Source organism: Tachysurus vachellii, chromosome 16 (assembly GCF_030014155.1).
Source record: "Tachysurus vachellii isolate PV-2020 chromosome 16, HZAU_Pvac_v1, whole genome shotgun sequence".
Classification (NCBI taxonomy): Eukaryota; Metazoa; Chordata; class Actinopteri; order Siluriformes; family Bagridae; genus Tachysurus; species Tachysurus vachellii.
Window position 1 is genome coordinate 11033798 of NC_083475.1, and position 72089 is coordinate 11105886.

At 38.5% G+C, this 72089-nt stretch overlaps 1 protein-coding gene across 1 annotated transcript; it reads left to right on the top strand.

Moving 5' to 3' along the window:
* The first annotated feature begins 2933 nt into the window (after window positions 1-2933).
* On the top strand, window positions 2934-41808 carry gramd4a (GRAM domain containing 4a). Its single transcript, XM_060889083.1, has 19 exons — window positions 2934-3147; window positions 6719-6926; window positions 12096-12210; window positions 23615-23735; window positions 24449-24510; window positions 25826-25961; window positions 26216-26241; window positions 26409-26500; window positions 27192-27283; window positions 27613-27661; window positions 27793-27864; window positions 32143-32186; window positions 32654-32763; window positions 33025-33179; window positions 36993-37137; window positions 37221-37314; window positions 38483-38573; window positions 38672-38740; window positions 39008-41808. The coding sequence occupies exons 1-19, from the start codon at window positions 3119-3121 to the stop codon at window positions 39104-39106; spliced, it is 1809 nt and encodes a 602-aa protein (XP_060745066.1). The 5' UTR covers window positions 2934-3118; the 3' UTR covers window positions 39107-41808.
* The last annotated feature ends 30281 nt before the right edge of the window (window positions 41809-72089 follow it).

Here is a 72089-nt window from a genome sequence, read left to right on the forward strand (position 1 = left end):
TAGTATTATTAGTATTATTAGTATTATTATTATTATTAATGTTTTAGTGTATCTATCTATTTATTTATTTATTATTATTTTTATTTATTTATTACAAAAAAGTGTAACCAGAAAGAACTTAATGTGTACACTTGTTACCATTTTATTCTTTGTTAACAACAACAACAACAACAACAATAACAACAACAACAACAACACTTTTCCTACACAAATTACTTTCTCAGTATAGTTAATTCTATGTATTAACTCTAAAATAAGAAATAACGAAGCAAAGAGGTTTTTTTTTTTAAAAATAAGCTTTAGGTGCCACCTACTGGTCTTAATGTAGAATTCATTTGCTTAATTTCCCTCAGCTAATAAAATGACGTCCTCAGTTTGTCTACTGAATGTCCACAAATCCAGTAGAGTATGGTCCAGTAAACTTGACATTACAAATGAAATTACAAACTTGACATAAACAAATGACATTAAGAACTTCTATCTTCTATTACAAAAAAAGTTTAAAAGCCATACTCCAAACACACAAGATAGGAATATACATGGTTTTAAAGTCCTCACATTTTAGGATAAATCTGTAGCACATTTTGGTTATTGTATTAAGCAGTACTACTGACACAACTGCTGAGGAATGAAAACTGGTAGGAGGAACACTTGGATATCAATCCATTTTCTGTATTGCTTATCCTTATCCTTGCTTATCATAACACAATGTGGTGAACACCATGTCACAATCACACACATGGTCACACACCGATTAACTCACTAGAGACAATTTAGAAATGCTCATCGGCCTACAAATGCATGTCTTTGGATTTGACAAGGAAACCAGAGTACCCCGAGGACACCCCTGAAGCACATTCAACATTCAAACTCTGCACAAACAGGGCAGAGGTGGGGATTAAACTCCCAGCCCTGGAGTTGAGAGGCAAACATGCTTTTCTTTTTCTTCACTGCTGAAGAAATTCAGCTTAGACTTTCTGTCCAGACTCTAGTTGCTAAAGCACAGATCAAGCTGGTCCTACTGACAGACAGACTTTATATGCTTCTACAGTATGCAGTATTCAATACAGTTTATATGCAAAACATGTTCAGGTCTTTTCAGTTGAGTTCAATAGATTTCTTAAAGTTAAGCAATCATTTCTTCTTGTCTTATAGCCTCAAAATTGAAATGTCAAACTAATGGTGTATTCCCTGGAGATTCCCTTTACATTTTTTCACAAGGGACCCATGTGGATGCTTTCTTATGCACTATTATAATATCCCTTTCTTTCTTCTAAGCTTTTCAGTGACCTCAAGGTCACCTCATGCTGTCTGCTTGCAGTAGGATGTTATGTCAACAATTTCCTAAATGTCATTTCACCAGAAAGAGTCTGTAGGGCAGAGGCTGCTGGTGAATAAACAGTTCAAAAGAGTTTTGTGCTAAAGGTCACAAAAAGTAATGCTATGCTCTAATAAACAGAGATAGGTGGCACAATTCTGCAGTGGTTATAAACACATTTTATTATTTTTAGATTAAGTAACTGTATCAAAGGACAAAGTAAAATATTTAAGCTTTTTACAAGACAGGATAATGTAAATGTAATCTAGCTCTTTTAACAACCTATATGATAGACTTTCAAGGATGGTGTGCATCAAGACATTTCTCTCTTCTGGCACCTAGTTAGTGGGGTGAACTTTCCCTAGATTTCAAAACAGCACTCATAGCACACTAGCAGTCTTCAAACACATCTATTGTACATACCTACTTGTTCCTGAAATACTTAAATTAACACTTAAAAAAAAGGCTGTATACTTGCTGAATGAAATGCCGAATGAAATAAAGGTAAATGTGGCAATCATTCACCTATGCTGTCTTTTCTTTTTGTTGAAAAAGTAAAAGATTGCTCATTATGTCAGCAAAAAGTCATTGACTAAATCATAGGGTGAGACTGTGTGTCAAAATTTCATTTATTTATTCAAATTCAGAACCTGCTTTATCCTGTTCAAAGCCCTGGATCCTAATACCAGGAACACTAAGCATTTACATAGTGGAATGCATGATTGATGGAACTCCAGTTCATCACAGGGCATGTAGTGTCACAGTTACTATACACTTATCTCTAGACTACATGATATCCGTAGATTGTAACCACTTATTTGATATTGTGTAGGATCTACTTGTACTGCCAGACCTCCTGTTTTGGAGATGCCCTGACCCAGTTGTCTATCCATCACAATTTTATCTTGTTGCTGAGATCTTTATGCTTGCGAGTATATTTGTTCAACATATCACCTTTGAGAAAAGACTGTACCTTTTTCACTGTAACAAGATAATCAGTTATTTACTTCACCTGTCAGTGGTTTTGATGTTATGGCTGATTGTGTGTGTGTGTGTGTGTGTTTGTGTGTAGGTGGAGGGAGGGGGTGGGGGTTTCCAGCTGTTTGTGACTCTCAAAAAGTACGGACATAAATAACACTATACTATACAAGACAAGACAATACAGATTATGTATTAAATATGAACACAGAATATGTGACTGATCAGTTGTGTACATAAAGTGTGAGTGAGTGCATGGTAGTGCAAATAACAATATTGTGCAATATTATGCTTATGCAATATACAGCAGCAGTAGTGTGTGTAAACTACACGGATGATGTGATGACTGACAGTTCTGATAATGCAGCACTTATAGATATGAAGCAGGGAATAGAATTATATTGAGTTGTTAATCAGGGGAAAGAAACTGTTCCTGTGTCTGGCAGGAATATTTCTGTTGTATTACAGAAGCATGTGTTTCCATAACTTGGGGTTCTTCTCTGGACACAGAAAGAGATTCCTGGCAGCCAGAATAATGTGTTATAGGCATAAACTCATGGAAGTAGTCAGGACTAAACGAGGTGAGGTCCCTTTAAGACAACAGCGTGAGTGTGATGTCATGTCCTGCGCTCATTGAATCAACAGGAGGCGGACACACGGCTTTCTCCAGCTCTCACAGACCACACGCACTTTTCACGGAGGTTTTATTGCGATGCTGGAGCTCCATAGCGGCCTGACAGCGACCTAATTCTGGCAGACTCCTGTCTTTCATTTGTCCTTTCTAGCAGGTGCACAAGGACGTTTCACCAGACACAGACCTTAATGAAACTTCGTTCCGATTCCAGAGCTGGGTAAGAGATTTACTCTGAATCCTCTCACTCTTAAGTGATGAATATTCCGACTCACTCTAATGAACCGACTCTTTCTAACTGAGTCAAATTATCCGACTCCTTGTAGAATAACATTTTTTTTTTTCCAAATAAAATAATATATTTTTTTATGTGGTTTTGAATGCCTTGTTTGAGCACTGGTTTATTGTCAGTAACCACACATTATCATAAATCACATATATCCATGGTTTGACATTTATTCTTTCTATGGTAATAATATATCTATATCAACAGTGACCCTTATAATAAAACCAGTGATTGTGAAGTTGTGAATTTCTGTCACTACTGAATTTGTGTAATAAATGCAGGGGAAATAAGTGTAGGGTCATGAGATGCAGGTTAATATTACTTGTTGTAGTTCATGAATAATAACTGAGTAGTTATATTAATAGGACATTAGTAGTACATGAATACATAAATAGGACAATAGAAACACATTAAGCCATTTATTTACTCAATGTGATTGGTGAAAGCACTGAATGAGGCCAGCTTGTGTTACTGGAACGAAAGCCTGGAGCTGGTATAGTCTGCTCTTATCTAGTACGTATTTAGTTATGAAACAATGGGGATGTGGAGGTCTAGTGGTTAAGGTGCTGGACTACCAGTCAGAAGGTTGTGGGTTCGAGTCCCACATCCACCAGGCTCCCACCGCTGGGCCCCTAAGCAAGGCCCTTAACCCTCAATTGCTCAGTTGTATAAAATGCGATGAAAATGTAAGTCGCTCTGGATAAAGGCGTCTGCTAAATGCTGGAAATGTAAAAAAAAAAAAAAAAAAAAAAAAAATCAGGTACTTTTTCCTGCCTTATATTTCATGTCTTTTTACATGTAAATAAGGATCGTTATTCACTTTGTGAACATATTACTGCTATGTATTTTACAGCTATTTACTGTGATCATGAGTGTGTTATGTTATAATCCAGGCCAAGGTGGTGTGATGTGTTTGTTTGATGTTTGGATATGAAATCTATAAATTATAATTCTATAACATCATGTGTTAAGTGTTTTATTCTTCTTACAGTATACCACTGCAGTTGGCTTCGAGTGATATGAACAGCTTATTGACTCTGACACTAGAGACTTCTACCACAAATGTACAATTGTCATATAAACAGAAAGCTTCACTCTATCAATGATTACATTTATTTATTTGTTAAATAACAACACCTTAAAAAAATCTATTTATTATCCGTTGTGGATGATGTGGGGCTTCCACAATACACGTCCTGTGAACGAGTTGTTACTATAGAAACAATAGCGTATTGGAATGAGTGTGTTACAGTTACTTTCAGCGCTGTGCTGTTTTAGAAAATTATGCAAGACGTCTAACCAATCAGATTTGAGAATTCTTTAACACTGTGGTTTACGCTTTGGTTAAGTATTTGTTTGTTTATAAAGTGTAGAGAAGGAATGAAAAAAAGTCAAGACACCAGTCTGACACTGATGTATTTTTTTTGACAGAGCCTTATTTTGAAATACTTGGCCTGTGTTTTCATGTGCTTTCTTCTGCCACGTCCAATTTACATAAATTATTGGCACGTCTGTAGGTGAAATTGGGGCCACAAACACAAAGCGTCTGTAGTACCACCTGATTAGATCATGAATGGGGGAAATGTTCTCTTAGTCATTGAGGCACTGAGGCATGCAGTTTGTGACCTGATAGCTGTGCTCATTAGACTGAGCGCATTGTACCTCTGTATACACTGCTCTCAATGAGAAGACCTTGGAGAGAGCCGGCAGGCATCAACCACTACACACTTGAGATCTGCTAAAGCAGTAGGAGTTGGAACATTTAGTCTTAAGTTCTGTTCAAGTGTTCTCCTCTCTCTTCCACAGGAAGTTGTGCTGGCAGCTAAATGTAATTATTCCCTTTTGCAATAATGGACTGTTAAGTGCTCTTACTCTCATCTGTGTGTGTAAACTCTCTATGGTGAGAGGTTCTCTGGAAAGGAACAGTAGCACCTGGAGAACATCTTTTGAGTGCCAGTTCCATCGAACAAGGTTTTTCAGACTTTCAGACATGAAAAAAGTCATGTTTAATTCATGATGGTTTTACCTTAAATGGCTGGACCTAGGGACAGGTAAATAGTTACCATGGTAACAGCCCTAGTGGTAGTGAAGAATTGTATTCAAAACAAAAAAAAGGTGTTGTATGATATTTGTATATCAGTTTATCAACTTATTTGATTCAAGTCATTAAAAGACTCATATCTAAACATATTGTGTGATTGCTTATATTGATTCGACATTTATTGTAGCAAGCATAGTTTAGATAACGTTCTTGATACGTGGCTGTACAGATGAAAAGTTGCGTGGGCAGGGCACTGAGTGCCTCGTGTATAGAAACAGCATCTTGTGGTTTTACCTAGCCTAGTTTATGTGAACCACATTGCAACCAGCCTAACATAACACAAACTAACAGAAAAAACTTCTGTGCAAAACTTAAAGGTCAGGATAATCTTAAACATATCCAGCAACCTGTGCTACTGTACCTTGCCTCTGCTGATCTCGGCCCTCTCTGCTGCCTCCTGTTATCTGGATGTTTGTTTAGGAGACCAGAAAAACTCAGGCATGTTTATGGAATTGGTTTCTAAACATAACGTCAAAAACGTCTTATAATAAATGATTATGCAAGGAAGAGTGCCAAATTTAGCTGCACTGAAGTGCGCTTCCTGTAGTGTGTAGCCATGCCAGTACTTTGTCATTATGTGGATATTAGCTTTGCTTTCTCCAGTGTGAGGCTGTCTCATGAGTCACAGACTGATCGTCTCTCGCTCTCACTTTCATTACTCACTAGCACATCAAATCAAATCTATAGTATAAACTATATAAAAAGAAACTATATAATATATGAAAATATTTATATATAAGTGAAAAATAATGTATATACATATACATAAATATACATAAATGTGTGTGGTTTTAATTATTGTCCTTAAAGTGTCCATGTGCAGTATGGTGTGTATAAAGTGGTACTGTGCTGTGCAAGTCCAGAGTTAAAGTGACAGAACTCATGCACAGAACTCAGTCATTGCAGGGGAACTAGGTCACTTTTAATAGCTGGTAATTATTATTATTATTATTATTATTATTATTATTATTATTATTATTATCTTTTTATTATTTTAATGTTTTTTTCCCCACAAAAAAGAAAATTTGGTCTAAATTTAGCAATATTACCAAGATGAGAAAGGTATTAATATGAATATTCAAATATTAATATTCACTTGAAATGAAAGCTGGCTGCAAAATGATGACAAATACTAGAGACACTAGAGTATTGTGCTGCATCCATGTTTTGATGTCGTTTACGCAAGCAGAGAGGAACGTGGTTGAATGAGTCATGCTGGTTTAGGTGGATATGAAAATTTGTAGCTTTGTCATCTGCGTAACAGTGAAATCCTAGCCCACATCCTATCTTTAAGAAGAATGGCGTAATTTATCCGGCACCGCTTTCCAGAAGAGAATTTGCATTTACATTTTAAAGGTTTTTTTGATTCATTTTTCAACCTATTTGTTTGTTTGTTTTTTGCAGATTTGGCGTACACCATGTTAAGGTAAAGCCTAAGCTGGCTGTGTTGAACATGCTAAAGAGGCTGGACAAAATAAGGTTCCGAGGGTCAAAGCGTGATGAGTTCCTGGATCTGGCGGAGTCCCCTACAGCCTCGGATAACGAAGGCATCGAGGACATTATGATGAAGCCTCGGCTTTCCTTACGAGATTCAGAAGAGCTGAGAGAACCGGTAAGTCAATCATAGCGAGCTCAAACCCAGTCAGTATTACCCCATTTAAATTCATTTAGCTATATTTTTTGTAACTCAATTAGCTGTCACAAAAAACATTAGCCTTATTAACAAAAACAAGCATCTTTATCCAACTGAAATTCTTTTAACCTTATTGTAACTTAAATCTAATAAGTGGTCATTTAAAAGCACTTATTCCAAACGAAAACACAGCTAGGTTTATAAAAAATACAGCTCACACACAAATGGCTTTAATATTCGAATGTGAATTTATGTCTGTTTGTTTTGCTAATATTTTTGGCTTTGTGTCTGTCTCGCTGTAAGTGATGTTTCTAACTAGCTCCATTCCGAGGCTCGTCCAAGGTCACGGTCTGATGCTATCTTACCACTTATTTTGTATGTCTGAGGTTTTTTAAATGTTGTATTATGTAAAACGCCTTACCTAACAGCACCAGATTTCTAACAGTAGGCTGTTTTTTTTTAGTCGAATCTCAGTTGCTTGTATTTTCAGCATGAGAAATGTGATTCTTCGGGTCATAACTGAGTGGAGAAGTAGGCAAAAGGCACTTGATGTCGACAAGCGTCTAGTTTCTATTAGAACACGGAGGCAGATGTTGTTTGGTGTACTGCCCTGTGTCTGCCATGTGTTGTTGGATTAATTGAGCTAATTCAAAGCCCAGAGAGAGAGATGGAGAAAGAGAGATGGTCTGGTGTTGATAGACATTCAGCCAAGAGCTTGCTTGATGCCCTTGCCTTCCTGTTTACTCGTCCCTCTTCCTGTTTCCATTGTGCTGAAGGAAGATCCAATAGATTAAACACGGCAGTGTGACCGAGCCTGGCGTCTCCATCAGCGTGCACAGAAGAGCTCAATGGCTCCAAATCTAATTGCTCCACAGACGAACTTTTCTCAATTAATAATCTAGTCATACTTCTTGAATAATAGATGAAACCTGAGCTAAAATGCGATTTGTCTTGTGGACGTTCTCTGACTTTGTAAGAGATTAAACCCCATATCTGTGTAATGTTATCCTTTTCTTTTCTCCTGCTAATTTTTGAAGCATTTTCCATGATGAAATATATTAGATTAGTCATCATGTTGTGTAAGAGCCACGTGAGGACAGTTTCTCTTTCTTATCTTCTACATGCGAGGTGACTTTGCACTTTCTGTTTCTCGATTTCTCACTTCGTCTTCTTTAATCTTATTAAACAAAATTCACATTTTCACCTTTGGAATGTATTTAAGTTTTGTTTGTTTTGCTCTCTTGTACGTTTTGCTTTTTCTCTTCTCTTAGCTTCCTTTCCTTTCTCCTCTTCTGCTCTCTCTCTCTCTCGCTCTCTCTCTCGCTCTCTCTCTCTCTATTTCTTTCTTTCTTTTCTATATATCCTCTTCTCTTCTCTTCTCTTCTCTTCTCTTCTCTTCTCTTCTCTTCTCTTCTCTTCTCTTCTCTTCTCTTCTCCCCACTGATTGGTGATAGACAGAGTGGGTGTTCATGTGAAGGTTCTCTGTGGAGGAGGAACCAGTTGCCCCTGCACTATGTCTTCTGTTGTTGTTTTCTTTTTATTTCCACATAGCTGCCTCCTATCGCACCATGAAGCAGTTTAAAATAGGTTTTGACCCTTTGAGCTAAAATGTGCACTGATCTGATGCTCTGATCTAATGTGGGCTTGAGAAAATGTGGAAAATATTAAAGCAGAAGTTTACCAGGAAACATGTACTTTTTCTAGACAATTTGAAACAAACCATCAAATACTAAAGTAACAATTTTACAAACTTACAGTATATATATATATATAGTTTTTTATAGTTTTCAAATTTTTCTGTCAGGAGTCAAACAGGAGTCAATAGGGCAAAGGCAATATGCATATCATTTGAATCAGTAGATGAGAAGCAGCGTTTACTCTCTCCAAATTGCAGTTCCACCTCTAACAATAAGCCCCTCATCATCTTTCCCTCAGAAACCAGGGATCAGTCCGGTCCAGTTAACTAAATTAAAACCAGCAGACAACAACCTCATGAGGGGGTATAAATATCTCCACAGATATACGTACAGGGCACTTTAACACTGATGTGTACATTTATACATGTTGAAGTCTACAAAATAATACTTAATAAAAGAACTAAAAATATGTAATAGTTAAATAGTTATAATAGTTCAAATATGTTCATAAATGGAGGAGTAAAAAATGGCAATAAAACCAGAAATATTCTCAGATGTTAGAGTTTCAAACATTGATGTGACATCAGATCAGATTGATATAACATTGATCTGACATCAGATCAGATTGAAATGACATCGATATGACATCAGATCAGATTGATATGACATCAGATCTGTCAGATTAATATGACATCAGATCAGATTGATATGACATTGATAATAACATCAGATCAGATTGATATGACATCAGATCAGATTGATATGACATTGATATGACATCAGATCAGATTGATATGACATCAGATCTGACATCAGATCAGATTAATATGACATCAGATCAGATTGATATGACATCAGATCTGACATCAGATCAGATTGATATGACATCAGATCAGATTGATATGACATTGATATGACATCAGATCAGATTGATATGACATCAGATCTGACATCAGATCAGATTAATATGACATCAGATCAGATTGATATGACATCAGATCTGACATCAGATCAGATTGATATGACATCAGATCAGATTAATATAACATCAGATAGATTAATACGACATCAGATCAGATTGATATGACATTGATATGACATCAGATCAGATTGACGACATCAGATCTGACATCAGATCAGATTAATATGACATCAGATCAGATTGATATGACATTGATAATAACATCAGATCAGATTGATATGACATCAGATCTGACATCAGATCAGATTAATATGACATCAGATCTGACATCAGATCAGATTGATATGACATCAGATCTGACATCAGATCAGATTGATATGACATCAGATCAGATTAATATAACATCAGATAGATTAATATGACATCAGATCAGATTGATATGACATCAGATCAGATTGATATGACATCAGATCAGATTGATATGACATCAGATCTGACATCAGATCAGATTAATATGACATCAGACCAGATTGATATGACATTGATATGGCATCAGATCAGATTGATATGACATCAGACCAGATTGATATGACATTGATATGGCATCAGATCAGATTGATATGACATCAGATCAGATTGATATGACATTGATATGACATCAGATCAGATTGATATGACATTGATATGGCATCAGATCTAACTGGAATGTGATTAGTCTTGTTCACACAGTTGAACTGATAGGTCAGTACTATTAGTATACATAGTATGCAGATACTGTAGATAGACAATACTGTTAATTTGGATATTTAGATATTATTCCTTTCTGTCACTGTTTAATTCTTGATCTTATCAGCCAGAAAAGTGTTAATTGGTTGATTTTCTACTTCAGCAGCTCTGACAGTAGTTCGGTTCCTCGTTTCTGTAGTCTGCTTACACAGGAACTTTTCTCTGAGATTTATTTAGGAGTTATTGGAATGAGTTTCCTGTGTCAGAGGTAAATCTGTAACTTTTCTGCCATGAGTAGCCTGTATTCTTGTGTCTTGTAATCTTTAAGAGATGTATATAGCTAAGGTGCCAGTGAGGGAATGGTTGTTTTATAATTTTGGACATTCTACAACATTATATGTAAATGTAAACTGGTAAAACGACCAAAAAAAAAAACAAAAAAAATGGTGATATTGTTGAACATTTGGTGAGATGTCATGTGGTATATCTGTTACACTATGGAGCTTCTGTCACTAAAACAAATTCCTCGCATGTGAAAACATACCTGGTAATAAAGCTCTGATTCTGATTCTGATTCTATACTGTATATGTAGTATAAAACAGTAGAGCTTCCTTGTCTCTAGCAGCCTGTAACTTAGCAATGCTATGCTAGGTTTATACGATGTGTTTCTTCTGACACGCTATTGTTTCTGTAGTAATCACTTGATATCGTTCACTTGTACGTCACGTTGTGTTTCGTTCCTTATTTGCCATGTTGTACTTTTTTGTTCTGTCTGTAGACAGCCGGACATAATGGAGTTGTTAATCTGGAGATGAATGTGTGATGTGTAAACATGGGCATATGTGTGTAAAATCTGTGTTTTAACACCCAGGCTCTGTTTTCCTCCAATTCGTTCACATGCATGGCAGGTGGGCATCCAGGCACCAGCTTGGCACTGGATTTTCCCAACATGACAGTGTGTGTGTGGGGGTGGTGTTGGTGTATTTCTGGAAAAGATGTGACAGGCTCCAAAGATATTTTTTTAAGCAGCAGCATCTTACAGTTTGAGACAACAAATGAGGAGAGCGATGACTCAGACCACAGCCTTGTGCTCTCTATCTGTCTGTTGCTGTCTTGGTCACATTCTCACCCACAAAATAAATAAGGAATCTGTCCTGAAGGTTTTCTAGATAGTGGGTCATGTGACTAATTATCATTTTCTGTTTCATTTACTAGATCATGCGTCATTAAAGGCTTCTATTTAAAACTTTCCATTTTTTGTCATACTCATACTTTCAGTCTTTGGCGCATGTCTGTGTGTGTAGGGACCTGCCGCATTGAGTGTATAAAGCAGCAAGGACAGTGTGCTGCATTGTGTGTGTGAAAGGGAGAGAGAGAGAGAGAGAGAGAGAGAGAGAGAGAGAAAGAAGAGTAAACCCACACTGTCAGTTGCAGTGGCCTCTTAAAGAGATACCCTGCCTCTCACGCCTCTATGCTTTCCCTCATGTACTTCCTTACCCCCTCCAGCTGTCTTTACTGTGCGCATGGAGTCAGAGCAGGAGTAAAGACTGCTCTATGCATCGCATGCTGCTTAGCGCTGGGAGATCCTACCCTCCATTTGACACTGCACTTTGCATTTTCAGGGCAAACAAGAAGCAGAAAGGCGTGGATTTCAGTAAGGTGGCTCCCTGTTCACCAGCCGTACGTGCTCTGCGTGTATTACACACCTTTTGACTGCTTTGCATTTATCCTCAGCCTGTGTGTGTGCATGTGAGTGAGGGAAAGAGTAATTAGACTGTAACCACATGTGTGTATGTGTGTTTGTGTGTGCACATCACGTGTGTGTGTGTGTGTGTGTGTGTGTGTGTGTGTGTGTTGGACAGGTTGGATCAGGATCTCTCAACATGGCTGGCGTGCAGGACTTGAGGAGTGACTCTGAACGTCTCAATGAGGTTAAAGGTCATCTAGAAATTGCCTTACTGGAGAAGCACTTCCTGCGTGAGTAGAGATGTGACTTCCTGTGTTAGTGTTTTATATATGTGTGTACTGTATGTGTGCCCACGTGTGTGTATGACTTATAGCCACCAGTTCAGCATCCAGCAAACTACATGTCTAAATCACATCTCACCTCAAAGAATATTTGGCTCAGTGAAATCATTTTCTACATAAACAGCCTCAAAACATCCAACAATTGAAAAATAATTAAGTGCACGGATCAAATCATTCAGATCACTTCTATTGTAGGTTTATACATTCAGGCCGCATTCACATCCAGTGTCTTGTGCAGTGAAGCCAGACCATGTGCTAAGCAGGAACATTGTTATTGTTTTTAGCTATGCAAAGTCTATTGGCAGATTTTTTCATTCTCATCAGTAATACAGTGTCAGAAACATCGGTCTTTGATACTGAGCAGCTTTGAGTGATTAATGACTCATACTTCCATTAAGTATTATATAGATTTGCATCGTAGCTCCGGTGCAGTGCAGTTCTCATAAAACACGTCACACCTCTTTAGTTAGTGAATAAATTACAGTCCACACAGTTACTGTCTTTTTTAATTGATTCATTAGTGGTTTAATTGATTCATCGAGCGATTCATTGATTTTTTAGTTCTGAGGAAGTTGCTAACTTGGTCCACTGTTTTCAAACACTAACAGATTTGTGTTTATCAAAGAAGATTTTTACATTTATAGCTACATTTAATGTCACATTCACAAAACTAGTTCCTACAGAAGCAAACAATCATTACCTCACCAAACTCTGTTGAAGTTAACAAGACAAAAAAAAAAGATGGCGAGACTTGCAGTTTACGTGTGTTGACACTGGAGACTCGTTCCAACAATGCTACGTCATACAAAACAATTCACAATATTAAAATGTACACATTTTTTGTAATGTCATGTATACATTGTTAATATAGAAACTGTAACATACTAGAAGAAGCACATTGTTATAAACTTGTAGCCAGAGTACTTGTATTACATCGTTCACTGTGCTGTTGACTGGAATCAAAGGCTGTATATGCTTGGTTTTGATTGTAAGCTAATGTGTTTATACCACAAAAGCAGCTTTAAGTGTATCTGGATGTGTCAAACAAAATATTATTCTGTTATGCATGTGAGTAAGAAAGAATGAATTAGATCAACTGATCTTTCCAAAATATGAACTATCTATATATGCTGTTAGATATATAGTATTGGTATATATCTATCATTTTTAATGACCCACAGAGACCTGGGAGAGACAGAACAACATGGCAAGACTGGGACTTTGTCTCGGTCTATATGTGAATATTGGCATTTTATTGGTGTGGAGTTCAACACTGTACTCATGACAGGAAGCCGTATTAAGCTTGTGTGTGTTTACCTTTAAGTCCCCTTTGACCCACACTTAGCCAGTTATTAACAGCACAATAATAGCACTGACCCATTTAACACTGCAGTACAGCCGACTAGAGGTTACTTGCGTTCAGGAGGTGTGTACGTGTTTATCTTGGGATTCCCCATTACGCTCAGACACATGCTGACTCCAGCTTTTCTTCCCCTTCCACTATACAGTAATAATTATTCTGAAAAGATCGAAACAGTCTGAAAATATGATACATAGGGTACGATTTCACAGATTCAGTTTCTATAATGTTGCATATTGGAGATATATCCGCAGTACAGGAAGCAGTAGTCCTATGTTTGATCCTTAGCTTGGGTCAATGTATTTAAACCTTTAAAACCCTTTCATACCCTTTACTATATAACTAATTGTGCTATAAAAAAACAATCAAACAACCGTTTCAGATAGAACTAGCACTATAAAAAGTTATTGTCTGGACTTACGGTCCACATTGTACTACTCCTATATAATTAATAAAGGTGTCATACATTGACATGGCAGTTTTCATTAACTGTTGATGAGTTAATGTATATAAGGTTAGGATCATTGACCGGCATGTACTGTTAGACTACACAAAGCATTTGATTTAGTCACTGGCAGGACTGGCATGAAACTCAATCAGTCAAGAAATGAATTTCTGTGCTTCTAAACACGCTTCTCAATTTTCCAACTGCTGCTTAAGCGTGCACTCTGAAGCAGACTCACTGCATATGAAATATCATGTAACATAAGCCAGGTTTGAGGTTAATAGCTCTTTACTGTTACCATAGCAAGAGACCATATACAATTGTAGTAACTTATAAAACAAACCTATTTTGGTATCTCTTGTCTCTCTTAATGCACTGCTCCATCATGCTTTACAAAAGCCAATCTTTATAGTTCACTTTGCAGGATCTCTCTGATGCATTCTGCATGCTAAAATACCCCACATCTCTCTGACATGCCTGGGAGTTCAGGTCTCAGATTGTATGAGTCATGTTGCAGCAAGTTAATCGGAGGCATGTCCGTCTGTAGGCTTCTGTGTAAACAGCACCGAAGGAAAGTCAAATCAAAGTCAAAAGAAGTGTCCTTCTCCTGTTTGACCTACCTGTCTGCTCCTTTCACGCTATCTGAGCAGAACTAATTGGCTACTTTTAGTGATGCTTAGCAAAGTGTAGTTTGTATGTCAGGATGGCTTATAGGCATTGAGCCAGGAATGTGACATCACTGAGACTCAGTGTGTGTGTCTGGGTGTGTGCATTGCTGTGTCATCATGCTAAGTCAGTAAGAAGTTAGTAATGTGATTAGTGTATCCAATTCCAGAGCCGCCTCTTCTTACACACACACACACACACATACACACACAAACATTTGGTCGCACAACCACACATATACAAAGACATGCCGATGTAATCATATTTTAGTTGTCGTTCCCACACTAGAGGATATTTATGATTTGGAGCATTAGAGGCTATTCTTACTTCCTTACTTTAACAACACTTCAATTATAGTGGTGGACCAGAAATCTTGATAATCAGCATGCTCAATATCTATATTAAATATTTTAATATTTAATATATTATTAATGTTTATTATCCCAAATTCTGTTATGTATATTTGGCACTATTTCTACGTCCCTATTTAAAAGGAAGTAAATGTGTGACTTTGATTAACTAATCTCAGACAACATGCCAAAGGTTTTGTACAAAATTCAGACCATGGCAGCTCAAGTGCACACTATAATTAACTAAAAAAAAAGGGACAAACCAAAACACGTTTTACTTAAGAAACGTTTTACTTAAGTCGCTGTGAATAATATCATCTGTAAGGAAAGTGCATTTTCACTAATATCCTCAGACCTTTGGAGCTTACTGTATATATCTCATACTATATCTCATGTTATATTTATATACACTAATTTATATCCACTAGGCTTGTGTACAAGTGAAACAGGGAAGAGAAAGAACGACCAGAAAATCAAACTTCCATGTACTGAACCTTTTTACCCTATTGACAAACTGTACATGGATTTGAACTCAGCTAGAATAGAACGGGGGGCATAGAAGCCTTTATTATCGCCACATATACATTACAGAACAGTGGAATTCTTTTCTTCACATACCCCAACTGGGGAGGTTGGGGTCAGAGTGCAGGGGCAGCTATGATACAGCGCCCCCGGAGCAGGGAGGGTCAAGGACCTTGCTCAAGGGCCCAACAGTGGCAGCTTCGCTGTGCTGGGCCTTGAACCCCGATCCTCCGATCAACAACTCAGAGCCTTAACCAGTTGAGCCACCACTGCCCCACTCTAGCTATATGGTGGCTAAAGGTTTTCTGTCCTCATAAACTGTTTATTTTCTAGCTTAATATTATGTTTAAGTGGGAGATGAGATCTATATTTTGACTGTGTAGGCAGTGCTACCTCAGCAGTTAAGCTTCTGACTCAGTGATTAGTTCTGATTAAGTGATTGGAAGGTTGTGAGCTCAAATCCCACCTGTGATCAAAGCCCCTACTGCTTGTGTATTTGGGTTGTGGCTTTACTCATTTCTAGCTGGCTATAGACAAAACATCTGGGAAATAAATACAACTGCCCTACATTTATACTGTGGCTTAATAATGAGAACATAATATAGTGTCATAGAACTAGCAGCTTACTCCTTTTCTTATCACTTGCTAATGAAGATCATGTTAAAACCCAAACCCATGACTTGCAGTTGTCCAGCTTGCTTCCTTGTCCTGCTCTGTGTTGTAACAGACATCGTGATTGCCACGTTCTACACACTACTTCCTCTGGAATATCCTGTGCATTATGTGCCTTGCAAACTGTGAGGGAGTATTTCTTTATTTGTAGCACCCCCGTTTCTTCTTCTCTGCTCTTTCAATCAGGTTACCATGCAACAGTAGAACTCTGTCAGGAGCTGCGCTTTATATGCCTCATTGTTTGCTTGAAAGCCTGGCGCAGTCTCATAGAGCTACGACAGTGTGTGTCTGTAAGGGATAAGTTGGTGACTGCTGAGAGAGCTGGCATATCACGTCATCACAGTTCCAGTTGAATGACAGCACACCCGCTATGTCCCTGAACACTTACAAAGTCACTAATGAATACTGGAAATCATCACTCTACTGCTATCTAGCAAGACTTTCTAATTTAATAGGTAACAACATGTCCTACTTTAGTAATGACATCCTCCTGTTGTCAACCCTTGTGCTGTGATATTGCTGCTATTAAGCCTTTATTATTATTGTCAGATGTACTTTACATCTGACAATAATAATATTATTGTCAGATGTACCCTGGAGCAGAGAGGGTTAAGGGGCCCAACAGTGTATATGAACATTGCTAAGACTGAATACAACGAATTCATGTTGAATTCAACGAATTCAACATGCTGAATACTGTATGACCAAAAATAATCGGACACAAGGTCATCACAGCTATATTCGATTCTTCCAAAAAATTGGAAACACACAATTGTATAGGATGTCTTTTAGATTAAGATTTCCCTTCTCTGGAACTAAGAGGCTCAAACGTCTCACTTATGCTCTTGTGTCTGAATGAACACAAATCTCTACAGTCATGCTCCAAAATCTAGTGGAAAACCTTCCCAGAAGAGTTATCGTAACAGCAAAGGCGGACTAAATCTTGAATGTGATGTTCACCCAGTACATAGTATTGATGTGATGGTCAGGTGTACACAAACTTTTGCCATATTGTCTATCTGGTGTGCAAGTCATATCATTTGCTGGTAATAGATGTCTTTTATGGAACCAAGTGCAACAGCATTTCTACTGGATGTAATAACACAGAGAATTATATGAAGCAGAGGCTTATAAGAAGAGGCTTGGGCTGTTTTCTTCCTAGCCCAGACTGTAGACTGTCATGTTGGTTGATAACACAGACTAAAATACCCCAGTAGACCTGCTCACCATTTGGGTTGCTATATTTCCCCCTGCTTCCTGCACTCTGCTTGAGGATGAAAGAAGCATTCTAAGTGTAATGAACCCAAACAAGGTGGATTATTTACTCTATCACCTTTTTGTTTTAATCCTTTGTGCCTTTTAAATAAGTTTGAAGGGGGGAACTAAATGTTGACAAAGCATGCACTGTTCATTTAAAGGACAAATGACACAAAAGGACAGATGAGAGACCTGATTGTTTAGTGTAGGTAGAATGAAAGGTCTTTACCTTGGATGACATTTGGAGGACAAATAACATAGAGTGGGAAGTGCATTGTGAACCTGAAACATTTACATTAAAAAAAAAAACATGTACCTTTATCTGCGTTTAAGTCTGTGTGTGTGTGTGCGTGTGTGCATGTGTGTGTTTGTGTGTGTGTGTGTGTGTGTGTGTGTGTGCATGTGTGTGTGTTTGTGTGTGTCTAACAGTTTGCCTCACCAGTCAGATTTAATCCTCATTCATCCTTAACCCTAATAGTTTATTTGTCAAGCTAATGATAGATTGGATATAATCAATTTTAGCCTCCTTATTTATATCCACAAATCACTTCGTGGTATGTTAATTAACAGCCTAAAAATATGAACAGTCAAGAAAAGTAGTTGTAGGCAAAACCAGGCTATTTGGCAGTGATGCATTTTATGAAAATGATTAAAGCTGTCATGTATACTACTTGTGCAAATGCAGGACTTTAGATTTGCGCGCTGCCGAGTGTATGAAGTCATGACTGCATAAAGCCGAAACTGATTTAAAGCAGGAAGTGGTTTTAGTACAGGATGTCTAAGAAGAGTTTAAGCTGAACACATTTAGTGCCTTTCTGTTACAGTGTAAACAATAACGTATTTTATTTCTCAAAACAGTTTTGCAGTTTGAAATGCTACCAGTTATTTGCTGACAAAAACATAGTTGTTTACAAATAAACAACATTCTACTGTCTTATTCTCCAAGATAATATACGAAATAAATCTCATGTACCCAGGTGTGAATTGTGCTGTAAATTATGTTGTAAGCTGTATTAAAGCACTAGAACTCATAACAAGTGTCATCAAGATGAATGACGCTAAAAAAGTCTTTAATTGCCTGTGAGTCGGGTCTTTTGCAACTGCAATCTAAACCATTTTCATCTGTTTGTTAAAAGTCTGCAATTTAATGAGCTTGTCAGGACTTTTACAGCTGCTAATGTGTCAGCGAGTCTTAACATCAGTGTGTTTCTGCTGTGTTGGTGAAATTTGTTCCGTTTAACCTTTCTCAGTTTTGCTGCATTGCTCAGTTTTGCTGCAGCCATTGTCTAAGGGCAAAAGGACAAGGTTTGCATTATAATTCTGATGTGTTGAAGATGATTATGCTTTTCATTAGCAATGAACAGCCTTCTTAAATCTCAGAGCTTGCAGATGCTGAAAAGAAACAGGGGCTCTTGATCATTTATTGTCAGCCACTGAATAACTAAGATCACCATCTTCATCTTCTCCTTTTTAAATGGTGATCTGTAAGACCATTGTATGTTTGAAGGCTGCCAGTGATGTCATTTTGATAGCGTTGCTTAATGTTGTGGAAAAGACTGTACAGAATGTGAACAAATGCTCACAGCACTAATCACTTCTTCTGTTAATAGAGCCTTTGTTCAAGCCAAAATCTCACTGGAATTTGCTAACAGAGGCATCCTGCATGATTAGGAGTGCCTCAGGTCTCTATGTCAGGTCCTCGACTGTATCAGAGTGTAGGAGTGGACTGTTTAATATGGGTATGAGTTTTCCCCATGTGGATTGATATTAGGTGCAGTACAAAGTGTGGGTTAGAGCTGATGAAGGATCAAGATGGATGCAGTAGATCAGGAGAGCCTCAGAGACTCAACTGACTGGATCCAGATCCATAAGAACATCAGCTTTAGTAAGTGCATCTACTGTATGACATAAACCTTACTTCAAGCAGAAGCTGTGTAACAGAACCTTGGCATTATGTGAACAACTTGTGCTTTCTGGTGAAACATGGGGTTTTGATTTCTTTTTTTGATGGTGTAGTAATGAAAGGACTTCAGTAGATTTGTTGGGCATTTCTGCATGGATCTATTTGAGCTGAATAAAGCTGGGTCAGCTGTTAGAGCAATATACATATCTGTAATGTCAGAACGGAGAAGTGAAATATAGTGTGACACACAGTAATCCATAAAAACCTTACTTTTGGGAGCACATGCAAAACAATCAATCATTCAATCAATTAATCATTTTTAGTTAATGTTATTTTTAATCCAGCACAAGTTGCACTCTTTTGTGGTTTATTTTATATAGATAAGATATAACATAAAAGTAAGTTTGTACTAGAAATGAATACATAATTCGTTTATCTATATTTTTTTTATATAATGCACCGGCATCATTTTTTATGTTTACGGTTATGTTTTCAGTAGGTCCATGTATGTTCAACCTATGATCTGTTATACATATACATATGAGTTACAGGCACATGACCTGAGCATGCCAGAGCGCCTCATATGTAAATGCTAATTAACCAGAGATTACATAATCAATACTAATTACATGGAGAGAGAGAGAGAGACAGTGAGAATGAGAGTTGCTATGGTTTCTGACTCAGTGTATGCTAAGGCTGTGTCTCCTTTAACTCACTGTCTCTTGCCCCCATTTCACTCCAGGCTTAATAGGTTTACATGCTGTCATGGCATGGATAGATTAGATACGGCTAATCTTCTTAAGATGCACAATGTACTGTAGAGGCACTACACACACGCACACACATACACGCACACACAATTAGATTAGATTACTGAATAAACTTGTTGATGTAAAAGGGTAGGTTACTTTGCACAGATGAATGAACCTGCTTTCACAGAAACTCCATTAACACACACACACACTTACACCATCAGTTTATTTCTATGGTGATATCTCCATATGAAAATATTCTTTTGTTAAAGTAATAGTAATAATAATAGTAATAAGAAGAAGAAGACAAAGAAGAAGAAGACACTCAGTGTAATTACCAGGAAAGTCAGAAACTTGCCAAAATGTGTTATCTTAAAAACGTTCAGGTTTAGTGGTTGATTAGTCATATTAGCTGTGTATATTTTAATAAAATATACTGTATATTTATCATTTTAACTGATATAATAAACACAGGCATTTATTTATCTATGTTATCTTTACTGTGTCAGAACAGCTTTATGAGGGCGGCAAGCTTTACTTAAGAGAAGCTAGACAGCAATTGTTTTTAATAAAAATAGTTATCTACTAACTAGCTAACATAACTAAGTAAAAAGATAGCTAGGTTGCAGTTAGAGTCACTCTGTAGGTTACGTTTATCTCCTTATCTTGCTGTAAAACTATTATTCTTTTTGAATGTTATTGTATTTAAAGCTAATGAAAAATAAAATAAAACAAACAAAAAAAAAGAGTACCTGTTGTACCTCCGAGTCTTACAAAGCCTTTCAAACATGCACTACACAAGTCCTGGTTGAAGTCGTTACTACTGAAACGATAACGTAGAAGAACGAGTGCTTTGTAACAGACGTCATTTTTTTCGCAGACAGAACTACTGTCTGAGTCGTACACATTCTGACCAATCAGATTTCAGAACTGAACATGTGTAGAAATGATTATATTTTTCAGCTTTACCCTATGTTTCTAACAAGAAGTGGTGTTCTATTATGTTCAGCCCATTAGTAGCACAATAGTTTAGAGGTAGTTGGAAGAGTCTAAGAAAAATGAACTGGAGTGCAAAAGAGATACAGCTATAAATAATGACCTCACAGAATAGAGATGATGAGTGTGTGTTGGAGAAGGGAGATAGATAGAGAAAGAGAGAGAGAGAGAGAGAGAGAGAGAGAGAGAGAGAGAGAGAGAAAGAGAGAGAGTGAATGCTGCTAAATCTTTGATGAGGTCTAACAGGTGGTGATGAGGTGTGTGTGTGTGTACTGTATTAATGTATTAATCTTCTGCTCCATCTCGCTATACAGACTAATTAGATGATAGCTATGAAATGAGTCCTCTGTTAATTATGTATAGACTCCTCTTACAAAATGATATGACATTTTAACATCAGTGCCCTGCTTGTTTTCTGGACAAAAAGTGGTACACATTTTATCTGTTTCTATGTTGTGAGAGGGTTTGTACTTTGTGTACTCTGTTTATCCATACACCATAGTAGTGATGTGTTTAAAATGACTTCAGCATGGGCCGGTGCTCCAGGGTAGTCACGCCATTTATGTCTATTGTTGAACATAGATTAGAGTGCTCCTACGTCCTGTGCCTGAGCTTAAACCTTGTAGCCTTGATATGTTATCTCATATTCATTAGCATTGGTTTAAATATTATGAGAAGCACTATTTGTTAATATGTGACACATCTGTGTGTGTGTGTGTGTGTGTGTGTGTGTGTGTTTGTGTGTGCGTGCGTGTGTGTGTGCTTATTGATGGAAAAAAGCTGACCCATGTCCCATCCACTGTGGGTGGTACAAGGTGTGTGTGTGTGTGTGTATCAGGGAGCTTGCCAATATGATGGAGTTGTTTTCTAGCATCTGCTACCATGCCACTTTGTCTGGACATGACTTCCAGGAGTAAAGAGGAGTAAACAAAAGAGACAGACAAACAAATGAATAATTTAGTTAGCCATTTAGCTTACAGAATGAATTTGGCAGCAGATGAAATCTGAGGAGTTCTGGTGTATTCCAGCACAGATTCCACTCTAGCAAACGCTGAACATGGCAGCTTAGTTAACCTAGTTTGTGTCTAGTTTGTTTGCTGTTGGTTATCCAACTTATTGTGTGATTGGCTGTTTGGTTATCCAACTTATTATCTGATCAGCTGTTTGGTTATCCAACTTATTGTGTGATTGGCTGTTTGGTTATCCAACTTATTATCTGATCAGCTGTTTGGTCATCCATCTTATTGTGTGATTGGCTGTTTGGTTATCCAGTTCAATGTCTGAATGACTGTTTGTTTTTTACTTTCTCATAGTAATTAGTAATATAGTAAAAAAGATATATTGAAAGTTTGATTTGTTTGATACTATTGAAAAATTATTACACTATTAATACATTATACAACACTATGTATTTAAATATTTCTGTTAATTCATGCTAAGTTTGTGCCAGAAAATATGTTCCATCCCCATGTTCCATCAGCTGCAGTTTACCGTTGCCATAGTTCCAGAGCTTGTAAACACAATCAACGTAATGGGACTGTATTTGTGGTGAAGAGCGGTGTAGTTGCTAGAGTTCCATTGGTTGGATTAGAAGCAATAATGCATTTTCTGATACTCTGGGATTTTTAATTCTCCATGCATTGTTCATGATCTTCCTGCTTTGGCCTATTGTTGGAGATATTCTCACTGAAATCCAGGTCATGAGTCATTCTCCACTTATATTTGTCCACAATCTTTGAAGGCTTTAGGCTGCTAAATATTTCTCCCCAGTTCATGGTTAACATGCCTCACATCATTGCATGATTTGGCAGTCTTTGATGAAATCCTAAAATATCTGAGCTCTAAGTCATGCAGTCTTCCTAAATGAAGCAATTTCTCTCTCGGAAAGTAGCGCAGATTTCCTAAGAATACATAATGTGTGGTTGCAGACATGCCTGAGTGTGAAGTGTGGGGATTTGAGAAACTGAACCTGAGTGATGCAGCTTGGTTGAGCTCACAATCACAGACCTCCTACAATCCACAATTCCCCTCAAACACTTCCACTAATGACTCTCTCCATGGGGTGTGCTACAGATATCAGCCTTTCGTTCTGGTTTACGTTCCGCTGGCTGAAAGGTGCGAGTTTTAGCACTAAAATATTTATGACCGTATATACAGCCGGCAGTGTGCAATGGATCAGCTGATATTTATGCTGAATAGATGGATGAATGAACAGAGGGAGAGAGATAAAGAAGTGTATGGGGTGTGACATGCGAACACGTTCACCTCTCGGTCGAAAAAGAAAGACGATTACAGACGCAGGAATCGAGACCCCTAATACCATCGTTCTTATAACACAGATAGTAAAATGCACTGTCGTATGTTTAGCTTTATTAAGTAACGTATCATTTGTGCAGTGCTGAGTGTGAGCTAGTTGTGTTGTGTGTACAGAGGAGGAACTGAGGAAGCTGAGAGAGGAGACCAATGTGGAGACGCTAAAGCAGGAGCTGGAGAGGGAGCGCTGCAGGAGGCTGGAGTTGGAGCAAAAGATGAACGATGTCTTGAAAGCCAGGTGAGCACAGAGCTCAAATTGTGCATGATCATCAGTATCAGTCAGACCATCGTAATGAATTATCACAATGTTTCACAGGCAGCTCCTTCACTCTTAGCTAATATCAGACCAAAAATCAGAGCATGTTTTATTTTTTTGAAATGTTACTTTATGTAAAAAAACAAAAAACAAAAAAAAAAACATTAAAATGGGTTGTCATGATTTTTGGACTTCTCAATGTATGTAGTTAACATTGGACTATTGGCTCTAACTTCATTGGTTGCACATTGTGATGAATGAGTCTTAGTATTATACAAATAATTCTCTTTTCACCCATTATTGTGCTGAACTTTTCCAGGTTAAACCTGGACACAAATTTCCTTTAAAAAGTTTAGGGTTCAGGGTATAAATTGCTCTCGAGCAAAGTTTCAGTCCAGGTTTACTTTCTCAGTCCTGCTGTGCTATGTGACGGTAGAGTATTGTTGTAAAAATAGCTGTTATCACCTCCCTTCTGTTGATCCTGGATTCCTCAAAGACATAACAACATTCTCCAACTGTCTCATGCTGAAGTACTGCAAACTCAGCGAGCCTGCTGTTATAGTCTGAGTCCACTGTCAAATGTTCTTCTTATTAAGCGATAGATAAGCAACATCCCGAAAACTGTGACTAGTCTTTCATGATGAAAGTATTAGGTGATATTTCACATTTTGTCTTGTTATTTTTTCCTGGTCCAGGTTAGAAGACTCTCCTCCACAGATCTCCCGGAAGCAACCGTCACCGTCCGCAAACGGCACAGGTAACCAAACCCCTGTAGGTTAGGGTATGGAAGCACTAAACTGTTAGGTATATAGACGTCTTGCTGTGGAAATACTAGATATTTTTACGCATAAAAATGGATGCAAATATTTATTTCACCTACCTCGAATATCTTTTATTAAATTCCCGAAAACATACATTACAACAAAACCCAATAATAATTTTTTTGGTTTATTTACCATATGTTTGCTACGTAGTGTATAATGTAATGGTCTTGAAGATCTTTGCACTTATAACCGCTTACATGTAGCCTCTTTTGGGCTTTTTATTTTGAATAGACAAAAATAGACAATTAACAATAAGACATATAGAATTTAGAAATATGTAAAAATACCGAAAGGTCTGCTGTAGATCATCTTGCTTTAGAATAATCTTACCCATATACTACATCAGTCTTATACTGTAAATATTATACATTATACTATATGATAGACTAAAATCAAATATGTATTCACATTAAGGATTTGAAGAGCAGGCTACTTGAACAGAGACATTTTTCTGATGGAGTTAATGTGTATTCATGTGTGTCAGGTAGCTCCAGATCTACAGCAGTACCAGTGGGATGAAGTTTATCATGTCTCTGATGTGTTGTCTGTGTGGAAAAAGGGGAGCAGGGCCTTTGTATGTAAAATATGCCCTCTGAATAAAGTACTTTACTTTAGGGAGCATCAGAGGCTGTTATTTCAGGTTGTGATCTAAATTTATAGACAAGTCTTATATAGGCCAGAGGAGCCCTTTAGAATGTGGAGCAGCAGAGCTCTCTCTCTGTCTCTCTCTCTCTCTCTCTGTCTCTCTCTCTCTCTGTCTCTCTTTCTTTCTTTCTTTCTTTCTCTCTCTCTCTTTCTCTTTTGCTCTCTCTCTCTCTCTCTCTCTCTCTCTCTCTCCCTCTCTTTCTCTTTTGCTCTCCCTCTGTCTCTCTCTCTCTCTTTCTCTTTTGCTCTCTCTCTCTCTCTCTCCCTCTCTCTCTCTCTCTCTCTCTTGCTCTCTGTCTTTCTTTCTTTCTTTCTTTCTTTCTTTCTTTCTTTCTTTCTTTCTCTCTCTCTCTTTCTCTTTTGCTCTCTCTCTCTCCCTCTCTTTCTCTTTTGCTCTCTCTCTGTCTCTCTCTCTCTCTTTCTCTTGCTCTCTCTCTCTCTATCTCTCGCTCTCTCTTCTCTCTCTCTCTCTCTCTCTCTCTCTCTCTCTCTCTCTCTCTCTCTCTCTCTCTCTCTCTCTCTCTAACACACACAGAGCAAATTAGGTTAATAGATTTAGGCAGGTCAGTTATTGACTCTGTGTCTCTCTCTCACTCTGTTCAGAGAAGCAACAAAAAGAGACCGTATGGTCTCGACTGCAGAAGTGGCTTTACGACCGGTTCGGGGTTTACATCGAGGACTTCCGTTTCCAGCCAGAGGAGAACACAGTGGAGCCCGAGGAGCCGCTCAGTGCTAAGAGGTAGAGCAGAGTGAAGAATTTAATGAACTCAGACACTCCACTACATGTTCTGTTTCATCATTTGATATCATTCATGGTTTGGTATAAACCACCCATTTAAACCACTAAAATTGATTTTAGTAAAATGTTAGAATCCTCAGCCTCATCACATTTTGGACTACAGGCAGCATAACACTATAATTTTCAGACAGAATCAATATCGTGTATGTTCATGAGTGAAAAAACCATGTGACAAATGTTCTTCTCTCTTTCAGGTTAACAGAGAATATGAGACGACTTAGTGAGTCATTTTATGATATCATTATGATTTCATTTTCATCACACAGTTTGTAAATGTGTGTAATGTATTATCCTTCTAAAAGGGGTGTGTGTGTGTGTGTGTGTGTGTGTGTGTGTGTGTGTGTGTGTGTGTGTGTGTGTGTGTGTGTGTGTGTTTTACTTATACAGAGCGGGGTGCCAGACCTGTAACTAACTTCTTGAGGAACCTTTCAGCCTTATCCAACTGGCACTCAGTGTACACTTCAGCCATTGCCTTTATTGTGAGTGCTGAAGTTTTTTTCTACATGTCTGTCTGTCTGTCTGTCTGTCTGTCTGTCCATCTATCAGTGTATGCATGTATGTGTAACTTTCTCAGTGTATGAATGAATCTGTGTGTCTATGTATCTGTCTCTCTGTCTTTCTGTCTATCTATCCATTCATCCTTCTCTCCATATATATTCTATTTATGTATCTGTCTGTCTGTTTGTCCGTCTTTCTGTCTATCCATCTATCCATCCATCCTTCTGTCCTTATATATTTCATCTATGTATCTGTGTCTGTATGTCTTTCTTTCTGTCTGTTCATCCATCTATCCTTCTATCCATATCTATAAATATTCTGAGTGCCTTTCTGTTTACCGATCTGTCTGTCTATCATTTTTTCTGTCTGTCCCGATCTTGATGGATGTCGCTACATAAATGTTAGCATTTTGGACACCTTAAATTAACAGTAAATGACTAACTAATGGTCTTACACTTTCTAACACTAATCTCTCTGTAATAGTGATTAATATTATGCAGCAGTAAGACCTTGCCAGTTATTTCATCTTTAGACGTTTCTCTGTGGTGTCTCACAAGGATACAGAAATGATCACATTTTTACACACTGGTTATTTGCACAGATTGCACAGTAGCTTTAGTATTATATATGTATTCTCTATATGTACGTGTGGGGGTTTGTTGTCCTCTATAGGTCTACATGAATGCTGCGTGGTACGGCTGGGCCATTCCTATGTTCCTGTTTTTAGCTATTCTGAGGTTATCCTTGAATTACCTCATTGCAAGGTAAAGCATTAACACTCTCTCACTCTCACTGTGACAAACGCTTTCACTTCACCTCACACTGTAGCAGTTATAGTTTACTTCATATTATTTGTTAATCTGTGGAGTGTTTTGTATGTGCGACATTGAGCAAAATTGAGTATGAAGCAGACAATGTACCAGTGTGTGTGTGAATCTGTGTGTGGGCTAGAATGAGTTAAAAAGGAAGTATGCTTGCTGCTTGTCCAAAGACAAAATATCAGACATTAGATACCTTTCTGTCTGACGTACAGCAGGAGTGTGTGTTAGAGATGTTTGAGCACCGTTAATGTCTGTTATTTCCATTTTTTCAGAGGATGGAGAATTCAGTGGAGTATCGTGCCTGAGGTTTCTGAACCTGTGGTAGGTTTTATTTACTGGTAACAGCCTGCCAATCCAGTGTGTCTGTGTGTGTGTGTGTGTGTGTGTGTGTCTGTGTGTGTGTGTGTGTGTATTCTACATTTTTTTCCTTCACTGTCTCTTTCTGTATTTAGGAACCTCCAAAAGAAGACTTGACTGTGTCTGAAAAGTTTCAGTTAGTTCTTGATGTTGCACAAAAAGCACAGGTACCTTTTATTATTATTATTATTATTATTATTATTATTATTAGGGCCTGAGCACCGAATGGTGCGAAGCCCTATTGTTTTTCCTCGGGAGTATTATTTTTTTTTTTATTTTTTTTTTTTTATTTTTTTTATTTTTTTTTTTTTTTCCCACACATTGGCCAATTGGGGTCCCTTAACATGCTCGAAAACTCTTGAAATTTGGCACACACGTCAGAGTCGCGCGACACTAGGATTGGACAAAGGTTGGAATACGGGCGTGGCAGGGGGGCTCTGTAGCGCCCCCTGTAATGCAAAAACAAACATTGGTGCACAGATCGGGCAATTATGTACGCACATGTACGAGAGTTGGTACGCATATAGATCTCATCGACCCGAACAACTTTCGCGCTCTAAACTATGAGCTCCGCCCAACAGGAAGTCGGCCATTTTGGATTGTTTTATAAGTGCATGCGGTGAACTTTTAAATACTCCTCCTAGGGAATTCATGCGATTGACATCAAACGTTGTGAACATGATGCCAAGACATTGCACTTGCTAAATTGCGAAGGGATTTTTGATATCTCGAACGGTGCTGCCATGGCGAGGCGACAAAATTATGGCGAATTCAGAGAAACAGGAAGTGTCTAATATCTAAAGCAAAAAATGTCTTATTGGGATGACACGCGGTGTGTATGTTCGGCCAAGGATTCCGATCGCATCGATGTGCCTATTGTGAATCTCGGACATAGCGCCACCAACAGGCGCCAGGAAGTGTGTCAGTCACAACAGTTGCATGTGGTGAACTTTTAAATACTCCTCCTAGGGAATTCATGCGATTGACACCAAAAGTGGTGAACATGATACCGAGACATTGCACTTGCTAAATTGCGAAGGGATTTTTGATATCTCGAACGGTGCTGCCATGGCGAGGCGACAAAGTTATGGCGAATTCAGAGAAACAGAAAGTGTCTAATATCTAAAGCAAAAAATGTCTTATTGTGATGACACGCGGTGTGTATGTTCGGCCAAGGATTCCGATCGCATCGATGTGCTTATTGTGAGTCCCGGGTATAGCGCCACCAACAGGCCCCAGGAAGTGTGTCAGTCACAAAGGTGGATTTTTTCACAGTTGCATGCAATGAACTTTTAAATACTCCTCCTAGAGGATTCATGCGATTGACACCAAAAGTGGTGAACATGATGCCGAGACATTGCACTTGCTAAATTGCGAAGGGATTTTTGATATCTCGAACGGTGCTGCCATGGCGAGGCGACTAAGTTATGGCGAATTCAGAGAAACAGGAAGTGTCTAATATCTAAAGCAAAAAATGTCTTATTGGGAAGACACGCGGTGTTTATGTTCGGCCAAGGATTCCAATCGCATCGATGTGCCTGTTGTGAATCTCGGACATAGCGCCACCAACAGGCACCAGGAAGTGTGTCAGTCACAAAGGTGGATTTTTTCACAGTTGCATGCAATGGACTTTCAAATACTCCTCCTAGGGAATTCATGCAATTGACATCAAACGTGGTGAACATGATGCCGAGACATTGCACTTGCTAAATTGCTAAGGGATTTTTGATATCTCGAACGGTGCTGCCATGGCGAGGCGACAAAGTTATGGCGAATTCAGAGAAACAGAAAGTGTCTAATATCTAAAGCAAAAAATGTCTTATTGTGATGACACGCGGTGTGTATGTTCGGCCAAGGATTCCGATCGCATCTATGTGCTTATTGTGAGTCCCAGGTATAGCGCCACCAACAGGCCCCAGGAAGTGTGTCAGTCACAAAGGTGGATTTTTTGTCAGCTTCATGCGGTAAACTTTTAAATACTCCTCCTAGGGGATTCATGCAATTGAGACCAGACTTGGCCACCATGACGCAGAGATATTGCAGATACGAAATTGCGAACGGATTTTTGATATCTCAAACACTGTTGCCATGGCATCGTGTCAAAGTTTACTTTTATTTCAGGCATATTTAAGGCTTTTGGCGTGCTTGTATTAACTTGAAATTTGACACATACATCACATTTGTCGGCTGTTAAGTGTGGACAAAAAGGTCAGACAAAGGTGTGTCTCTTAAGTGGCTCACTAGCGCCCCCATTTCTCTATAATGTGGGGTTTCATTTACCTACAGTCCCCAAATGGGTCAGTAACAACATAAAATAGTCCACTGATATTTACCCACTTGATGCACTTGCCCACCGTGCATTGTTTTCTGGAAGGCACCGTATAGCGATGAACAAATGTGCGAAGGCCCGTCATCGCTGCTTGCAGCTATATTTATTATTATTATTAGGGCCTGAGCACCGAATGGTGCGAAGCCCTATTGTTTTTCCTCGGGAGTATTATTTTATTTTTTTTTTTTATTTTTTTTTTTTCCCACACATTGGCCAATTGGGGTCCCTTAACATGCTCGAAAACTCTTGAAATTTGGCACACACGTCAGAGTCGCGCGACACTAGGATTGGACAAAGGTTGGAATACGGGCGTGGCAGGGGGGCTCTGTAGCGCCCCCTGTAATGCAAAAACAAACATTGGTGCACAGATCGGGCAATTATGTACGCACATGTACGAGAGTTGGTACGCATATAGATCTCATCGACCCGAACAACTTTCGCGCTCTAAACTATGAGCTCCGCCCAACAGGAAGTCGGCCATTTTGGATTGTTTTATAAGTGCATGCGGTGAACTTTTAAATACTCCTCCTAGGGAATTCATGCGATTGACATCAAACGTTGTGAACATGATGCCGAGACATTGCACTTGCTAAATTGCGAAGGGATTTTTGATATCTCGAACGGTGCTGCCATGGCGAGGCGACAAAGTTATGGCGAATTCAGAGAAACAGGAAGTGTCTAATATCTAAAGCAAAAAATGTCTTATTGGGATGACACGCGGTGTGTATGTTCGGCCAAGGATTCCGATCGCATCGATGTGCTTATTGTGAATCTCGGACATAGCGCCACCAACAGGCGCCAGGAAGTGTGTCAGTCACAACAGTTGCATGTGGTGAACTTTTAAATACTCCTCCTAGGGAATTCATGCGATTGACACCAAAAGTGGTGAACATGATGCCAAGACATTGCACTTGCTAAATTGCGAAGGGATTTTTGATATCTCGAACGGTGCTGCCATGGCGAGGCGACAAAGTTATGGCGAATTCAGAGAAACAGAAAGTGTCTAATATCTAAAGCAAAAAATGTCTTATTGGGAAGACACGCGGTGTTTATGTTCGGCCAAGGATTCCGATCGCATCGATATGCCTGTTGTGAATCTCGGACATAGCGCCACCAACAGGCACCAGGAAGTGTGTCAGTCACAAAGGTGGATTTTTTCACAGTTGCATGCAATGGACTTTTATATACTCCTCCTAGGGAATTCATGCGATTGACATCAAACGTGGTGAACATGATGCCGAGACATTGCACTTGCTAAATTGCGAAGGGATTTTTGATATCTCGAACGGTGCTGCCATGGCGAGGCGACAAAGTTATGGCGAATTCAGAGAAACAGAAAGCGTCTAATATCTAAAGCAAAAAATGTCTTATTGTGATGACACGCGGTGTGTATGTTCGGCCAAGGATTCCGATCGCATCTATGTGCTTATTGTGAGTCCCAGGTATAGCGCCACCAACAGGCCCCAGGAAGTGTGTCAGTCACAAAGGTGGATTTTTTGTCAGCTTCATGCGGTAAACTTTTAAATACTCCTCCTAGGGGATTCATGCAATTGAGACCAGACTTGGCCACCATGACGCAGAGATATTGCAGATGCGAAATTGCGAACGGATTTTTGATATCTCAAACACTGTTGCCATGGCATCGTGTCAAAGTTTACTTTTATTTCAGGCATATTTAAGGCTTTTGGCGTGCTTGTATTAACTTGAAATTTGACACATACATCACATTTGTCGGCTGTTAAGTGTGGACAAAAAGGTCAGACAAAGGTGTGTCTCTTAAGTGGCTCACTAGCGCCCCCATTTCTCTATAATGTGGGGCTTCATTTACCTACAGTCCCCAAATGGGTCAGTAACAACATAAAATAGTCCACTGATATTTACCCACTTGATGCACTTGCCCACCGTGCATTGTTTTCTGGAAGGCAGCGTATAGCGATGAACAAATGTGCGAAGGCCCGTCATCGCTGCTTGCAGCTATATTTATTATTATTATTATTATCTAAAATGTGGAATAACATTTTTAAACTTTGGAGTGCTCTTGAAGCTAAATTCATTTTCACCTCAAAGCAAATTTACAATTCTCATGTTTTTCTTCATGTGGTTTGAATTTCTACAGAATCTTTTCGGAAAGATGGCTGACGTGTTGGAAAAAATCAAAAAGTAAGTCACACGATGTTACAACCTACCAGCAGATATTCACTGTTATAACGATGTACCTATGGACTGCATTCACATATTAACTCAGCATTCGTTAGTCACACTAAAAACATGTACAACATTATTTTCATTCAAGAGGGTACAAGGGGAATGACAAGCTGTACGTAGCAGCATGTGGACTACAAATGACTACAGAAAATTATTGCCATGCATAAAGAAGATGTCATTTCACTCTTATTTCTCTGTAGTCTCATAAAAGTGGGTAGTTAGAGAGGAATAAATTGCGCAATTGTCACATGGAATATTTGACACATAACAGTAATTAATCTCTGTGGCATATTTTAAGAATGTTAGAGAGAAACATATCTGCAGGTTTCTATTTGCTTGGTTATGGAAATAGAAAGGTTATTGAGGATATTTTCTGTGGGTGAAATGTGTGTGTGTGTGTGTGTGTTTAAAACTTGTTTCAGTCTGTTCATGTGGGTGCAGCCTGAGATCACACAGAAGCTGTATATTGGTCTGTGGGTGGCCTTTATCTCCTCGTGCGTCCTGCCTTATAAACTCATGGGCTTTCTTATAGGTAAGTGCATGCACACATTCTCTCTCTATCTTTCTCTCTTCTTCATACACACAGTGATAAAAACAGAAATTGATATATACACTCCAAGTCACAATGAAACGTCCACAAATCCACATGCATGTTTATTGATCTGCATTAACTCTCACATTCCCAGGCAATATGAACCAGTGTATTATCTACATCCATACACACACAAAAGAGTATACGTTATTTGTAATAAATTTGTGTATTATACAGTAGGTGTATGCTTTCCTCTGACAGGGCTGTATGCAGGCATCAAATTCTTCATCATCGACTTCCTGTTTAAAAGCTGTCCCAAACTTCGGGACAAGTATGACACGCCGTACATCGTGTGGAATAACCTGCCTACAGACCCCCAGCTTAAAGAGCGCAGCAATGCCACCATGTCCAGACGGGTATGACGCCCATAATCTCACGCTCTGTTCCGAGAACAAAAAATATGTACTCTGTTTTTCCCAGTTTCACGAGTATCACACTCGTGTTTGCTTTGCAACCCATTAGAAGTAGAGAATATTTAAAACAAAAAAAAAAAATAGTTAAAGTCACGATTATTAAATATTTTTAAAGATTCAATTCTTATCAAAATATTCATGGACAATTACCACACACCAAATGTCGATTTCTTGTCAAATATTGCCTGCGTATCTTCAAAATATGTTTGGGTGACATTAATGGAACAGTTAATATATGCATGATCGTGTGTGTGCATGTGTGTGTAGTGTGTGTGGGTGGGTGTATGTGGGTGTGTGAAAGAGATCATCATGAGGAGACACTGACTGATTCCTCCATCCTTCAGTGCAGCTCTGAGTTTGTGTGTCACACTACTCTTCTGTGCTTTCTCTCTCTTTCTCTCTCTTTCTCTCTCTCTCAGCTGTCTGGGTGTGAGAAGGTAGGGATGCTGGTGAACTTGCTAGTGCGTGTGTGCGCGTGTGTGTGTGTGTGATACCACCAGATCACCTTCCTATTTACCTGTCTGTGCGAGCGAATGTGTTTTTAATGGACACGCACCTTGTGCCATGACTGGTGTCTGTGCACATATGGATCACAATGCCTCATGTTTATCAGCTGCTATTTATCTTTGGTCTTTAAAAAAAACTTTATGTAATAATACAGGACTGTTATATTTCTTGAAATGAGCCTGTAATATTTGGTTACTTTTCTAAAGGCATTTTGGGTCCATTTTCACAGACAGCCTCCTGTATATGATTCTCATGTGTAGGTATACGTACATGTATGCGCTATTTAGAATTTTCTATATTATACTGTAAGACTCTTTTCTTGACCTCAGCAAGGTGATGTACATTTTATAATAATATTTTGCATCAGCCTAAAGGTTGTGTTTATACAGGGTAGGGAAACATGCAAAACTGATGACAAGCTCTAAAAAAGGAGACAGTGTGAACAGAAGATTCTTTCACAAGATCAAAATAACATCAGCTTTGCATGTTTGCCCTAATCCATATGCATTTCTAGATAAAAGTCTGAAATAAAATGCAAAGTCAATGCAAATAGATCGCACTGTGCCTGGAAGTCACAGCAGGGAATGTGTGTGTAAATGAACATGACAGAGGAGCAAGTATGAAATCTGCTTGATTAAATCATTCCATGACTGTTTTTAATACATTTCTAAGATTGTTAAAGTTTTTTTATTTTATTTTTTATATAAGATCACGAGTACCTTGATAGTATGCACATATTGTCACTGAAAATGCTCAGACATAGCACCCTTAAGTTCTTTTTAGAAACCAGACATTGTTCTTTTAGCTAGTGTAACTATCAGACACACACACGACACTAATAACAGCCAAGAGAAGAAGAAGCCTTTATTTTTGTCACATAAACATTACAGAACAGAGAAATTCTTTCTTCACATATCACAACTTTAAAGGGTTGTGAGCAGAGCACAGGGTCAGCCATCATACAGTGCCACCGGAGGGTTAACAGAGGCGGCTTAGCAGTGCTGGGGCTTGAACCCCAATCCTCTGATCAACAACCCAGGGCCTTAACTGCTAAAGCCACCAACAGCCCAAAACGATTCGCTAGCTTAGGTTTTCTCCTTAATTTATTTCTCCTCAATTTATATTTGGAACTGTAAATAAGTTCTGGGTTTTCAAACAATATAATAACAAAATATTGGCAAAAGGTCGGCACAATAAATCTGTTTAATCAGGAAAGCACCAACGAGTGTTCCAAATTCATATACTCAAGAAGCACATGTGAGCAACGCCACAGTCAGAAACAGCGCTGAAGTGAACACAAAGAAAACAAGTAAGCGCTGGAGAGACATTAGTGGGATACAACAACCATGAGAGCGGTTGAAATCAAGGGGTTTAGCAACAGCTAATAATAGTTTAATTTCAATACGAATTACAGTATAACAATATTTTTTTGCTGAGAGAAGAGCAATAAAATCCAAAACAATAAAAAAACAACCAAATCTGTTACATAAAAGTGTAAACCAACTCAGCTAATGCATTCAGTATTTAAAGCTAATTAAATACTCATTTGCCTGCCAATCACCTCTCCATATGTTTCACTTTTAAATACTGAAGCCATTAGTAGAAGTGGTGTACATTTTTATTTAACTTTTATTTTTTTATACACAGCATCCTTGCTTAATTGTTTTCATTATCGGAACAGTTGTTAACATTTTTCGGGAAGTGCACTTTATTCGATTTTGTGTGAAAGGTTAATTCAGACTAACGTGTGAGTGTTCAAATATCAATGAGATTATATTTCCTTGTAGAGTTCTTTACATCAATAGGGAACTTAGTGTGGTTGCTCTGTTCAGTGACTTGCAAAATAGTCTTACAAACCAAAGTGAAAACTAATCATGATTGTGGATAGTGTTTCAGCCTGAAATAGTTCTAAATAATCACGAAGCCTATCAAAACAAAGAAATTAATCAGAAAAGTTCTCAAAATGACATTTTATTATTACAGCTGTAAAAAGATTTTAGAGATTAACTTAACATTTACAGTCTAATGGCTACAGATTTAAATACGTTTTCCTTCATGTTTACCTTATTATCACCTCCTTTACACTCTTTTGTTTTATATTAATATTATATTTACTATAGTTACTTATCATCGTTTCTTGGTGGAATGATACTAGAGTTTAGTAAGAAACTTTACAGCCTGACGGACTGGCGAGTACAGAAGCCGTGTAATTTCTGATTGGCTGGATGTTGATGCATCATTAGGGTTTGTTTCTTTGTTTACAGTGTCTGAATTTTATTTTCGGAGTAATCTAATATAGACCGAATATGTAATAACAAAGTGAATTTTACAGAAAATACTGTATGTCTTTGTAATAAAGCACATAGGAATCTGTTATTAACTGTTACTGGTGAAATGTCACCCGTAGCTATACCTGTCCTATTAGGCGTGTATAGAGTTGAGGAAGTTCATTAATATTCCCTTTTTCATGTAGGAAAGTCGCTTTAGATCTCATAGCGCTAATAGGAATAGAATAGAGAGCTTGAGTGTGAGCTCTGTAGCAGTGACAAGCATGACCACTTTCCTAAGACCAATTAGTTTAATTAGTGTTAAATCAACAGCATACTTACTAACTCTCATACAAATCAACTCCATTTTTATTGGCACCCTTCATTATTATATGCATGTATAAACTGAATAACATTTCCATTGAGGTAGCTTAAACATATGGAGAACCCACATTGTTGTATTTCAGCTAGATTGGTTGCCAAACTACTGTCCTGTCTTGGAGTGAATACCAGCACTGAGTCTCTTCTAAAAAAAAGGTTGGAGAAACTTCTGGATAAATTATTTAATTTAAAAAAAACAAAAAAAAAAACAAGGATTAATAAAGAATCATATATTTCTGACATTTCTCCATTTGTTTAAGGGAAAAATGAAATCAGTGTCTGTAATATTCATACTTTACAATCGCTTTTGCCCATTCTCTTGAAGGGTGCCATTAATTTTGGAGTAATGTACATCTGCTGGGTGCTGGCTAAACTGACTGAAATACACATCTCACTCACATGAATTCACCCAAATACTAAACACACTATCATTTGGAGCTGTGTCTTCTTGGATGCTCAGCTTGATAAGAGTTTATTTTTTAGGAGACTTGGTTTGTGCAGCATGGTTAAGATCGAAAAACAGAGGGAGATGTAGATACAAAAGAAAATGGAATTCTGTTTCTGTGCTTGAATTCTTTCTGGGGGGTTTTTATGTGCGCAGATCCCGCCGGTGGTGTCACGGAGTAGCTTAGCAACCATTCCCTCAGGAATGAGCAGAGAGGACGACAGTGGCCGCTCACATAACACCAAGAGAGGAGCCTTCCATGAGATCTTCAACCTGGCAGAGACAGAAAGGCCGCTCCCTGGTGCGCTAAAGAAAGGCATTGCCAATACCGTTACCACTGTATGTCTGTTATTTGAAATAATTGTCTGTGTTTTGTGTTCACAGTGTGTGAGAACGGATGGAGGTGTTGTTTGATCAATCGGGACCGAAAAATGCCCACTGACTACATTCGCAACGGTCTGCTCTATGTTACTGAAAAGTAAGAAGACTTTCCACATACTGTATAGTGTCATTTTTCTTGTTAACTTAATGAACCATGTTGCTGCCATTATCAAGAAACCTAAAAGAAAACCACAAGTGTTCACATACTGTATGATAGCTAAAAATAAATGGTTACTATATTATGTAGAGATATGTACACCTGATCATCACACTCACATGTGGTGTTTGAATTTACAGTTGCAAATTGAATCCTGTGCAGTTAATAATCTCCACTCTTGTGGGAAAGCTTTGAACTAGATTTTGGAGCTCATTTAACCTGTACTAATGTTATATGGGGGGCACGGTGGCTTGGTGGTTAGCATGTTCGCCTCACACCTCCAGGGTTGGGGGTTCGATTCCCGCCTCCGCCTTGTGTGTGTGGAGTTTGCATGTTCTCCCCGTGCCTCTGGGGTTTCCTCCGGGTACTCCGGTTTCCTCCCCCGGTCCAAAGACATGCATGGTAGGTTGATTGGCATCAACCTATAAGCGGTAGAAAATGAGTGAGTGAGTGAGAGTAATGTTATATGTAAAGACCTGGGGTGCAGTCAGTGTTCCAGTTCATCCCAAAGGTGTTCAGTAGGGATGAGATCAGGGCTCACGGGACATTTAAGTTCTTCTACTGCAATCCACATCTTCGTGGAGCTTGCTTTGTGCACAGGGGCATTGTCATGCTGGAACATTTGGGCCTCCTAATTCCAGTGAAGGAAAAGTGTACCACTACAGTGGATATTACATGACATTCTAGACTAAAGTTTGTGGCAAACACATATGGGTGTCATGGTCAGTATGAGTGTATAACCACATTCAGTAAATAGATTCCAAACAGCCAAATTTCCTCCTACTGAAAAAAGTGTTGTTTTTTTTGTTTGTTTTTTGCAAATGCAAATACTATTATTACCTTCTAGCCTGTGTATTCATTTAAATTGGAATTATTTATATGATATAATGGCTCTGGTCTTATCAACAAGCTCTTTATGCATAGACTTTTAATTATGTATAAAAAACATCTATCTATCTATCTATCTATCTATCTATCTATCTATCTATCTATCTATCTGTCTATCTGTCTATCTGTCTGTCTGTCTGTCTGTCTGTCTGTCTGTCTGTCTATCCATCCATCCATCCATCCATTCTTATTGATGTTTAATGCGACAATTCCTTCTCAGCTACTTGTGTTTTGAGAGCTCCAGTTCCAGATCAGGCTCATCCAAAAAGAATAAAGTCATAAAGCTTGAGGACATCACAGATATCCAAAAGGTAACCTAGGATTTAAATCTCAGTTCATGTATGAGGTGATTTCGATACAAATATGCGTGTAAGTTTGATCGTTTTTTCTGGATCTCTGTTTTCCGTAGTATAAGGTTTTGTCTGTTTTGCCTGGGTCAGGAATGGGAATCTCTATCGCCACACCCTCAACACAGAAGGTAAGCTTTGGATTTTATTTAGAACAAAGCTATGTGTGATCGTGTTTTTCTCAGATAATAGGCTGTAATCTGGTGGTAAGGCACTGAACTGTACAGCGTTCATTTCTCTTTCTTCCTTCTTCTTAAATATCCAGTTTCAGCATTTTTAAATTGTCACTATACCTGTTTTAATTGCACCATTTTAGAGATACCTTAGGAAGACTGTGGCTTTCAATAACTTCAGATTATTCCATCAGCCTCGGTTCATGAATGTCTTCCTTCTTTCAGCCCTTGGTGTTCGGTGCCATGATCCACAGAGACGAGGCCTTCGAGGCGATCTTCACACAGTACATGAAGATTGTTACCACAGGCTGCCATGAGACCTAGTGCATCATTGACCCTACGGAGAAGCTTTCACTTCTCTCTCTCACTCATCTCTGGTTCCTGTCTCAATGAGCAGGCTGGAACTGAGCAGTTTAGTCGAACTCAGCCTAGATGATCTCACGTGATGGTTGAGAGCGAACAGCAGCACATTCCTGTGGAGCTCAGGAGGCTGGACCTCCTCACCTGCCTGACTACACACTCTCTGAGGAGCGAGTGTAGAGCTGCATATAGACTTTAGTGGTACACGTTTCTCAACACTTTTTTTCTGCCGTTCTGATTCGGTGTGTTTATTTGTCAAGACTTTGCTTCGTAATGTCTGTCAGGAAAGCGTGCACGTTGATCACTAACACCATGCAAAATTACTGATAAAGCCTGTTCGTGTTAGTTTACATGGTTGCTTTCACAAACACACAACACAGTCATACAAGCACAGTTGACTCAACCTTCATTAACACTCTTTTAACTGTAGCACAACCATTATCAAAGCTGTTTCAGGATGTTGAATTGGAATTCACTGATTAATAAACCTACTATGTTTAGATACAGAAGTATTATAATCACCTTACAGAAAGTAATAGTAGAAGTCATTAATACAAGGAGTCATTAATTTCCAGGAGCAAGTAGCGGATCTAGATTTTATTAAAGCTAAGTCTGATAGATTCTCCAAAGATGAGGTAAAGCCAGCCGTATAACGATGTGATGTATGGAGTTATGGAGTTATATTAACTGAACACACACCACCTCCTTGTCTCCTTACAACTATCCATCACCCAACCCAATCTTTAGTGTGCTCCGAGTACTCTTTTCTTTTACAACTCCACTCTCACACACACCATGTCATTTAGTTCAGGGCGAGCTCTGCACTCACAAACCACTGTCATGTACATGGCTGAATGTGAATATGAGGATTTCATCTGAGCACCTTTTTTTGAAGTATAAATACCAGATCAGTTCATCTTCAAACGCCACACTGCAACGCTAGACGCTGAACCAGAAACTAACATCAGCTCAACGCACCACTGGCATATGATATGAGATGCATTCTGTCATTTTAAATCTGGAGTTGCAGCAGGTTTATTAAGTAGAGACCATAATCTGTATCAAAAGCTTGCTCGAAGGCTGGTTCGGGCGCTCAGAGAAAATCTCGGCTTTCATACTGGGTCAATATTGTTGTGAAATTCAAACAAATATCGACTGAACCTCAAGCAAGGGATAAGGCATTTACTGCCTTTTAGAATGCTGCCGTCATATCCAGATGCTAGTAAGTATTTGTCTCTCTCATCCTCCTCTCCTTTTAGTTACTCGTTACAGCACAATCCCTTGAAGGCACAGCACAGTTGAAGGCAAAGAACAGTTTAGTTCAACTGGCTGAAAAGTAGCATTTCTCTCATACAGTATGTCTGAAAAGTGTTAATATCTCCTTATGCTTGCTTTCATTCTCTAACTGTAAGACTGCACACTTTGAGGCCTCACAGCTACTGTACAGAGTCTCAGGTTCAATCCCGAGCCTTTTTACTGTCTGTGTGCATGTTCTCTTAGTGTCTGCATAGGCTTCCTCTTGGATCTCTGATTTTCCCCCAAAAAAACATACTAGTATCCAGTGCTATTTTATCAACCGTGATATTTCCATTAGCATCAAGCCGAGACTTTCTTTTGTGCCAAAAGTATTCAAATGGGCTTCTGGGTTACAGTGACTCACAATGATGGAGTAGGTCACATATGTTTATAACAGCAGAGTGCTAGACTGTGTGAGTGTGAGTTGTATGATTGGATGAGAGTGTGTGTCGAAATGCAAATATTCATCCTGAGCAAATGTCACGTCATGTAGTTTTTGATTAACATGTTTTCATTGGAGATTTATTTTACACTTTGCTACTGATTATCCTGACCACTGACGACATCAGCCGTATGGTATTGAATGTACAGTAATCTGAGCAACCAGTGTTAGCGATCAGAAGGTAATGAGTTTAAATCTCAGCACTGCCCAAGACCCACGCTAAAAACCTTTAACTCGCAACACACTCAGATGGAAGCTTGCTTCATTTTCTGCACACTTTAGCTAACAGCGTCCGTAAAGTGAGTCCATATAAATTTCCCAAAGCTTTTAACATGGCTCTTTGTAGTCGATAATCATCTTTTTCTGACTGGAGTTGATTTCTGGTCCAAGTCCTGCACTTGCACTAAAAAAATGCACAGATTATTTTGTCTGAAAACTAGTTTTGCCAAATATTTCTTGTATTCTACTCTTCTTTCTCATTCATTTGATTTGTATTAGCCATGGTCTGTGTACAACATGTTTACAGGAAGGGTTAGTTAAAATTTATGTTGTGCCTCAGTTTGAACCAACAGGGATATGAGAACAGAGGCGAGATCCATCATGGGATGGTCAATGATTGTCACTGTGTTTCTCCAGTTCTGTGCTTACTGATATATTTGTTTTAACTGTGTGAAAATGTTTGCTAAATATTTTTTATAAGATTAGCACACAATATACTGAAGAAGTAGAAATTTATATTGTCGAGATGTGTGAATTATTATTCGCTATTACTGTTGCTGGAGTAAAACGGTAATTGAAGATAAGATAAAGGGTTTCATATACAGTGCAATGCAGTAACATTAGAACCACTTTTATTTTTTTTTGTTGTTTCTTTTGTGTTGTTTTTTTTTTAGAGAACTGTGTCTGTTATAAAATCTTAATGTGTTGTACATTTTGTAATGCAGTAAATTAAAAAAAGTTAAAGGATGTCCGACTTTTCTTCTGTTAAAATTCTACTAATATAATGTTAAAGCCCATAATCTTTTGGGTTTTGCAGCCCGGGACACTGACCCTCAAGTCTGATTTATTTTCTATTGCAGTTATGTCAGGAGTAGGGATTTAGGCTCATGGTATCTTAAGTCTGTAGCCTAGTGAACCAGAGTTCATGCATTCAATGATAGTGATTTAAGCACTTTTGTAGGTCGCTCTGGATAAGGGCATCTGCCAAATGATATAAATGGATGAGAAGGATGAGAAATCCATGACAGTAAGATTCGACTCTGAGTCGGTTCTCATATGGCTCACTGCCATTTTGAATCTAAATGAACAGAATTAGACATTACATTGTAGTTTAAAAGAAACCTAATTATTAAAATCTATTTAAAATCAGCAAGGTGCTGTCAGTGTGAATGGACACATACACTATGATTATCTGTGTTAATATTAACCTAACAATACCAGTAACCGGCTTTCATGCATAAGTTATTGCACCAGTCAAATGAAGTGGCTTTACTGTCATTTCAGCCTCATACAGCTGTTAGCTGTTGAGTTAAAAGTGAAATTTAACTATGTTTGTCCAGGAGCATAAAGTACACCAAACTTAATAAGACCTGCACAGAATGTGTGCAAATATGTACAAACAACACAGGATAGTATACAGTAAATACTAAATACAGACAATAGACACGGTAAGAGACAGTAAACACTGAACAGTTTACAGTTGTAGTCTGGATAAATGTCAGATTTGCAGTCACACTCAGGTCTTGGATATTGGTCCAAAATAAATTACCAGGTTTTTCAGACACTGCATTATGTGGTGATAATAATAATAATAATAATAATAATAATAATAATAATAATAATAATAATAATAATAATAATGACTTACTGTCTATTCATGTCCTCTCAGCTGCTGCCACTAGAGGGCATCCCAGGTTAGTCATAAAGTAGTTACACGTTATTGTAATTAACTCTTTATGGTGCTTAAACAAAAACAAACAAACAAACCAAAAACATGAGAAAAAGTCAGCTGTAATCTGAATTGATCCACAGACTATTCAATAATACAATAAAATAAAGAAAAATAAAATCCATTTGCTATTGGGTAAAGTTACTCTAGTGCAGCAGTGTTCATTTCTGACACTAGGTGTCGCTGTGACGCTGTGAATTCCTGTGAGAATCATAGACGGAGCTGCTTACACATGCTGACCAACATCACTCTTTTCTTTCTTTTATTATTATTATTATTATTATTATTATTATTATTATCTACGACCACAGAATACTCTAACTATTTACAGATATTAATACTATTAGATAATGTGATTATGTAATGATAAAAAATAAACAATAAAAACATTTATTATACTTCAGTATTAAGCTTGTGTTACTGTCTGTGTGATACAGGATACAGATACAGGACACAGGAGTGTATACATAATAATAATAATAATAATAATAATAATAATAATAATAATAATAATAATAATAATAATAATAAATACAATTATAATAACAATAGTAACCATTAAGAACGTTCAATTAATTAGCCAGAGGAAAACCTCCAAAACTACAAAAAAACAGCTTTTTTTTTTATATTTATATGTAATAATTACACTGTATGACACAGTAACCAAGTCCTGAGAAACCAGATTAAATGATTTCTAAAGATAAACAGTGTTTGGGACTGTCAGACTGTTAGAGGAAATGTATTCCCGAGTTGAGGTGTTATCAAAGGAATGGCTTGATCTCTGAGACTACAGGGATTAGATGGAGGGATAGCGAACAAGGCTTAAGATGACAATCTAAGAGTATGATGGAGTTAGTAGAACGGAAAAGGTCACAGAGATGGAAGAAGAGCCAGACTTTGAAAGGAATTATGGATGAAAAAGAAACCAGTGAAGAGTCTGGAGGCTTTTGTCAGGATGTGGAACACAGATACATTATACTGTACTTCCTTATACCTACAATGCTTTCTGATTGGAAAAAGGGAAACGTACCACTGTTTTCCATTTTATCTGATACAAATTTCAACTCCAAAGGGTTAATGTGCCTGTACTGTAGTATGCAACCATTGTAACCGATATTATGTATTATTTTATGACAGTTAGGAATAGATTTACAGATAAAATGTAATTGAATTGAATAGAATAGAAAGTTGTTGGTCTACATTCTACATGAATGAGCAACTGTTTTATAGGATTGGCTTAATAATGATGCATTTTGGGGGCATTTCTATTTATTTTTAAGCTTGACAGCCATATCATTTTTGCATATCAGCTCAATTTGGAACTTAACTGTCCGTACCTGATAATCACTGTGTTAACTGTGACCATGTGTGCAGAAGAATACGAGCAGAAAAACTGTGGTTGTTGTGAGCAAATGATTTGTCTATTTATTATTCTTGTGGTAAAGTTAGGTTATTAAATATTCACTGCATTTGCACTTTCCATTCTAACAGAATTTAAGAAAAGTCTTCGGAATCATTTTCATCCACATTTACATTTTAGCATAACTATACAAATTCATTCATGTCAACATTCATTTATGTTGTTTGTTTATTCATAGGATCCTATCCTGTTGGAAAATATCTCTCCAACTGTTTAAAGGTCTTCATAAACCAATATGAAAAGAATTTGTGCTATTTTGTTTATTATTATTATTATTATTATTATTATTATTATTATTATTATTATTATTATTATTATTGTGAATCAGAAAGTGCCACCAGCATTAAAATATATAAAGACGCATGAATCAGTAGATATGCAAAGGTGGTGTGTGTATTCAAACAATTTAATGTCCAAGTTTTTAATATCTATAGAGTGCGCTATTTAGAATAGACTTTAATTCAATCTCCTGTCTAAAAATTAATCAAACTTAATTAGCTGACATCTCTTTTCAATTCAAAATCAAACAAGGAATACAGAAAAAATATGTGTGTGTGTGTGTGTGTGTGTGTGAGAGAGTGAGAGAGAGAGAGAGAGAGAGAGAGAGAGAGAGAGAGAGAGAGAGAGAGAACTAGAGAATTCTAATTACTTTACAAGGAGGACACCTGCTTGAAAATAGACGCATGAATCAGTAGATATGCAAAGGTGGCAAAATGTGCAAGTGCAGAAAACCTTGGTGTGACTTTTAACAACGACTTGTGGTCAAAGAGCAACATGTCCTCTAACTATCATCTATCTATTTCTATGTCTGTATAAAGTTACATATATAATGGCTTGTTTCTTACCTTTCTACTTGTGTAGGATGAAGCTTCCAGTCTTTCTCACGCTTGCTAGACAGGAATTTGCAATCTGGTGTTGATCTTTAAGAGCTCCTGTAGACACAAGCTGTAAAAGAAAATGTTTGTGAATCTACCAAATGAACCAGAAATGGAGTATTAAGGACATTTAGCAGTAGTTTTTTAAATCTCATTTTATACAGCTGAGCAATTGAGGTTTAAGGGCCTTGCTCAAGAGCCCAGCAGTGGCAGCTTGGTGGACCTTGGATTCAAACTTCAGCACATTACAGTCAGTAGTCCAACACCTTAACCACTAAGCTACATCCATAACACAAAGAGTATTTACAAAAACGGTAAATAACTACATCCATTTGGACAGCTGGTTCCTGCCCAGGGTTGCAAACTTTAATGTTTGGCTATAATTACAGTTTGTTTAGTATGTACTTAACTTAATGCACACAAGAAAAATATATTTAACATTTTCTTTTTTAGTAAAAGTAACAGCACGGATTGTTTACATGGCTGTAGTAAGATCTCATGGCTATTGCTGTAAAAAGAGCCCAGGTTGCGCTTTCTAACATCACCACTAGGTGCCACTGTTGTCAAACGAGAAAGCAAAACTTCGAGGTTTAAAAAAATGGATGTGTAAAAGAAGACTGAGCCTTCAGAAAGTGCTGCATTGTTTTATTATAGAGCGCAGAAGCGGCATTTTAAAAGGCTCTGTGGAGAATATAATCAAGCTTTTATTTAGTCCAAAGTTACAGCTAAATGACTTTCAATTCCAAACAGTTTGGGTGTTATTGTGCATTATAAAGGCTTACTTAGTCACTTAATCTCCATTGCTCAGTGCTGCTTACTTCAGCTATGCAGAAGCCTTATGTTATTTAACAAGGGGGTATTTGCATTAAATGTATAGAAAGCATTGCTATTCCTTCCCCAGAACACCACATCAGAATTTATTGCTTCTTATTTTGTTCTATTTGTTGAGTCCTACCTAGAACGCATCACTTTGCAGAACTTTTCTTACAACTTTACTGAATACAGATGACGTTACCGGCTCAGGGACAAATCCATAGCTCACAAGTAAAGTTCTTTGATTCAGACAGTGAGGAGATGATGACATATCTGAGCTCCCTGAGATCTCAGTAAAGCAGGCCTGGGAGTGTGGACTTCAAGGTCAAAGACATGACATGTAAGACATAATGCAGTAGTGTGTAGGTGCAAGAGTGCCCTGGGGAATATATCAGTGAGGATTCCATTTTGTCCCTTGCTATACCTTCAAACACTTCAAACAATTTGAAGCTTTAAATTTAACCTCAGCTACCTTCTAGATCTTGTCATGAGACATAGTGTGACATGGTGCATATTCTAAATTATGTCAAAGTCTTTAATATCTGTAGAGTGCGCTATCTCCTGTCTAAAAATTAATCAATCTTAATTAGCTGACCTCACTTTTCAATTCAAAAATCAAACAAGGAATACAGAAAAATGTTGTGTGTGTGTGTGTGTGTGTGTGTGTGTGTGTGTTAGAGAGAGAGAGAGAGAGAGAGAGAGAGAGAGAGGACTAATTCTAATTACTGCACAAAGAGGACACCTGCTTGATAATCGTCTTTAATGAAGGATCTGTGGTTTATTATATGAAAATAAAGGAGGCAGAAATTTCCTACCTGAACGCAACGTCCCCCTTTATCGTATTGCATTAATGGTATGTGAATGTCAAGATGAAATTGCTTGAAAAATCAAACAGCCCTGTGTTGACTTTGTAATATCAGAATAGTCCTCAACAGAACATTTTCTACCGCTTATCCGAACTACCTCGGGTCGCGGGGAGCCTGTGTCTATCTCAGGCGTCATCGGGCATCAAGGCAGGATACACCCTGGACGGAGTGCCAACCCATCGCAGGGCACACACACACACACTCTCATTCACTCACGCAATCACACACTACACACACACCGTGCCCCCATTCAACAGAACATGTCTCTGAAAAACTTCCTAATGGTCTAGCTGTAGTGTGCGTGAGGTCAATGTCCTGCTGCAGGCTGAAGAGATGTCCAGTCAGTTTATTGTTGGATCTGATTTGTGATGTTAGAAATCTTACTTTCATTGCCATCCATAGAGCCACAGAATCCATTCACAAATAAGGTGACATGCTTGTGCATTATGAAGAGAACATTTTTTTAATTTCACTTACTGTATCGCATGCACATATTAAGATAAAACAAAATTTATAACTTTGGTATTCTTACCAGTCTATACAGCTGCTTGCTTTTGCACCAAAAGCTTTAAGTTCATGCTGGTGTGTTGTTTTTGACAGATCTAACTATCGTAGATATTTTTCAGAATCAGGTTGACAGACAAAACTTTACACTTGAAAGCATTGGCCATTAAAATGACGAACAGCAAATCAATTCTAGACATTTTATCCCCTTTGAGTAACAGACTCTTGAGGATTTGGTGAAGTTCAAGGAACACTATGATTCCAAGCAAACAAATGTGTCTTTCAGTGGAATCTAGGTGACCCAAAAGTGACCCATATGAGACGAGTGTTTGTGTGGCATTTTAACTTTGGCTAAAATTGTCCCAGCTCTGAGATGATGTGTCTTCAAGCTCGAGTTTTGGCTGTGTACTGGCAGTAAGATGCAGAAGATTTCAACTCTGTCAATTGTGGGCCAGATGAAGTGATAAATGTCGGCCAGCATTAATTTATTACTCACTACACATTAGGGACATAAACTGTTAAAGCAACAACACACAGAACCAACAAACAATGATTTGCCTTTGCTCCTGATATTAAGTTTTAAAGTTATACATTTTATGTTACATATACAATATATGCAAATACCATGAAATTAAAACTGAGATTCATTCCATAGCCATGATTTCAAATCCAGTGTGCTAAAGTATAGCACCAAAAAAATCCATTTGTTTAGAGACTGTATGTCATGCTATGGTTGCCTCTGGATCTGATGCCCTGGAAGCTCAGAAGAAGCGATGAGCTTAAAACTGAACGGTTTAGAAATCAAGGCAGCAACAGTGTGTGAGGGAGTTAATGGCTCCCTGTGGAGCCGTGCTGAAAGTCCACTGTCTCACTACACCATTCTTTACCCAGGCACCGCTTGTCTAATTCTCTGGGGAGGAACAGATGTTGGGCTGTTTGATGAGCCCAATCAGACGCTCTGTGATGAAGAGAGGGTATTTTTAGTCGCTCTGGTAGACAGTGACATTGGCAGACCTCCTTCCTCTGCTTGTTCTGACAGGGTGGTTTGTAAATGTTCAGGAGTGTGTGTCAGTGTCCAGCGTGGCAAGATAGAGAGAGAGACAGACAGACAGACAGAGAGAGAGAGAGAGAGAGAGAGAGAGAGAGAGAGAGAGAAGCATGAAAGAAAGTACAGAGACATTAGAAGTACATACAAACCGCTGTGACGGAGGAAGGACAAGAGAGAGGACTCTAGTGGCTAATATCACCTGGAATCCAGACTGATGACAAAATGTTGAGTGATGAGTCACATCATAGTTTGAGATGAGGTGACCTGGCTACAGCATTAACAGGCCACATCAGATGCCTGACACTTCACGAAGAGCTCATATTTTATGTTAGAAGCGGCACACCAGCACAGGGACATGACCCAGAGTCATAACTCTACTGTGCACAGAATATATATCAGGCCAGTACACACACTACCATACAGATCATATAACAGGTTTATGAGTCAGGTTAACTATATCTATTTCTCAACTAGAACTATCTATAATGATTATTTGATAATAACATGTCATCACACACAAGAGTTTTATATGGACCCGTAATCAGTGATTTTTGAATGTAGAGGTTATTGTGGTATAAAAGCAGACCTTCAGTCTCATATGTACTTCACACAGTGTGATGGACACTTCTACTTGTCTCTCTTCCAGGGTTTTTGGACCACTCACAGGCTGCTTGTTTGAGCAGGATCTGGACACAATTAATACCAGCCATTCCAAATCTCAATTATACCCGAGAACGTTCCCCAATGTCCTGACCCTCATGTTAATCGCATGGTAATATATTCTGAAAGTCCAGCTCATCTTTTGACACATTCCTCATACAAAGGAGCTTAATACGTGCCATTTTCACTCTGTATTCTTACTTTATCCATTGATCCACTTTAGTTTGGTGAATTTCCATCTGAAGAGAATAATAAATATACTGTAGTTAGCATAGCCATATCCTTCACAATATGATACATTAGGAAAAAATACATATGTTGAAGAAATCTGGCATAACCTCTATCAATTGCAAGATATTTATATTCAACAGGAACATAGTCACATTTTTCATAAAGGTGCCAATATTGGAGAAAAAAATGTTTTGTTTTTTTTTTGCTTGTTTGTTGTTTTTTTTTTTTTTAGGAAAATCTCTGAAAATGTGGCAAAGAAATATCTTTAAATGTTCCTCATGCCAGATTTCCAAGCATGACTATTTTTCATTAATGTGGCAGTGAGTATATTTCTATCCTCCTACAGTATCACGGTCTCTTAATAAACATCATGTCCTCAGGAGGAACATTTGCAAGATATGTACATGTTACAGTAACTCAAGAATTTCATAAAGAGACTGTAGTAGGATAGAAATGTACGTCTTGTCAAAAAAAAAAACAACAACAAAAAAAAAACACAACTATGCAGTTTGAAGTGACTACGGTGTGTAAACACTTTTCTTAGTACACTAAATTCTTAGTAGTTGCGCAAAAGAAGCTGTTGTTGTGCTCGTCCAACGGATCATCCAATCTACATATTTTGAGTAGCACAGGTTTGAAGATAAAAGTTGAAAGAGTTTGGTCTATTGGTCCATTATCTGTAATTTTTATGAACATAATGAAAAAAATTAAATAAAAGAAAAAATACTGGCTGACAAAATTAATGCATGCATTTATACAGAAGAAATATATATGACCTCCTACCCGAAAGCTTTTATATATGCTATACTCTCACTCAGTAATGATGGTGAATTATGTTAGCTAATAATAATGATGAAGAGAAAAAATGATCTAAGTGAATATAGAAGCTAGCTAGCCAGTATTGTGTAGTTCTCTAAGGTGCACCATTACTCACTGACAGTTAGGGTGCTTTTAACTGTCTCTCAACAATGCGACACGGAGCTGTGTCATTAGCATTTCTGAATGACACAGCCTTGCCATTGTGTTTCCCCTCTGAACAGTTGTAAACGTCTGCACTGTGAAAAAGTGTACTCTCCCAGGGAGCCTGTCATTTGAATTCCCTCATGTGCATCAGCTTCTTTGGGAACGGCTTGGCAGCGGCGCTCGTGTTTCTGCTTGATGTCCTTTCATACACTTCACATTCCTGTGAGACTCATGACTTCTGATGTATGTGTTCTTGTCTCCTGTGTCCTGTCGAGGAAAGTTCACCACATTTCTGCTCACAGCTGGACACTGGCTTGGACCAAGCTGCCATTAGTATTCAGGTCTTCTGTGAGAAGAAGAAACAGCCTTCGGTTATAAACATGGGAATTAATAACGATTATAAAATACAATGTAGCTGCCATGGCTTTATGGTTCAAATCTTTTTTTTTTCTTTGTCGTAAGATTGCTAGGTGGCTAGCCAGGCCAAATCCTTCCGCTTTTTTCTGTTTTGACAGTCTGTCAATAACCCACCCCCCCTCATTATCTGTGTTCTGCTCTCTGAGGGAATAAATCCTACTCTTCTCAACATTTTTGATGTTAGCCCATCTCATTGTCGATCGCTAATGAGTAAGAGTTCTGTTTACCCAGCATGCCTACTGCATCAGTGCACATGGCTGATGCCTGTGTGGCTTTAATGATGTTGTTTTGTGTGAATATACTAGAAGAGGGAGTATTTGCTTCTAATCAACAGATGCTTAAGCTGAAAAGGGAACATTGTGTGCAACTGAGTGCACCGGTTATGCTTAGATAGCTGCTAATTTCCACTCAGATAGCTAAACAAAGCTGCTGCACTCGCTCAACAAGTTTCTGAATAATTTAATTACAATATAGTTATATATATATTTATAATTATATACTCATTGTTGCTATACTCGCTCACCTTCCACCGATGCGTCTAATGTGTCATGAACAGTCCTCTACCACCTGAAAATGCTTAGTATGACGTACATTCCCGAGGAATCATTACATCTGAACACTGAACACTTTTCTGTGCCGTATCTAATTATTTTGTTTGGGGATGCATAGGCAGGATTTATAATCTTAAAGGTTTTATACACAAGCTGATGTTCAATATCAGTTTCCCCACAAACAGCTTTAGATAACAGCCAGTGGTCTCATTATATATTATTACATAGAGAAAATGGCTCATTTCCATCCATTTCCTGTATTAGCGCAATCAGTCAAGCCACCTAAAACAAATGAGAATGGTTTATATAGGTGCAAAACCAGGAAGTGCACTTTGACCTGGACCAAAGTCAATATTCAGGAGAGGGCTCCCTCTGGAAGTTGGAGGTGATCATTGCAATTGAAGTTGTCCAGGAAGAGCGTAGCATATAAAACTCCTTGTATGAGAATGAAAGGGGGGGCACGGTGGCTTAGTGGTTAGCACGTTCACCTCACACCTCCAGGGTTGGGGGTTCGATTCCCGCCTCCGCCTTGTGTGTGTGGAGTTTGCATGTTCTCCCCGTGCCTCGGGGGTTTCCTCCGGGTACTCCGGTTTCCTCCCCCGGTCCAAAGACATGCATGGTAGGTTGATTGGCATCTCTGGAAAATTGTCCATAGTGTGTGATTGCGTGAGTGAATGAGAGTGTGTGTGTGTGCTCTGCGATGGGTTGGCACTCCGTCCAGGGTGTATCCTGCCTTGATGCCCGATGACGCCTGAGATAGGCACAGGCTCCCTGTGACCCGAGGTATATGAGTGTGAGAATGAAGCAGCCTTTATGATTACTGCAGCAGTTCTTAAGTAGAAATCTAAAGTAACCAGGTGCAATTACCCACTAAAGTAGGATTTAAGTAGGTCTTTGTGAAGTGCTGATGAATCTTTATACTTTATTCATTTGAGACTGGCCACAGCATGTGACGGTGATTTTCATTTCCAGAAGCTCCAAACAGAAATAGTTTCTGAATGAATGGAGTGAGATGAGATGAGACACAGCATTAGAGTCTGACAGAGAGTGAAAAGCTGATTATTCATTATGCTGTTATTCTTCAGTTGTTTAAATTATATAGTGATCAGTGTTCAAGTGTGAATCCTATGCTTAGCTATGACTGAAAGGGAGAAGCAAATAGTAACACAGGCACGAGAACACTTCGGGACATCAGCACCTTCCCACTCCATTATCATCAACTGTGATATCATGGAGGACAGAACAGCTGATTAAACAAAACTTGACTAAAAAGGACTTCAAGATTGACACTTTATCAGAAAAAAAGTTTTTGCTTGAATGTGAAAACATTCAGTCAGTTTCTCCCAAACACTTTTTATTTCATTTTCAACCCAAAAATATGATATGGCAGGTGATGAATGTGAAATTAATATGGGTGTTATTCTTTTGGGCAGATTGATGACAGAGCATGATACTGCTAACAGTTCTGTAAGCCCACACCACCATCCTGATTTTCTGAAAACCGACCTTCCTCCCATTTGTAAAGAAAAGGCAATATGTCTTGGATCTTTTTTGTTTGTTGTTTGTTTAAAAGGTTTTGAACTCAAACACACACTGCCATTCTCCAAACTGATGAGAATGTTCACCCAAATGCATACAGAAATCACTCACCTTTGGTTTGATGTATTTCTGAATTCATACACAAGAGGGAAAGAAATTGTGCAGTTTGTGGCAGAACCAGACCTGACATTACAGTCTAAACTGAATGAGCCAAATGCAGGGAATATTGATGAGGTCAGCATGTAATTGCTACTTGATGTAAAAGAGGTCTTTCAGCCATACAACATGCTACTTAACCATCAGTCATGCAGCCTCCACACTAAGAAGCAATAGAGCATTCAAACCACGAACATGTCAGGTTTATTCAGGCAATGGAACAGCTCACATTCACTGTCAGCTGCTTTTTATAAATGATGTAGGTTTGCCTCTGGAGAACATTTAACTTACGAAGAACTTATAGGTTAAAGACATTACTTTAGCCCTGATCTGTTATATCATTAGTCACAAGACTACTACTAAACACTCTCATGCTTATGGTAAAGGCATGAATATGTACCAGTTGATGACACAATGGATTTTTTACCACGGGTCTGAAATATGATTGATCAGAAGATTATGACTGACATTATTTCTGATTATACACTAAAAATGCTAGCTTCATTATTATAATTAACATTATTAATTGATCCAAAATGTTACTGTTCTTATACACTATATTATGAGCACATTATTAAGAACACCTATACAACTAGTCATTCATGCAGTTTAAACAATCAATTTCTAATCAGCTAATCAACTGGAAGCAGCACAATGTGTACAATCATGTGGATATAGATTAAGATTTTTCAGTTAATGTTCACATAAAACAACAAAATTGTGATCTCTGTGACTTTAACCACGGTATGTTTGGTGACACCAGACAGACTGGTTTGAGTATTTCAGGTACAGCTGATCTCCTTGAGGGATTTTCACACAGAACAGTGTCTAGTGTTTGCACAGAATGGTGAAAAACACAAAAAAACATTATGTCAGGGACTGTTCTGTGGGTTTAAATGGCTTGTAGATAAAAGAAGTAAAAAGAAGATAATAGAAGGAGGAAAATGGCCAGACTGGTTCAAACTGAGGAAAATAATACAATAACTCAAATAATCAGTCTTTACAATCGTGTTGAGCAGAAAAGCAGCTCAAAATACACAATATATCAAACCTTGTGTTGGACAAACTGCAATAGCAAAAGCTCACATTGGGTTCCATTCCTGGTAGTCAAGAACAGGAAGAATGATAGGAGCCAGAAAACACACCGACTCACCCACATTGGATATTTAAAGATTGCAAAAAGACCAAAATAACAAAAAAAAAGTTTCATTTCTTCAGAACAGTCATAGTTAAGGCTGTTCTTGTACATTTCGGAATGAGAAATTGAGTACACAATTGTGAAAAATGTAAATTGCTATATAAGACGAGGAGTAAAACACTTCTGTTCTTGAAAAATTAACTTTACAGTTGTAACAGTGACACATCGCCTTATCTATTATCTTAATTTGATCATTTGGGCCAGGTCTAGATGTAAATATATCTTATAAAAATTACAAGCAAGGTTGCCAATGTAAAGAACATGCAGCTAATCTAAACTGATGTAATACCTATGGTATGGTACAATTGCACAGTATAGCAATACTTCACAGTTAACAGGGTGGTTCTATAGATTATTTTTTGTGAGCTACTTTAAAATGCTCCCGTGCTGCTGCTTTGCTACTGCTTTTTTCCCTTTTTTATTATAAACGTGTGTATTGTTTGCTGCTGTCACCAGAAAGACACATAGTTCTGGACTACAGATGCTGTGGACTGTCATTGCTTTAATTCTCACTGTCACCCAGAACGAGAAGGCTTTTATTATTTGTTTGTTGTTTGGTGGGACTTGTCAGAGCAGGCTTGGAGAGTTTATAGTAGATTTCTTTCCAGAGGCAGGTTTGTGTCAGCATGTGACAGATTGGTGGAGGCAAGACTTAAGCGATGGGTCATAGGGACAGTGGAATGGGTTTTTTCACTGTGCCAGATGCTCTCTTATGCCTTCAGGTTGACTCTACACTCAAAATCAGGAGATTGTACAAAGCTGAATATGAACAGCTGAACCTGATGTTTGTTGAAAAGTTTCAGCAGCATCCTCGACTCATAGCACTGAAAGTGAAGACGCTGAATGACATGGATTGATGAAGAATGTCTGTGCAGTCCTTGGATTGTCACTAGAGTTGTGGTACTGTTGTGCTGAAGCTATTCCTGTGCGAGGCTTGAGGTTTTTCATCATTCTTTCCGTTCACGTTTTTTTCTCCATAATGAGCACGGCGACATACTCTGCCACGAAAGGCATATTTTCATTTCCTCTCCCCACAGTTTCTGGCTGGTGCCTTGATTCGCTGTGTCCATGCTGAAGTTGATTTAATTACCAGGTTTTTTTGTGGTGTAAGGTTATTGCGCCTCACTGTGTAGTAATATAAGACCCCTCAAAGAAGAGATTCATTTCATTCGCATGGTTCTCACACTCACTGGGGTTGGAGTCAATGTAATTGTAAGAGCGTGAAAGTGCTCTCCACTTAAACCATGCTAATGAGCAGCATTTTAATCATGCTCGGGTGAAGTGAAGTGTAGTCACACTGCCTTTGACCTAATGATGGCCATGTCATTCGGAGCCTTGGGTGCCCGTCCTCCTTTAACGTGACGGTGTGCACTGAAGCGACTGGCCACTGCAAGGTGGACATGAGTGCACACACACAAAAAGCCCAGTGGTGTGTGAGATCTAGCGGCTGCCGTCTTGGCAGAGCGCCGTGGATCAGTCCCGGGGTGCCTCAACACACTTTTCTTTTCTCACCTTGATTTTTGAATAATTACTGTCAGACTTCACCCCTGCCGAACTCAGCTCTGACTTCCCAGAGGAGGAGACCTGCTTTCTCCGACCAGTGTTTGCCACTAGACTTGCTTGACTTTGCTGGATGCCCACAGGCCTCTTTGCCTTTGAATAATGAACAGGGCTTGTGCTTGGGATGGGCTTCTTCACTACTGTCTTGATGGTACATTAGTTGCTACAGAAGAAAAAGAAAACGGAGTTCAGGGGAGATCAGAGATCAAGCTCTATTGAGTAAATGGCTGTTAAACTCCTGACTCTTTAATAGACACATTGAAGCAGAGAAGCTTTAGAGTAGCACTGTGAAGAAAGCTATAAAAATGACTTAAAGCTAGCATACAGGATGGTTAAGAAGCATGAGTCAGGAAAATTATGGGAAACATTTCTGGTTTTTAAACTCAACATTTCCTATTCATAACATTAATGAATACCTCGTAGGAATTCATACAAGGCAAGACTGATTTTGTGGCACTGTGAACTTTTTCTATTGAAGCCTTTTAAATGAATTTGTCTTCTCATTTAATATTCTTTGAAAACCCAAGACAAGTACTTGTCACCATTGCATAATGCTTATCGTGCTTTTGCTATTCAAGAGCTAATTTAATAATAGTAAAAAATATCTCCAATTATTAACACTGCTGATTACAGATTTGAACATTATCATTATAATTTAGATAATATTCTGCAAATAGAGGAAGGAAACCTTAGGTACAAAGTGAGAGATATTTTTACAGCTCTTAGGTGACTCTTATAGACTAAAGCTCTTATAGACTAAAGATGATAAATACTCTTTAATTAACCCTTAATAGAAACCATAAGAGATTGCAAGCAGTGGTTAAAATTGGTGGGAAAAAATGGTTGGAAAATTCACAATACTTGTTCTGCACAAATGGAACGCTAGAAACATGCAAATAGAGGCAGAAAAGTAAAGACCTATTTTGTTTATTAAAAACACACTATTCAATTCACTCTGAGTATAAAACATGCCAAAGATTAGTGCACCCACTCCCTGTTTTTGCAGGATATGTGATGTTCAGCCATTGTTTGTAAGGTGAGGGACTGCGGTCGTGGTTTGTCTTGATTGCACAGTTTTCTCCCTCTCTGGTTTGCCGGGCTCCTGCCATCTGGAGTCTATGCACCATTTTTTTTTTCTCTCCCCTCGAGTGGAACACCATTGGGCTCCTGACAAAACTTTAAACTTTCACTCAGTTTCAGACCGCTGTGTTTGTACAGGAGGCTTTTAAAAACAAGGCTTAGCAAGGACAAGAGATGGTAAAAAGTCAGAGAACGAGAGAGAGAGAGAGAGAGAGAGAGAGAGAGAGAGAGAGAGAGAGAGAGAGAGAGAGAGAAGAGAGAGAGAGAGAGAGAGAAGAGAGAGAGAGAGAGATAGAGAGAGAGAGAGAGAGAGAGAGAGAGAAGAGAGAGAGAGAGAGAAGGGAGAGGGAGAGAGAGCGAGAGAGAGAGAGAGAGAGAGAGAGAGAGAGAGAGAGAGAGAGAGAGAGAGAGAGAAGGGAGAGGGGGAGAGAGAGAGGGGGGGAGGGAGAGAGAGCGAGAGAGAGAGAGAGAGAGAGAGAGAGAGAGAGAGAAAGAGAGAGAGAGAGAGAGAGAGAGAGAGAGAGAGAGAGAGAGAGAGAGAGAGAGAGAGAGAGAGAGAGAGAGAGAGAGGGCAAAAGCTGCACTGTGGGGACTGAAAGCCTAATGAACTGGTGGTGGGGGTATGAAAGTTTATTTACAAACACTGCACACACTGTACAATGTGTTTATGTCTTTCAGAGCACCATTGCATTGCATTACCTTTGTGTTTTCCCCTCTGACAATAAGAGCCAGTATTGTACCTCAGGTTAATGAGCTATGCTGCACAGAACACCTTTGTTTAAACCGTATTAATTAGGGTGACACCACAGTGCTGTTGAATTCTCAATCCTGATTGGTCAGACAGTTTTCATAACAGCAGCTCTGACAGCAGTTCTGGCAAATGAAAACGGTTTAAATGAATGATCTTTTTAGTGCCCCTTTTCTACCCTTTCATTGATTATTTTCTAATAATTGCCTACTATATACTACCAAGCTACCAGAGCCTATACACAAACACTATGATCTATATGCAAAACAAATGAGCAAGCAATGCAAATTATAATATTTTTCTTAAAAAAAAATTAAATGCTAATTTGGTGTCAGAAGGAAATATTGTCAAGCTGATACTCTCCAGTTTGGCCTTTTTTTTTCCTAAAATCCTTCTCACTCAAAGAACTGAAGTGCCACAGTTCACACTTTTGTTCTCCAAGCAGGGTGCCGGGTCCGATAGATCTGCATAGCATCCCAAAACTGAACTACACTCATGATCATAAGCATGAAAAAGCATTCATTTCTAAAGAAAGACTGATCTGCTTCAGTTTTCCTTTTTCAAAATTATCCTGGGGTCATTTAAGCCCTGTTTGTAACTCAGTCGTCTGTAAATAAAGCATATGCAACAAAATGGTGTAAATCATCCGTAAAATCGGCAGATAATTCGCTAGAGATGGGAATCTGGTCGTCTACCTCCTGTGTGTTCACAACTGAATGCTGAAAAGATATTTATAGCTGAATTGTTGAGGAGTCATACGCAACACCAGTAGAGCGAGAAGAAAAAAAGTACAGGGGGTTGTTTACGCTGTAAACTGTTTACACTGTTCTGCTTTTAACGCAAAGTTTTGAAAGTTTTTGAAGGCTACCTGAGGTAAAAACGGAAAGTTTTAAAAGAATTTTTGCTTGTTCTTAAAAGAATGTACTAAATGTACGCTGTATCCAAATGTAGTTGATCAGACAACTACTTTTTAATATATTTTTAGGGCCCGATTTTTGCTTCTTTATCTTCATGTAGTATCAAGGTTATAAGAATCTTTCACACTCATCAATGATTTGGATTGTAGTTCAGCATTAATCATGAGAAATACCTGCTGAAATCTGATCAGTTCTCAAATGGGACATTATTAGGGGTCATGTTTTTAAAGTAACCCGGACATCAGTATAAATCCACTGACAAGTTACTGCACTAATGCATTACAGCAAACTTCAACTCAATAAGATTTACATTTCCAGAATCAAGTCTTTCTTTCAGGTCTCATAAACACTTCACAAGAAAAATCCTAATACAATCTAAGTTTATACAATAAACAATAACTAATAACAATACAACAAATAAGTGCTTGGCTGCCTAATAGCTAATTATGTATAGAAATCATCTACATAACTTTGCTCCATCATCTAACTTTTGAAGGCTGTGACCTAGAGGGCATTTTTGATTATGTTTACCCAACGACACACATTAATTCTCTGCCTACTCATATACATATTTCAGAACATGAATAAATTCATTGCATCTTCTTCAGTTGTATTGATCTACATTTGCTGTACCCTTTAACCATCTCAGTTATGCATTGCTCCACATCCTCCGCATTTGTAAAAGTCACATTTATGGATTAGTACAGGTTTTATTCAACACAGGACTAGAGACAAAATATCAAAGGTATCCCATCATGCAGTTCTGCTGATGGACACATAGTGGCACTCACACAGCACTAAAACAGCAGGCACTGTAACAGGACATGCACGCTCCAGACTGAAGGAGTCTTCTCTCAGTGCTGAGTGTAGGAGTGTAAGACAGAACAGTGCTCAGCTCAACTCCGAACCCAGAGAGCACCGTTGTTAGGAGGTGCACATACCCTGTCCATTAAGTCTCCGTGTCTGAGAGAATGGCACAGCAAGCTGGAAACACAGTGTGTATACTTCACTCTTGCTCAGTTTCACACATTCACACAAGATCAGCACCAGACAACATCAGAGCTGTAACAGTCCAGTGGAATAAACCTGTAATACATTAAAACACATATCATAAACTTCATCTTAGTTCATCTTAGTTCATCTTAGTTCATCTTAGTTCATCTTAGTTCATCGTCCCCAGCTGGAGTCTGACTGGTGGGAGTGTGTAAAAGTTGTGGAGGGAATTTGTATCATCTTTCACTCATTCACACGTTAGACAGTTTGCTCTTTTGTTTGTTTGTTCATTCATTCGTTCCTTTATCTGTTCATTAATTCATTCATTATTGGCACCCACAAAACTTAATGTGAGGGGAAATTAAATTCAGAAAAGAGAGAGAGGCTTGGTTGCAACCATTTAAGCCAAATATGTATAGATAAAAAATAGTGACAGGATCACATTTTACAGCAAATGATCAGTCTAAAATCTAATAAAGTTCTACAAACAAGGACAGAACTACAGCATAAGTCAGGAGTGAGAGACTCTAGACTTAATTCGTTTGAGGCTGTTATTAATGTCATCCAGCCACAAGACACTGCTGTCAACTGATGAAATTCATGTTACACGTTCTTACATAGCTGGGAAAAATCTTATTCCTAGATGTGGCATATCATGTGAATTATGCTGTAAGATCAAGAGCAACATTTTGGGGAGGTAGGAGGAAAATCTGAGACAGACACAGGAAGGGGCGAGTGAATGTCCACACAGATATTAACCTGAGCTCAGGATCAAACTGGCAACTGTGGAGGTGTGAGGTGGGAAAGCTACACGATGCATCATTCATTGGATCAGATTTACATGATTTCCGCTTGTTATTATATTTTGAGAGCATGAAAGCATGAATCTGTTTTATACACACACACACACACACACACACACACACACACACACACACACACACACACATATATATATATATATATATATATATATATATATATATATATATATATATATATATATATATATATATATATACAGTATATATATATCAGTATCAGTATATTATATGTATAAATTTGCAAGATGGTTTCACACTGTTAAAAACATGCTCAGGAATTATACACTGTTGCCCTGAAAACACTGGATGGGTTAAGGGTGGGGATGTTCCACTGAATGCACTATGAGAGTTGCACTGTGATCTCTTTCTTTCTCTCACTCTCCCTCTGTCTGTACAATGATGGTTCATGAATCTCAGCTGGAATGGTTGACTCGCAGAAGGCTCATTAGAAAGCCTGGTGAAAGCAGTAAGTTGGCACTCTGCTGAGATAGACAGAGGGCAGCTTCGTGGCTTTTTCAGAGAGATGACTCACTTCTGTGGATTTTAGATGGAGTTACTGGCTCTCAATTCTGAAAGCTGTTCAGACTCGTGTGTGTGTGTGTATATATGTATATATATATATATATATATATATATATATACATATACACACACACACACACACACACACACACACACGCACAACTCACTAATGAGTACGCTTTCGAACCTGACAGTCTCAGTATGTTCATTACTAATCTGTGTCATCATGGGTAAAATGCTGTTACACACTCTCAATCATGTTCTGCTGATATTACTGTTAGAGCGTTTTATATTGCATAACTTCTGTTTACATGTATTTTTAATATGTATTATTTTCATTTAACACTTTTGTGAAGGTACAGTGTACAAAGTTTAACAGTTTGGTCAGATCTCTGATAAATCTATCATTACAAATATTCAGTAGAAATAAAGTGATTCGCAACAAGACCATGCCATAGATTTCAAGTTTTTTGTTGGCTTCTAGTTAGATTTTTCTGGCCCAGAAATGAGCTTGAATCCATTTTTGAACATGCTTCTTTGACTCATAATAACAAGTTGTGTTAAAACCTGGAAGACATAGAGTCATAAGGGAGACTTTTAAAAGCTTCAGAGTTTGCAAAGGAATTGAGAAAATGCTAAACTGGCTCCAGAAATCGCACACTGCTCCTTTAAGATTATGCAAACAATTAAAAAAATAAATAAATAAATACAAACTATTTATTGAAAAATCCTGTCTGAGAGACTTTTTAAAACATCAAACAATAAACAATCGAACATTTTACAGTCATTTACAGGTACAAATTAAAAGAAACATGGGCAAATAATACATGACTTTAGAAAAAATAGGAAATGCTTAAATCTATATTTTATAAAATTACAATAGCGCCTTAATATTTATCATCACGTCAAGTATTGATGACAGTTCGTAATTGTCCAAACATCTGTTAGACCTTCTCCTTGATGGGTCTCCTCACTTGCTTGGAACAAAGCTTTTAATTCTCCAAACCTGAGGTCATCATTCCATCATAAAATATTTGCTCAGTCTTACTTAAAAATTTAGACCTGGCACTTCTTAATTACACACGTGGGGTTTTCTGTCCTTCTGCTGCTACTTTGAAGGTGTAATTCCATGGCCTCTAAATGAGCCTTAAAATAGTCCCATAAGCCAGCCTGACATCACATATTAAGTATTATCATTATACACTAGAGTTTAAGCTTTAACAATGAATCTGAACTGAAACTCTTAACCGTGAAGGATCATCCATTAGAAGTAATCTCTTTTGTTAAGATGGGTTATAAAGAAGCAGATAGTGATTAGCTATAGTCTTAGTTGTAGTCACAGCACATCTTAATACCAATCGTGTTCATCAATTTTTTTTTTTGCCATTGAACATGATAATCCTGAATGGAGATATTAATATACCCATTGTACACAATACAGTATGGTTCTTCCTGGTTTTATATGCTGCAGCTCAGCTCCACAATGTAGGATGCCAGATCACTTACTGTAGAAGGGTTGCTAATCTCCAGGCTTTCTTAAGATTCATTTCCAGATAGCGTATGCAGTTTGTAAGACAGTGTAGCTGTAAAAGCTATGGTTGGTCATTGAGCTGCTGTCATTGCTGTTGGTGAAAGCATGAGAGCCCACGTCCCTGATGCCACAGTGCCATGGAATGAAGATGAAAGTGAGGTGTATGCTGTAATCAGATTGTCTCCTGCAGTTGGGCCTTGTATTCATCTTGTGCCAGCAGCCGAGCAGCCCAGGCCCTGAAGCACAAACTCTGCACCACATAAATCACAATCGGCCTGCAGTCGGCTCTCATTGCCTCCACGGCACTGAGAGGCCCAGCTCAGCCTAGCAGAACCATGCTTTAAGCAGATCGGTGTTGCACCCACCCTGGTCTGCTCCTTATTTACACACCCTTTGTTGTTTTTTTCACTTAGAGAACCTTCAAATCAAGATGGATTCCTTGCTAACAACCTAATGATTTTGTCTTAAGGGGAATCATCAGGACTTTCTTGGTTGGGTTTTCTACTGAGGCCTAACAAGTGCACTATACAGGCTTTTGTCAAGGTTGGTCATGGTTTCTGCATGGCTAGCCCCTATGTCTGAAAGAGCCACCAGTTATTTTAGTAATACCGGATGTCCTGGGTATTTGTAACTTGGAAAACATTATGTTGATGTTTCCTGCTGCACCATAATCTTTGTGTGTCTTTTAAATTCCTGACCACCAGTGAATATGTCAGACAGCTTTCTGATATGCTATTCGGTATGTTGTTTGGTCGCAACCTAGACATCTATCTGAGCGGAGCCGCGGGAGCAAGAAAAAGACATCTGCTGCCCTGTCTGTCCACGCTGGCTCTCACGTTGCAAATGAACACACCTAGCCTGCAGCCTCCGATCAGATGCCATGAACCGTGAGCAAGTACAGAGATTTACTCTGGCTTATTTTCCACAAACCAGCTGCTTTCCATATGGCAGAGAACTAGCTGTCAAAATATTTAGTGATATATGGAATATGCATCTTTTTCAGCTTGCCACATGATTGGAGTCTATTTCTGTTCAAATCCAACCGAGTCCTGAATATGAATTCACTCTCACTGTTTCTAATAAAACTTAAAGACTGAAAATTAAATAAACTGCTGTCATGATATTTACTATGTGGTATTTGATATGATATTTTAAGGAAATTATATTTTATATTTCAGCCTGAAATCTATCCACTGTATGTGTAGTGTGTGCATTATTACCATGGACAGTAATAGTAACCTTCACTTTACTGAGAAAATTTCCATAATGCTTATTGTTTGCAAGCCTTAACTTGACCGGATACAGGATTCCTTTGAGCTACCATTACCACAGATTCCTTATCACTAAATAAAGCAAACCCAGCTTTAAAAGGGCTTATTACACAGAGCTTGTTAGAAGTTTATAATCTTGTTATAATGTTATAAAAACTCTCCTGCTATTTCTATTGTAAACGGAGCTGTGTTGAAATTCCAGTTCGTATTAATCCCGTGTACAATTCCAGTAGATGGAAATTAAGAAAAAATTGATAGAATTTTCTCCAGTTTTTAACATTTCCTTGAGGAACACTGTGTATTTAAGTGAATGCGCCAGGTAAGACACTAAGATGTGTGTGGAGCTAAGTGCAGAAGATTCAGGCTTAAACTGAGTTTTCACAGTTTTCTGGATCAGTTCTTTACATCATGAGATGCAATGGAGTATTTATCCACCGTGTCACATGCCCCTCAGCGAGAGCAGATCTATGCTTCTATTTTCACCTAGAAGCTGCAGGAAATAGGCTTACCACAACACCAACATATCAGCTAAACGAAAATAAGGTCCATACACCAGACTGGTCACAATCTCATCTGAGACCAGACAGTTTTTTTTTTTTTCCAGCCATGATTAGAGATTAGACAGAGACAGTAGCAGACACCTGAATCTCTAAAGGCTGATTCTGCTGTCATTAACATGCTGCTCAAGTCTTAACACGAATCTCCTGTGCATCGGTGCAATGCAGAAAAATATTAACCAGCTATGAAAGGTGTCATGCTGTGAATTCAATACCTCTACACATCAGTAACAGGTGCCAGGGAATGAATAAAGTTAAATGAACATGTCAGTGTGGTTTAGGGAGCGCTAAGAAAAGCAAGCAGAAAATAAACCAATAATTAAAAAAATGTCACTAAAGTTAGTAGGATTTTCAGCTTTTCCGTCATCTTCCAGTAGGTTGCTGGATCTGCCGTAAATGTGTCTTCTTTTTATGCTTTCGTGGTCATTTTCCCAGCTGCTGCTTTATCAAAGGCTTTTTTAGAAGGGAGTAAGTGACATATAACAGGATGGGGAAAAGGGGAAAGAAATCCATGGTGCAGTCACATCAGTAATTAACAGATGCTTTGGCTCGGGCTTAATTTATTATGCAGTGCTCTTAGTGGCCCTGCCCCCTGACACTCAGCAGAATGAGATCAGCTCCCTGCAGACTCTGTGCATCTGAATAGAGCTCTTTCTGCTTCTGCTCAATCGTTTGTGTGCGTGTGTGTATGTGTGTGTGTGTGTGTGTGTATTTGCAAGGCAGAGGACCCATGTCGGCCTCAATAGACTGACTGTACCACACAGATAGGAGGAATCTTTTGTGTGCCATGGAAGTACTCGAAAATCACAAAGGTACAAATCTCATTTAGTGTCAGTCGATTGTGCTAGCTGCTCGATGCAGAATGAGGAGGAGGAAAAAAAGAGGAGGTCATAATGATGCTGGTTAAGCTTGTGCTATCAGGCTCACGTCTCACCGCCCTGCAGGGCTCGTGCACGGCCTCATGCTGCTCACTAAAATAGCGTTTAAAGACTTTAGCTCTGCTGGTGTAAACATATTTGCTGCAACACGGATTTTCGCTGCGGATATCTGGATCAAAACATCAGAATGCAAACACATAACTGTTGTTTGTGGTACAAGATAAATAGGTAAATGATTTTTTCGTGTGGTTCGCTTGCTGAAGAGGGCAGAGCTATGAAAGGCTGAGAGATGACTGCATGATGTTTGCACTGTTGCATAGGCATCAGTCACACACACAAATAAAAGGACAAGTGCAATGAGTTCCCAGTTTTTAAAGATTTGTGTAATTTTTGTGAGGCTCTGCTTTATATAATATAATTCAACATTGTGTTTATTAGACAAAATGAAAAATAACGGAAAGTTTAACTGATGCTACTTCACAATGTTGTTCTTAAAGCTCCAGCTCCAATTTGGTTATGTGTTAAGAAAGAAATTGTGTATGTAATTTTTACAACTATTTCATGTTCCTTGAATATATCTGGGGATCCATAAATATCGAATGAACAGTTTTGGTTAATTTTCTGATGTGGTTGCTTTTGTTATATTATTCTCACTCACTCACTCACTCATTTTCTACCGCTTATCCGAACTACCCCGGGTCACGGGGAGCCTGTGACTATCTCAGACGTCATCGGGCATCAAGGCAGGATACACCCTGGACGGAGTGGCAATCCATCACAGGGCACACACACACACACTCATTCACTCACACAATCAAACACTACGGACAATTTTCCAGAGATGCCAATCAACCTACCATGCATGTCTTTGGACCGGGGGAGGAAACCGGAGTACCCGGAGGAAACCCCCGAGGCACGGGGAGAACATGCAAACTCCACACACACAAGGTGGAGGCGGGAATCGAACCCCCAACCCTGGAGGTGTGAGGTGAACGTGCTAACCACTAAGCCACCGTGCCCCCCGTTATATTATTCTAAAGATATTTAATACATTTGAAATAGAATCTGCCAATCTTTACTGGGTCAGTGACTAATCTTTATTGATGATATAACTCATGATGGAGCAGCAAAATAAAGTGAAATGTTTAAGGAACATTTTCTTTACCTTTAAATTTTTAGAGAAATCCATATTAATAAGAAGGAATTTCATCATGCACCAAGATGATCCAAAACACACTGGCAACATAACAAAGGACTTCATCGGTGGAAAAACTGGAAGGTTTTAGAGTAGACAAGTCAATCACCAGACCTGAACCTGGTTGAGGAGAAGTTCACCTCCTGAAGAGGAGAGAAGGGAGATACAGTAACCCTGAAAAAGCCTTAAAAAAACACCACAAGTGAAGTGTTGATATTACAGATTTACATTCTCAATGCAGTTACTGCAAAAAATATGCAACCAAATGTTTTGTTTAAATTACTTTATTACTTATTTTCTATATTTTTGCTCACCTAAAAATTGGGTGGTCTGATACTAACACATCTAAATGTAAATGCCAGGAAATGAAAGCTTAAAAGCTAAACTCCTGTCTCATATCTATCTGTTGATCACAAAATGAAATGTCTTTAGTGAAAGGTATATTATAAATATTTGGGGGGCTTTTTTTCTACTTTGGGTGTTTTAACTGACCTTTTTTTTTGTGATAAATCAGTTTTATTTCATTTTGATATATGACATGTAGAGGCACATACGCAATTATTTTTCTAACCCTTTTTCCACTTACACCTGAAAAAATTCCTCCCACGGCTATTTTTGTTTACCTTTAAAGCTAAATTCATTAAAATTGATCCTTGCACTGTTTGTCCTTGTATACCGCATTGTGTCTTGTTTGTCTGTATGAAAGTGTGTATTCTTTACCACAGATCTCTATCCAATCCTATTCAGCTAGCATGTGTTAGCATGCGCTATTTGTCAGCGTGCGATCCAGATTTGTTATCGAATGCTGTTGAGGGTGGGTTTGAACATGGTGTAGGCGTTGTAGCCTTTTTGGCAGGGGTGCGATCATTTTAATTGTAATGTAGGAAAGTGCACATTAAATGTGAGGCACTTGTTACAATTACCTTTTGTAAATCTAATCAATACCATTATCTTACTATTTTTTAGCATGTAATGGATCTAGGCTGTTCTTTTGCAGGCAGTTAATTCCCAACAGCTGTAATGAGAGACAGAGACAGGACAGCTCATAGGCCACTGACACCGCTGTTCGAAAATAATCATCCCTCCTTACGGGAACATCCATCAGCCACGGTGTCATGTTGTGACTTTGTGCTTTGACTGATGTGCTAATCACTGAGATTGTGAATAGATTAGTCTGGATATGCACCATGTAGATTTGGTCTCACATGACTTGTGTCCTTTGCCATTGTCCGTAGAGAAGCGTTTCATGTCTGAGACTCTGCTGGTTCACTGGAACACAATGCCATAGGTGAGTGAGTCTTTTGTGCCTTACCAGTCCAGAGGACACTCACTAAAAGACACTGGATTAGATGTCTGGGTTAGCTCTCAGCCATTGGGATTGCTGGGTTAGCTCTCAGCCATGGAGTGGGATTGCTACAACAGGATTAGTATTGATAGCTGTTTCTTTCATGAAGGGTAAACTAACCTATTTAGAATGTAGCCATATTGACCATTAATTTATCCTTGGTCTATGCTGATAATACTATAGCACACTCAGATATACAGTCAGTGAGATATTTCCTCATTCTGATGTTGGAATGTGAACATTAGCTGAAGCTCTTGATCTGTAACTGCTTGATTTTATGCATGGTGCTGCTGCAACACGATCGTATAACTGCACGGAAAAAAAGGTATACAAAAAGAAGTGTTCCTAATAAAATGACCTGTAAGTGTCTATATTTGAGATATAGAAGCTTTACAAGGTTACAGATCAAAACCTTTTTTGATAACTCATACATCAGTAGAATGTACGAGTATGGGCATGTGGTAGCCTAGTGGTTAAGGTGTTGGGCTACCAATCAGAAGGTTGTGAGTTCAATCCCAGGTCCACCAAGCTGCCACTGTTGGGCCCCTGAGCAAGGCCCTTAACCGTCAATTCTTCAGCTGTATAAAAATGAGATAATGTAAGTCTCTCTGGATAAAGGTGTCTGCCAAATGCTGTAAATATAGAATGTAAGACTAAAACACAAGTGACAGTGTTAGCTAGCTAAAGGTTCTGTAATCACAGCTAAGAGTATTGACAATGTGGATCATTGTGCATAGACGTTGAAGAGTCCAAAACCTTTCCCAGGTGTGATAAAGTATAGGTGAAAAAGCTTTTTAATAAAAATACGAAGCCAAGTTTCTCAGCAAAACATTAAATCCTGCCCACAAACTCATATTTCAAGGCACAGTTTAAACCTTAATTTAAACAGCAAAACTAAATCAGTAAAACAACTGAAATGTTTCACTCGGTAAATATAACTGAACAAAATAAGTACAATAAAATTTGTCAATATGTAAAAACCTGGAATAGAATTAAATATAAATGCATAAAAAAAGTATTCTTTGTTTTATGACTAAAACAGACTTGCATATAAGAACCTAATTAAATCTTTAAACTAATCAAATCAAAAACCAATCAAAAAAAGTTTAAATTAATCAATATATATTTTTTTTAATTATGTTAATAGCATGGTAAACTACATTACTGATAAATTCTGTCACATCTATAAGGAAAGATTAGACTGATGTCTTTAAGAAGTGGCATGTATATATGGTATTGTAATAAATCTGTGACAGTATCAGAAGTCATGATATATTATCTTTTATATATTACGCATGAATATTATTGTGCGTATTGTGGCCACTTTCCTAATATTTGCTTTACTTTTACTTGGATCTATTTCTGGAAGATCATCTGCTTTGTTCCAGAGAGTGAGCAGCACTGGTGAGCAGACAGCTTGCGTTTTGCTGGGCGTCTCTATCCAATGTGATGAGCATGTTTGACAAACAACAAAAAACCCCATAAAAGACAGACTGTAATCATACGTACGCTGGTGTTAATGGCAGCTGTCAGGCCTCTCTGGGGTCCAGTGCAGCTCAGATTGCCGTAGTGGTTTGAGCCTCTCGCACACGTATGCACAAATGCTCATGCACACACAGAGCAGGAAATTGTGTTCTTCTTGTTTGCTTGACACCTCTCACAACCTTTCTAGTGATAGATCTCGACATCGGACTGTGTTTGACTTCACAGCCAGTAAATGTGAGAATTCGACTGTCAGCGACTGGAAATCATCAGCTGTCCCCGCTGCGATCTTTCGAGATGTGTGACGTGTTTGGGTGTGTGTGTGTGTGTGTGTGTGTGTGTGTACACGTTTGTGCTTTTTAACACTCCAGCGATGGTGTGAATTATTGCAGAGCTTTTATTGAGAGAGGCACGGCTGTTTGCTCCATAAAGTTTAGGAGATTTTAATGGAACTATGTGCTGAGGATTTTCTCCTGCATGGCATAATTTCTGGTGCTGAGGCTGATGGGGCAATAACTTTTGCATAGCCATGCAAGAGTATCACAAGTCCTCCATTTACCTACTGGACAATGACAAAAGTGGCTAACTTTTAGAAGAAGCAAACTCATCAGAGGTTGAGAGGACAGGTTAGGCAGTGCAAATCAGCAATAAGGATCAGATATTCTTTGGACAGGACAACCTTAATATGAGAAAGCAGAAATGATGAACATTTTTGATTGGTTGGGGCAAAGGGTGCAGGCAAGATGGATTTTTGATTGGGTAAGGGAGCATATAGAGTCTGTTCATTTGCTCTTAAAGTTAGTTCATCCCATCAGGGTCTGCCATGATCAATGTGGCCATTACTGATCCACCTGGGCTTGACTGGCCCAGCGCTCCAGCACAGACACACAGCATAAATTAGAGGGAAATGGACTATAAATTGGAGTCGGCTTGCTCCTGTTGCAAATGTAAACCTGTGGAATGAAATATATAAGCAGGCTTTGGTTAGTACTGTCTGTGACACTAGCTGGTTAAACTGAAAAGTTGTCATTATTATTTAAACCGATAATGCACTTTGGCATGTTTGCATTCCTTTCATAAGCTAAATAAATAAATAGCTTTGACAATTTCACACAGAGGCATCACATTTCCAGAGAAGATTTTACGTAGGAGTGGGAGTGTGTAGCCAGCAGCTTTTGCATCTTGTAAACGTGTAAAAATATTAACTCTCGCCCCACAGGACTAGAAGCAAAATCCTGGCTACATGAAGGCTTCACACTTCGTCCGACAGTCAGACCAAATGTTACATTCTTTCTCCTCGGCCTGTGCCGTGTTTGGAGACTTGAATGATTGTTTGCTTGTTTTAATGGATTTGGTGCATAGAAAGGCTTCTGGCATATATAACCATGGGAAAGAGACAGAGAGACACAGACACAGAGAGAGACAGACAGACAGACAGACAGAGAGCGAGAGAGAAAGAGACATAGAGAGAGAGAGACACAGAGAGAGAGAGAGAGAGAGAGAGAGAGGAGTTCTCTAAGAAGAGTGAGTTAAGAAAAGGCATTATACCATGTGGGGGAGCTGTAGGACCAATTTACAGTCTTCCTCTTAACCAGCAACAGATTTAACAGATCGGAACGGTAGATTCAGGGACACATTCGTTTTCTGCTCCCCCTCTCTTCCCCCACACCCTACTCCTCTCTCCTCTATGCCATCTCTTGGACAGTCAGGCAGCATTGCTTCATTGCGCAGTAAAGAGGAATGGGACAGGGCCTAAGCTTTGTGTGTGAGGCCTGCAGAAATGTGTCTCCTTTCTCTTCGTGTCTCGTGAAGAGATAAGATGTCTGCCAGGGGCATGTCAGTTTAACCCCAACAGATAAGGACAATATTCATTCCTCTTTGTTGGGCTGTGTATACCTAGAGCTCTTTCTCTGACGCAGTGACCTGTGCAGCCCGATGATGACGGCCAGAGCAGAGAAGTGTGACAGCGAGTGTCACTGCAGGAGGGACTGATGGGTAATCACAACGTCTCAGTACAAAGACGCAGACGCTCCAAGTTAAAGATTAGCAGAGTCGAAGATTTGCAGAGATGTCTGCAGATTATACATTGAATTCTTCGTGTAATTGGAATAGATGAGGTTATACAACTGATGGCAACTAATAGAAATACCAGTTGCCAGTTTGTAGCTATACTCATTTACAATTTTAGTAGGTACACCCACTCATAACTGACCTTTTTACATATTACATTTCAGCCCATCTGTTATGCGGTTTGTCAGCCTATAGCCTGTCCTTCACATGAAAGGAAGCACCACTGAGCAGATTTTTTATTATTATTTGAGTGAGAGAGCATTCTAAGCACATGGCAATGATCGCGACATAGTAGTGTGTTAATCGGCAATGTGTGACACGAATGTAGAAGCAGTCTTCGAATATATACAAATAAAATGCCAAACGAGGGTAGGTGAACCCACTTACATGTAGCTCAGTGTGAAATACTTTGGGATTTCCATTCCAATAGATAATTAGCCTTTAGTACTAAATGCATTCAGTTTAATTTAATCCCATATTCTCCTTTATAAACATGGGGTAGAATTTCCCACCTGTCCAGTCCTCAGTGTGGGTTTTTCTGCACATATGGAATTTCACATTGGTTTCCTCAAGCGATTTATTTGCAAAACGTGAGGTAACAGAACTCTAAGGTAGAAGTGATCTAGCAAGTGAACAGGAACAGAAAAGGTCCTAGAATATATAGACACAACAGTGCTCCAAGTGCTTCATATAATACAGTAGTGATCAATGCCTTCATGGCCCTAGGGGCAATAGCGTAAATTTAAAAACAGCAGTAGAAAGGAGGATTGTATCCTTACCAGTTCAGTGATGGCATGAGACAATCTTCGTAATGTGTTCAACCGCACAACAGACATTTTGCTCATAACACTGGGTCTTATAAAGTGCATTACACACTACAAATACTGAGATCACTCTCTCTCACTCACTCATTTTCTACCGCTTATCCAAACTACCTCGGGTCACGGGGGGGAGCATGTGCCTCAGGTGTCATCGGGCATCAAGGCAGGATACACCCTGGACGGAGTGCCAACCCATCACAGGGCACACACACACTCACGCAATCAC

Coding starts and splice junctions, on each gene's coding strand:
- gramd4a (XM_060889083.1), top strand. CDS start 3,119: ATGAAACTTCGTTCCGATTCCAGAGCTGG. Junction 3,148..6,718: donor CGTTCCGATTCCAGAGCTGG/GTAAGAGATTTA, acceptor TGTTTTTTGCAG/ATTTGGCGTACACCATGTTA. Junction 38,741..39,007: donor CCACACCCTCAACACAGAAG/GTAAGCTTTGGA, acceptor TCCTTCTTTCAG/CCCTTGGTGTTCGGTGCCAT.